The 72,089-nt window shown below is 35.3% G+C and overlaps 2 protein-coding genes across 2 annotated transcripts; both read left to right on the forward strand.

Moving 5' to 3' along the window:
* The first annotated feature begins 21,061 nt into the window (after positions 1–21,061).
* On the forward strand, positions 21,062–24,175 carry LOC145689300 (uncharacterized). The gene has a single exon (XM_081763441.1). The coding sequence runs from the start codon at positions 21,062–21,064 to the stop codon at positions 24,173–24,175; it is 3,114 nt and encodes a 1,037-aa protein (XP_081619567.1).
* A 65-nt stretch (positions 24,176–24,240) lies between these two features.
* LOC145689301 (uncharacterized) lies at positions 24,241–25,569 on the forward strand. Its single transcript, XM_081763442.1, has one exon. It carries the CDS (start codon positions 24,241–24,243, stop codon positions 25,567–25,569), a length of 1,329 nt encoding a protein of 442 aa, XP_081619568.1.
* The last annotated feature ends 46,520 nt before the right edge of the window (positions 25,570–72,089 follow it).

Raw genomic sequence — 72,089 nt, forward strand, 5'->3', positions numbered from 1 at the left:
ATCAATGACACTTCTTAGGAGCTGGCACACAGAAGCAAATACAAGTAGTAAGGGCCAATGGCAGGAAAGAATGAGGAATATATGTAAAGGTAAATTTTATGGAAATTGGTCGAGAATGAAGTCTATATAACGTGTCTATTGTGCAGAGAAAGTAAAAACACAAAACTTTTAAAAGTGCTCTCTGAGCTTTACGCAACATCAATAATGTATTTTTTTAAAACAGAAAGTTAAAGGATGATTTCCTGAGTTGGCGTTGATGGAGGAGTCGAATCCGTGGATCTTAAATGACAGTTCTCAACATTTGTATTCAATGAGTGTTGTATTTTAATAACATTAAGAATGTTAGAAGTAATAAGACTGGTTATATTGTACCAACTTGTAAACCTGAGCATAATAATAAACGTTCGGTCAATTTCTAAAACTAATTTATTAATCAGGGATATTTTAAATTCACTAAACCAACGTGTAGCAAAGCAGTTTGAATTTTTGAAGGAATTGATAAAGTATGTTTTCTTCAACGTTTACCTCCAGATACTTCATATGATTTTACTCGAAAACTTCATTGTTAGTTTTGCTATTTTTAGAATATTCGTAAAAACAAGGAGTTTCCACTCGTAATGGCTTAGAAGTTAAAAACATTCAATCTGTTTCTCTTGTTATTTCGCAATCTGAAAGGTAACAAACGGAAAACTTGTTCTTCAACATTACATAACAACGACAACAACATTCAACTTGTTCATAACAAATAAACATATAAACACTTCAGGAAGATAGCTAATGTTACATTTCATGTATGAAATAAACCGAAAAACGTAGTTTATTTTAGTTGTTTACTTAGTCAATCATCAAAAAGAGGAAGCAGAAATAGATTCAAATGCTTTCAAAAAAATACATTATAAAAAAGCAATGAAAACTTTATAGAAACGTCGTTATATAAAACTTTTGTTAATGATACAGACGCTGTTAGACTCAGATGTTTGTAAAATTATTAGCTTACAGAAAATGAGAGATGGAGTTCACAAACACTAATTTCCAGAAATTTCCACTGAACATCGATATATTTTCAGAAAGCTCATTGTCTTTCAGAAAGTGTAATAAGTTTAACGTTCATCGAAGCGTTATAACATTTTCCAGCCCTTTGGAAGCTCATATCAATTATTGCATTTCTCATCAACCACTACTACAACATTGTTTCTCCGAAGTAATGACAATAAACCACGGAAAATACATATCGGGATCAGCGAAAACCGAATTGGTTGTGTGTGTTTTGCTAAGTATAGACAAAAGCGTAAAAGAGAGCTCCAGGATAATTAAATAGGAGAAGATTTTGTGGAAATCAATTTTCTATTTATCTAAGTTGTGTCTAAGATGTATGAGTATTTATATTTTTCTGCTTCATAGGCAACATAGCGGAGAGACTGAACAAAATGTACTTGATTAAATAGGACATTATTGGGAAATGAAATGACAATACTAATAACGAATTCCTCTTCATAACGTACTTCTTCAAATCGATGTTCCTTTATTGCAAGAAACGTGCAGCAAATGAGGTAGTAAGGAAAATGCCACTTTTATAATCCAGGAGGTGATGGTGCCCCTTCAAACAAACGTTCCGGATCTGCTAGTCGTTCTAATCTTAATAATAGCCTGTCTTTGAACAGTATCTTCTGCCCAAAATCTTCTTCACTTACACTGTTATGAAAAACGTAAAGAAAAAGTAAGTTTCGCATGCCACGTCACTCTCAAGTGGCATAGATCGATGAAACATGATCCACACATAATTTTAGAAGATAGTACTACAGTATGATACCGGAAACAATAAGAAGAAGCACGTGATTAGGGAAGAAAAGTACAACAATAAGAACTTACTGTGGTTCATAATAGCCCTCCTGATATTATACAAGCAGTACAATTGTCCTTAGAAAGGGCTGTGATCACCAGAAATAGTAAACCATGCACTTTTACGAGCTCCTATGCTGGTCACAAGGTCAGTAATGTGTTGTTGTAATATGGAGTTCTACTTCTCATCAGCACTGTTAATATCTACTAGTTGGTCCTTGATGCATCTCTACATGCTGCAAGGTATCTTCCTATAGTATCCAATATATGCACGATGGAAACACGTCGAGGGAAAAGGCATTCCATTCAATTCGCTGAATGTCCTCGAATATATTCTCGTTCCAAACACTCCGAAACCTGCGCTATTCGATGCTAGCCCGCATTCCCACTGCATACCTGAAAAGATGCATGTCTGGTAGAAACACAGTGTCGTAATTACGTTAACAGGTAAGTATGCCGGGTTCTAAAATTTGGAAGTCGGAATGCCCATACAACGGTATGCCTCCACACACAATGACACCTGGATCATCCAAACGATCATACTCTACAATGTTCCTGAGTTAATTGCTTGTTTCCACCTCTCGACAGCAGTGTATTATGTGTCACACAAGAAGTGTATTTTTTGCGGGATGGAATCTCTTGCCCCTTTAAGCGATGGAAGATATGAGAAAATCAGTTCGCTTAATGTAATTGACCTTAATAATTTTTAAAGCTGTGGATCATGATAAAACAACAAAATATATATTACGTTTGAGAATGCAATTTACACAACAAGTAACACGAATAGTGTGTCAAGCAGGAAAAGCAGAGGAACTGTTATATGGTAAGACAACAGAAACAAAAATCATAAGCTGAATATTTAAAGTGTATAGCAAGAAAATAAGCACCTGAGGATGTGGCATAGTGGGCAACGTTCTAACCTGTCAATCAGCTGATCCATGTTTAAATCATCGTCAAGTGCACTTTTTTCTTTTAGCCCAAGAAACAGCCATTCCTTTAGTATTTACTGTTTTTCTTTTCGTAAAAGGAACAGTCATTACTTGTAGTATTTACTTTTGCCTTTTCGTCGAAGGAACAACCGTTACTTGCAGTATTAGTTTTGTATATGGTTTCACTCTCTTAGACTTTTTCTTATTCTTGTCTAAGGTAATAATATAAGGTTGTACGTATGATTCTACCTAGGGAGATCAAAAGTAAGGATGTTCTAGATTTCTTTCCATTAATAAAATATAAAAAGTTGGTGAGTCATCACTGGCCAGAAGAGCAACGCAACATAACCTGAGGCGCTTATAAGTACCTGTCTCATTTCTGTCTTAGCTGTGAATTGTACACATATTTTTAAAAACACAATGTTATTAACGACATACTTGTCTGTGTGAAAACATAAAGAGAAGAGGAATAAAACAATATTCGTACAGTTTGTTTTTATTATTAGATGTTTCAGTATGTTGAAAAAAGAGTGTGAAAGGTCTCTATTAATCTGAAAGATATGCACGGAGCAATTTCCACGTAACCCAAAATAGTAGATTAAAGCCAAAATTTGTGAATAAAAGTTGGTCGCTCGCTGAACTATTGTGACCCACAATTATACTTGATTTTTAGCTTTCTAAAATTGTGCTTCTAGGTTCCTAATACGGGATCAAAAGATCTGTAAATGTATTCTATAAATAAAAAAATAGAATTCACAACTCGTTTAAAACATAGAGGCTGAAACAATCTTTAAAGGTCAGACACGAACTAATTGAAATATTCATTCGTCGAATGAGAATAATAAGTTTATGGAAATATTATTTGTGAAATATTCAAACCTCTTCCCAATAGAATAGCATATTAATCGAAATGAAATGAAAAAGACCCAAGTGAATCCAACTGCTAAGTACCTTCTAGATTTATTTTTAAGAAAAGCTAAAATGCTTGCTCACTTTCTCAATTTATGAACACAAAATAGAAAATTAATATATTGCACCAGTTGCCTTGCTTTCTTTGCTACATTGCTAGAGTTTGAATTTCCGAAGACGATGGACCACGTGGTAACAGATTTGTAAGGAGGAGTTTAAGTGCCGAATTTCATCTTCTTGTTATGAGAGATTCGTCAGTCTCATTTTTGGAGTAGTTTTAATACTCCTTTTCTCGCTTAGAACATGTGTTGTATGAAAGTAACTTGAGAAAAGCCCGGCCAGAGTTAACTAACAAGGGAAAAGCAAGATTCGGTAAATGAACTTCCGGTCCATCCTTCGCGAGGCAGTAGTGCACATTTAAAAGGTTAGTATTCCAAACTGGAGGAGCACAATAGCTAGAAATAGCAGGGAAAAAGTATCTTAAAACTCCAACCCGCCGCATATATGACACGACGCGTAAAGTTATCAAGTAACGACGTGGCAGAGTTAGGAGGATCGACTACTCTCGTGCAAAGATTCCTAGGTTCGAATCCATCTCTTCTCATATTTTTGTATTTAGCTTTAACCAATAAAGTAGCCATTTGTAACTACACGTAAAATTCATCATATGTTTATAATACATAAAATAATAGAAATGTTAGAATCAGTTGTAAAAACTTTGAATATTCCATGTTAACTAGCAATAAAATGTAAACTATTCCGATTTGTATATTGATGCCACGGGTTATATTATGGTTAGCACAGTTGTTGTGTAAAAATGTTCTCGACACTTTGTGTGTATATTTGTGAACAGTGTGCGAAATGAGCGGACTTTTGCAAGGGGGATGGATTGTGCTTCAAGCGACAATAGCATGGCAAACTATGACAGTTGTAGCCAGTGGCGTCATTTAGGGAGAGCAGGAGGAGGCAATTGCCTCTAAAGAGTTGGAGGCATAAATATACTTTAAGTGATTGTCTACTAATATACTAGTACAAAACGTGAAAGTCTTATGTCGGTGGTGCTCTTGTCCCCTCAAGCAAAGTCTGGAATGACACCGCTGGTTATAGCATACATCCAGTATTACCAAAGGGAATTTGTCCCTCATCCCCTTGCAAATCGCACACTGTCCATAGATATGGACACGAAGCGTCAAGAATATTTTTACCCAACGACTGCGCTAACCATAATATAACTTGCGATATCAATAAATATAACTACGGAATGGGTTACATTTCGTTGCTAGTTAGCATGGAACATTGAAAGATGTTAGAACTGATTAGAACCCTTCCTATTTTCTATGCATTAAAACATATGGTGAACTAATATTTTATGCCTATTTCATTGGCTAAAGCAAAGAAAGTTAACTCGAGCGGGAATCCAACCCGGGACCTTTTGCACGGGGGTCGTAGGTGCTCCTAACTCTGCCATTACATCAGTTGATAACCTTACGCGCCGTATCATACATGCACGAGTCGGAATCTTTAAGACGCTTTTTGTCCACTATTTCTGGCTAATGTGCTCTCCATCTGTAATATTAACAATCTACGTGTACTACTACCTCGAGAAGGATGGACCCAGTGTTTATTTACCAAAGTCTGCTTTCCCCTTGTAAGAAAGGGTCACCTGGTGCAAGCTGGCGAGCTTGGACACTATTTAGAGAATGATTACCTATACCTGAATGATAAAAAACTTAGGTAGAAAAACCCACGACGAAAAATTATGGGAAATTAAGTGAAGTTTATTAATGAAACTCAATAAGAAACACATTTTAATATAACCGTAATCAGTCAGCACTAATTGAGAACGCCACTAAACACACCAGGCACGCGTAAGAAATAGTCGATCCATTGGGATAAATAATCTAATAATCATGTATTCAAATCTTATAAAAAGTTACGTTTTTTTCCTTTTGCGCGCATCATATTGTTTTTCAATGACTTCCAGTGCTAAACTTAAATCCACTATTACTGCTTTCTTCATGTTCACTTCCACCAGAAATGTTAGAATTAGGCATAGCTGACCATGCTCTAAATTGTATCGAAGTTTTGTCAAATTTCTAATGGATGTCAGCTAACGCGGACGTCTAGTGAACGCTTCTTCCAAGTACTACATGTATTTAAATGTTCATTTCAAACGGTTCACTCGATTTCCCGTGATGATCGGACAGATAATCACGTCACTTTTACATATTGACCTCGTATTTAATACTTGCTCCCTTTTCCCCACAAAAACGGATTTTTGAGAACATCGGAAGATGGGCTCACATATTTTAAGATAAGGTGTTTATGTCCATCTTTTCTCCTTATGATATATGCGTTAATGAATTATAGAAACAGGACTGGACCTAATGCTAAATACCGTATATTAAAAAGATAACTTCAAGTGCTTCGTCCCTTTTGCTGTGATGACAAGACACAACATTGATGTCATCACTCTTAAATATTGAGCAAAACTGATACAAACTGTCCCTATTCTCCACTTAATACTGAAATTTCTGAACACGGTCGAACACGTGCACACTCGTTTTAAATAAGGTTTTTATATATATAGTTTCATCTCACAAACGTTAGACATTCTATTTTTGCCATAAATTTTAAATCCCCTCTCCTCTGTTAGGATACGCATTTCAATAAGAATGGCGTGACAACAACCTAGTCCGAGGTAGATGTTAACTATGTTAATAAAATTCATTTCAAACAGTTCAGCCATTTTTGGTTATGATAGACAACGTTTTTTCATATATATACCATGTAAGTATAGATTAATGTGTATTGTTACTGCTTGTTATATATTTATTTAAATTATTTATTGATGTAAAAATGAGGTGTTATGTTTCATGTTTAACAATATCAAGCACTTTTCATGTTATCAACAGTCAAGTAGCGAATTTTGTGTGTAATATTTATATTATATTGAATTTAATGTGCCGCGCTAGTAAATTAAGCACGAATCTAAAATATTGTTGTTTCGGTTCTCCAGAGTTTCTTTCCTGCGTTTCTATTATTTTGTCAATAGCTTACAAACACTGACACCTGACTTTTGCATGTATAGTGTTTAACATTTCTTCCCATATACTTTTCTCAATGTTTAAATCCTTTAGGCTAAAGGAGACGAATGATTAATGAAAATAAGTTCTAGTTAAAGTAGAATTTTAATTGACTCTTAACGGGAATAGAACACAAGACTACAAGAACCAAAACCGCACACGCTAGTCACTAGACCAGCAGAACGCATGTAAAATTTATTAAAAGTATCATATAAATTCTCCATATGTATGACGACGTTTCATCGTCTGCAGGTCTGTTCCGGTCACATTGGAACATGAGTCTGACTGCTTCCAGTCCGAAATTCTTAACCAGTTTCATCACTGCTTCCCAATACCAGTATAATAATATGGTCTGTTCTACCCCAACGGGTAAGAACTGACTGTGGTCAGACACTTTTTTGTAAAAACGGAGCTCGGTTTTCTGCGGGAGCTAGTGTGTTTCGGATTTCACGTTAGGCTGTAAGTCCATGCTGCTAAATGGGACGATAAAATCAAATCAACTATTACAGCTAATAACAGACATGCTAGAATGAGCTCTGCAGACCATTTTCTTCATAGTAAACTTTTTTCGTACCAAACTGGACAAACATATATGTATAACAACAAGCGTTTTTTATTACTTTCCGAAGTATTCAAAGACCTAAAAAATGATGTGAGAATTTCAACCTCTAGCAAACAAAGTAGACTATTTTTGGCATTATTCAATTTGATCAGTTGCTACATTTGCTAAAGAAATGTTGGCAGTATATGTTCTCCCTGAAATACATGCAAAGCAAAAATATCTTTTGACTAAAAGTCCGGTGTTAGATACACTAATTTATATATTTAAAAAATAGAAAACAAAAGCTGGTTCAGTGAGCTGCTTCCTGTATTTATCGCTAATTTAGTCGGTTTCAATCAACAATATTATAACCATAGGACGTCAAACTTGTGTTGCGTTCTTCAAGGTTTAAAGTTCTTAAAGTATTTCCGTTTGTATCGAGAGTCAAATTCACGATGTATATTACAAGGTAAAGTTTCCCTATTTGTTCATGGAACTTGTATTTCAGCATATAAAGACAAGTATTTTTGCTAACTTCAAATACCTTACATTTCATTTAAGTTTATTTTATTATTAACCATTGGTTAATTCTACTATAGAATTGTTCATAATATTTTTTGTATTAACTTCGACATTTTCAAATATAAACGTATTATTTTTTGATTTCTTCATATCCCCTGGTGACATTTTGCACTATGCTGTCTGTTTCATTAAGGACTAAATGTGAATATTTTGTATTTAAACGAAAAATAAAATTAGCTATATTTAGTTTCAGAAATAAAGATGATGGAAGCCATGTGCTGACCACACAAAACAACTGAAATCTATCTCCTTGGCCATAGCTAATTATGGTCTACAATTGAAAAGAATTAAATTTATTTTTGAGCTGTGAACTTATTCATAGTTTTTATTAATAGAGAAAGCTAGAACAGTTTTAAGCTTGTAAAATTCTACTTCATCTTATAGTCCAGTCCCTGTCCATAAGACCCGTAGGAATTTTGAGGTGGACTAAGTTTCTCTTCAGATCCAAGTAAGACACGTCTCAGTGATGGAAAAAATCTTGGGTGATCATCTGGTAACCTGGGCATAAGTTGGCAAATTGGAAATTCAATATGGCGGCCATGCGAAAATGCCATATTTACCTAAAACACGAATATCTCATCATTAAATGAAGCTAGAAACTTCATTCTTGCACCGAATTCAAGATAATGAACACTGTAATCAAGAAACATTCGTTACGTCGAAACATAGTGCCGCCATTTTTAAATATGGCGGCAGGTTTTTCGAAATTTCTATTTTTTTCGTACAATATTATCATTTATTCGAAGATAACTACGAAACTATAAGAGATACCATAAACATACCTAAAATAAACGGGATAGAGCATAATGAGAGCTTTTCAACGGTACCAATATCTTTTCTCTATCTCTAAATTTGACGGAGTTATTGAAATTTTAGTAGCTCAAGGTGTTTGGCTTCAGATTAAGTTAAGAAAGGTTAAGCGCTAAAGCAAAACTATCCATGATTTTTCTGCACAAGTTTTAATGCTGATAAATTACTCTAAGATCTTACAGTGAGATTTCTAGGTAAAAGTGCAAATGGTTAATAATAATAATAATAATAATAATAATAATAATAATAATAATAATAATAATAATAATAATAATAAAATAATAATAAATCGTGGTTGTTAAAATAATAATTCAACAATTTCAGTAGAAAAAAGCAATATAATTAAAAGTGATATAAAGTTAGTACACTAATACAAATAATAATAAAAGCACCATATATATAATATAACAAAGCTTTATGAAATTACTTGGTTTTGGTTTTCTTATAATCCTGTGATGAAATATTTTGATCGGTCTCGTTGATGGCAACTAATTAAATGTTATTAATATGTTCGTTGCATATTTTGTCTACATGGATTGAGTTACAGTTCGTAACGTTACCGATTATTACAAATCATTTTGCACTTTCAGAAGGTCGTAAAACTAACAATTTTTTTTAGGCATTTGCATCGTCTTGTAGAATAGCTCTTGCAAGTACATGTTCGAATAACATCTTCTGGTAGCTCATTAATGCTAGTATCCGGTGTGAGCTATGAATCATATGCATTGTATGTCCATCCAAAATCCGTTGGATCTAATGGTTCTTCTGCGCCTAACACGGTAAAATACGAATATACCATGTAAAAGGATCTTTTCAGGTGACCCTGTAATGACGAACTGGTGCAAGGTAATTCCTGTAAGCTATGAAGACTACTTTGATTCATAATTTCAAATCGGAGAGTGTCAAATGTCTTAGATCTTGAGCCTGATTTTACAACCCTGACCAAATATTCTTCATCAAGTTCCAAGCACTTAGCACTTGGAGGAAGACTTCGTCCAAATTTGCACAGATACTTTTCCGGTTCTACCTTAAGAGCGGATATTTTGTTATCTATCTTACTGGTAACATCAGACCCTGTAAGAAAGTGTGCTGCAAGAAGGACATCTGTTGCTGCACCTATTTCGTTGACAAGTGTGTGAATTGGTATAATATCGGATCACGATTTTCGCATCCATAATTCTGAAAGTCCATTTTCATGTAGGATCTTGTAAAAATGAATCAGTAAAACAAACAAATCTGTGTCATTTGAGAGCACTACAACGCGTTGCATCCCATGCTTAACCGCATGGAAAACGTGAGGGATAATGCGTATGTCAGCCTCCTCAACAGCTACTTTGAGAGTTCCTGATATTTCCGTGAATCTCTTATCTTTGATTGATACAGCTGGAGTAGGACCACCGTCAAGCAAGACGCCACTGAGAATAGTTTCCCAATCTCGATTTATTGTAACTGTCTTCAAAAATTCAGCCAGAGCAGAATGAATCAAAACTTTGTTCTCAGATGATGCCCAAAATCTGTCCATCTGTACAGGAAGTGTTGTGGTAGTGCTTATTGATGTCAATGGTAGTGGCTGTACGGAAGATCTTTCCCTCTCAGCACTTTTGATTGATGTTGGAAGATAGCTATCAGACACATAGTCGACACGGCTAAATTTGCAGGCATTATTTACAATGGTGTCAAGTGATGTGAACAAGTCTTTAAATATGACATTTCCTTCAACTTTCAGTCTTCGAAACTGGTTCATTACATCAACTACAACACAGGTTTCGAGAGGATCATTTTTCTGGAAATTTATGGCCGTGGTATATATTATCAAAATATTCATAAGCTGAGACTTTGAGGGTTTCGTAGTGGCGCCGTTCTCATCTAGTAAGGGTGAAGGTGAAATATCATAACTAAGAATTTCTGCCATCGACAATCCTCTCTCCTTGGCAATTTCTACTTTTCTTTGAACCAGTAATTGATCCTTAATAACGCTTCTCAGTTTTCTTTTTCATCTGCATGCTAGGTTGTGTTATATTTCGAAATGTGGGAAGATTTTGTCTGTGAATGGGTGCCATCAGTGATTTCGAGCGAGATATAAACCTTTCCTGTCGGAATGTGGCAAAAGCTTCTTCTGCAGTCATCAAAAGTTGTAAAAGTTTCTTAGCACTCGATTCCGGGACACACTCATTGGTTAGAAGGTTGTGAAACTTCACTTCGCCATTCACAATATATGGATTTTTTCTGCTCTCAATGTACTGGAACATGTTTTGGATGCTTTCTTCCATTTTATTTCTGAGCCTTCCCGTTAATTCATGATGCATTTTTAACTCATAATCACACGGTATAACATTAAGAACAGACTGAAATGTTTTTCGTATGAGCAGTACTTTATGGTAAGCAAGCTCCCATTCTGCAATATATTCCTTCCTTTTTGTTTGGCCAATAATCCCTCTAGCTGATTTTTCAGAACGATTTATTGTCTGTTCGAGAGCCATGTCAATACCTACAGCATTAAATTTTCCACTTGTCCTTCGTACAAAAAATGTCCTTGTTTGAACTTGTTATATATTTCAGGATGGCGTGTTTCAAGATTCAGCATTTGCTCAAAGAATAGTGAACCCCATCTCAAATAGTTTATTCTGTCAAATACCTGAAAAACTGGAAGGATATCTTTTAGTGTTTGAAGATAGAGACTCCAATTACCTTCTCTGTCAGCTCTTATGAGGTTCTTTAAAAGACTTATTAGATGTAAGAACCCCTCAAGGAATTGACACTGCTCAGACATCCTCATCTGCTCTTCAGTGAAAACATTTTAAGGCTTCCAAAACTTCCTGTGATGCTGCAATCAGCTCTTTAAACTTTGCTTGCGCATCTTCTGTTGTTGAGTGACTCATAGCAGTAAGAACTTCTGCAACTCTTGTAGGTAACTGATAATCATCGTCAGAAGTATGCAAAAATGCTTTCCACTTTAATCTCTCCACAACTTCTGCTAACATTAACATTCCTTTGAGTGACCTTACATAATTACTCCCTTGAAGGACACTTTCAGCAACTTTAACACCAAACACGTGATTTTCGATGAGAACATTTTCTAATCAACTCCCATTTATGTACTTACCAATACAAGAAAGTAAAATTTTGGTCATATGGAAAGATCCCAAGAGCAGCACTAGGTTTGGAAATTCATTTGAAACTAACTGAATTTCTGCTGCAATATGAAAAACGCCTTCATCACATGAAATTGGCAGAGCTGGTTGATCGAGAACTGAAAGCAAGCTTTGAAAGTTTTTCATACATGAATATACAGTATCATAAGATGTTACTGGATAAGGCAAAATAGGGAGAAAACCAACTTGTTGTAGTGGAACATCAACTTCTGAAATAACAGCATGAATTCCAGACCATGTCAATGTTTTTTTTTTTTGGTTTGTTTGTTTGTTTGTCAATCCTCCAACAGCTTGCAACATACTTATCACTACCTCTTCTTTCTTGATCTCATCACACGGCAAAGTGTAAGCATCTTCAATGATTTTAAGATCCTGTGGAATGTTTAGCGGTGTTGATGGTTTCTGCTAATCTCTAATTTGTTGACATGGTAAAAGGACACCAGTTCGTTTTCTGAGTTTGCTAAGAGCTACTTCAGATAGTGGTGGCTTACTAGGATTTACACTTGGAGTTTTCTGGAATAATACCATAGCAGTATCATGCGTGCCCTGTAGACCGAAAAGGCTTGCCTCTTCGTGGTCAAAGTTGTCCATAGCACCTACAGTAAAGTTACTACTGACAAAATGACTTGGAAGTGCAAGGTTCTGTGAGCATGCCATCATAGTGTATTGTGCAAGATTATGACGAGATTCCATAACTTCATTATAGCTGACTGATATCCCAGCTTTATTGAATAATGTTATCAGCTGTTTGCTCTTACATTTTTCATGAATTGAATGGCCAGTCATTAAATGCAAAGGGGTTTTCCTTTTTCCCTTATGAACATTATAAAACATTATCTGGAAAAGGACTTTAACTCGATTTGTTATAGGAGTTTCTCTTCTATCGTTGTTGTCTTCAATTTCACTGCATTCTGCTTCTTCTTCGTCTGAGCTCATAAATGCTTGACTGTTATCATTGATGTGAGAAAACAGTGTCAATTTATCCACGTTGAATACATGAGATAAAAAGTCAATTAGCGGTTGGGGAATAGGTGTTGTCTTCCATGACTTTTCTAGTTGATTCGCATCTCCAAATTCATTGTCTAGGTTGAAGTCTGTTTCCAAAAGTGATTTTCTAATTAGCTTTCCAGCCTCTCCGACAGAAGAAACAGAACGTAGTTTGTCAGCTATTTCACCAATAGTGAGGTTTGATGAATAAACAAGTTGGGACTGGTTTCTTTGTAGTGGTTGGCAAAATTGAATAGAATCACCAAATATATTTTTCATGTATAGTTTGACCTCTTTGTTAGTAATTACATTCTCTCCAGCCTGCTTGTTAACATAATCACGAATCTCAGAAAGGGTTAGGCCATAGCCATTATTTAGAATGTTCTGAAAAAGTAGTCGACTATCCTCCATTAATTGACTTTTTGTTTTTTGGTATATATTCTTAAGGCAGAACAGGAAAAGTATATGTGCAAATTTGGACGAAGTCTTCCTCCAAGTGCTGAGTGCTTGGAGCTTGATGAAGAATATTTGGTCAGGGTTGTAAAATCAGGCTCAAGATCTAAGACATTTGACACTCTCCGATTTGAAATTATGAATCAAAGTAGTCTTCATAGCTTACAGGAATTACCTTGCACCAGTTCGTCATTACAGGGTCACCTGAAAAGATCCTTTTACATGGTATATTCGTATTTTACCGTGTTAGGCGCAGAAGAACCATTAGATCCAACGGATTTTGGATGGACATACAATGCATATGATTCATCGCTCACACCGGATACTAGCATTAATAAGCTACCAGAAGATGTTATTCGAACATGTACTTGCAAGAGCTATTCTACAAGACGATGCAAATGCCTAAAAAAAATTGTTAGTTTTACGACCTTCTGAAAGTGCAAAATGATTTGTAATAATCGGTAACGTTACGAACTGTAACTCAATCCATGTAGACAAAATATGCAACGAACATATTAATAACATTTAATTAGTTGCCATCAACGAGACCGATCAAAATATTTCATCACAGGATTGTAAGAAAACCAAAACCAAGTAATTTCATAAAGCTTTGTTATATTATAAATATGTTGCTTTTATTATTATTTGTATTACTGTACCAACTTTATATCACTTTTAATTATATTGCTTTTTTCTACTGAAATTGTTGAATTATTATTTTAACAACCACGATTTATTATTATTATTATTATTATTATTATTATTATTATTATTATTATTATTATTATTATTATTATTATTATTATTATTATTATTATTATTATTATTATGAACCATTTGCACTTTTACCTAGAAATCTCACTGTAAGATCTTAGAGTAATTTATCAGCATTAAAACTTGTGCAGAAAAATCATGGATAGTTTTGCTTTAGCGCTTAACCTTTCTTAACTTAATCTGAAGCCAAACACCTTGAGCTACTAAAATTTCAATAACTCCGTCAAATTTAAAGATAGAGAAAAGATATTGGTACCGTTGGAAAGCTCTCATTATGCTCTATCCCGTTTATTTTAGGTATGTTTATGGTATCTCTTATAGTTTCGTAGTTATCTTCGAATAAATGATAATATTGTACGAAAAAAATAGAAATTTCGAAAAACCTGCCGCCATATTTAAAAATGGCAGCACTATGTTTCGACGTGACGAATGTTTCTTGATTACAGTGTTCATTATCTTGAATTCGGTGCAAGAATGAAGTTTCTAGCTTCATTTAATGATGAGATATTCGTGTTTAAGGTAAATATGGCATTTTCGCATGGCCGCCATATTGAATTTCCAATTTGCCAACTTATGCCCGGGTTGCCAGATGATCACCCAAGATTTTTTCCATCACTGAGACGTGTCTTACTTGGATCTGAAGAGAAACTTAGTCCACCTCAAAATTCCTACGGGTCTTATGAACAGGGTCTGTATTATTATTCGTTTGGCAATACATATATAAATAAATACTTGCAGAACATCTAATCACACCTTAAGCTGTAGCCATATGTTCCTTTTTACTCGAGTCCTATCAAATCAATGGAAAAATACAAATAAGGAAGTAGTAGGAAGAAGATTCGAACGCGGGTCGTGGGAATGGGAGTTCTGCACGGATCCCATGAGCTACGGAATAAAATACACAAGTGATCTATTCTATAAATATATGGCGATAACCGTAAGTTTCATGCTGTGAAGCAACATTGTTCTTTATATTTTTATTAAGCTTTACGATATTTCTATAGTGTTTTGGGTGAACTGCAAAGAGAGAGATAATGCAGTTATCGATTTGGTTAGGGATTGAGTTTTAAAAATCTTTAAAATGTTTATTTAAATCGCGAGGTGGTTGCAAGGAAGAATGTGTACCGATTTGATTCTCATAGTAAGGGGCAAAAGATACTATCCCGCGGAAAACGCATTTTCTTATGTGACAAACAAAACGGCTAGAGTCATTACCCAAACTGATTCTCATATGAGAAGAGAACGGGACCTCACTTCTCTTTGGTCCAGTTCTGATCACCTTGACACCACTGCAAACGATGTCGCCGATGTCAAGGGAACATAACGTAGTGGCTGATAGACAACGAATCAACTCCCGTACAGTCGACGTTCCACTGAAAAGTGTTAGACATTTGCAGTCCTGTTAAATGAGTTTGCAACTGCATGCACTGATTGAAATCAGTCCCGTAGCCTGACAACCATTGTAGCGATCGTCCGCTGCTGTAGTTTACTGTAATCGACCACCATATCTTCTCTACACAACAATGTCTGTGATTCGGAAAGCTCCTTATGCATGTGGAACAAAGCTGTGGGCTATACCACATACCTCAGCCACACTCGTCTCACTTCGTCTTTATTCAAGTTGTCCAATGATTCTTCCCCGTGTCAAGTTATCCGAATGTAGTTTCTGGGTCATACTCTTCGGAGTAACACCATTTCAATGCAGCTTAGCAGCCCTCTCACTAACACATACTATCTCATCAATTTCGTTCAACCCCTTCGTGTTAAAAAGCAGACATATTTGACACTACGGTCGCACTAATTTCACAATGTCTTTCTGAGTGTGTATGTATAGGAAATCTCTAGCAACATATTGTCTTGCTTTCATTGATTTCTATCGACTACACAATATTTCAAGCATTCTTAAATTATCTCGTTCTTAATTTTTGCATAACAGTATATTTATTCTGTCCGAGTCCTTCTGAAATACATAAAACCTCAGATATTATTTAAGACATTTTGGCCTTGGTGCAAAAAGTACCGAGAAGCTGATCCTTCTGAAGCAGTTTATCGTTTTAAGAGTAGATATTATCTTGCGTCTTAACTGTTAATTCTAACCAGATAGTAGAGGTTTACTATCATTTCCGATTTCAATATTAACTGAAAGATATTGGTGCATAAGAAAAGTTTGAATATAATAAGGGTTGGTTGCATGCCAACACTAAAACTTTTGGCTGAGGAATGGAGGCTGAATAAAAAGGCATTGTTGGAATACGATTGGAAGCGGCTGCAATTTAAATTTGTACTGTTGCCCACAATATTCTCTCAAGTACATCGTAGTTATGCATGGGAAGTGATGGACAGAGAGGAATGCGAAGAATTGTTGATGTGCAGACAATAGCAGGAGATCTTCCGTTGTACAACACTTAAAATAATTAAAATTTCAGTTTTTACTTTGTTTATACTGAGACAACTCCTTCTTTTGGTGGGGGCGCGGTGCCTCAGTGGTAGAGTGTTCACCTCAGGTGCTTGAGGTCCCTGGTTTGATCCCACCTTGCTGCGTGTGGACTTTGTGGTGGACAAACACCATGCTAGTGGGTTTTCTCGGAGTTTTCCCGTTTCCTCCCAGTTTCTTCATTCCACCGTTTCGTTCATTTCTCATCATCACCGTCTGCTTTAGCCTAACCAGCATAATCGTAGGACGTAAAACTCAAAGATTTCATTTCATTTTTTTTCTTTTTGTGGTGTGTTCTTTGACCAGCCACTTTGCTAAATCTACAGACAAGTTATTTAATATGTTTTTTTTTTTTTAATTCGCGTGAGCATATATTACTCTCCTGTATAGTATTGTACAGCTCAATCAATTCGCGCATGTCTCATTTGTCGCATTACACAGTAATATGCTTGCCCGTTGGAGCAATCGTGTGCCACTGAGTCCCAAGCTCAGTGGGTATTGTCCAAGTGTACTTAGAACTACCCCTCTAAATTTTGACAGATGTATCTTGGGCCAGCCCTAAATTTGAAAGGGATGCATACAATCAATTCCCTAAATATTGAAAATTGCCAAATCTGAAAATTTAGTATAACACTATAGTACTAAGGTATGCACTTCTGTAAGTTTGGTTGGTCCACTTGTGCATTTCTATGCGTAAAAATGCTAAAAATTCCAATTTCGGAACTTTCTTATCTATTTCCCTCTTTTTTCGTGAAAGTTTACCACATTATATGGTTATATGGAAGCGTACAGGTATCTATTCTCTCTCTTTGGACTTCAGTACATTGATACTACACTATCAAATTTCAGAAGGGATGTGTTGGCCGAATTCTTAAATTTTGAAAATATCAAAAAATAAAAGTTGATAAATATTCTCTAGATTTCGAATACACATCTCTTGTAATATTTTGTAAAAATATTACAGATTTTAGAACTTGGATTTCGTAATCAGGCTGCTTTGCTGTGTAAAATATGTCAATGCCTCTAGTTTCCAGTTGTGAAATAAGTCGCCCGAATAAATTGTTATGCAAGTTATAGTATTTAATTGGATGCCTCAAATGGAATCGATCCATATATACAAATAGTAGCCCACCTCCCAATGTTCAATTTACTTTCGAAAATGCGTGATTTTTAGTTATTCTATAAATCGTGAATATGCGGTGATGCCAATGAGATTATGTCTATAGATGGTAAATTGTATTATTTTTCCAGGTACGATGGAGAAAATATTCAGTAGATCCTATAGTTTTGAACGGAGTATCTTGGGAAGATTATTATAGAATGTTATAATGTAAGTCAAGACATTCGGACATTGATTAAATTGTTAGGTACAACCAAAGAGAAAGTTCATTTCCAAGGGTGAAGTGATATTTTCTGAAGACCAATACCGAGTAAGGGATTTTGATTTGGCAAATACAGGAATGGGCGGCTTGTCCCAATAATGATGTACAATGATTCAAGTTACAAGCGCTGAGGAAAACAAAATGAACCCAAATCTGGGTTGTGTGTGCTGATGGTAAGACACACACTATGCAGTGAAATGTATTGGCAATATATACAAGTAGATATCACTTTAATTTAAGAGAACAAAACTGAAGGTTGATGAGCTATTAAAGTTTCTAGAAGAAGTAAAATAGGTATCATTGAAGTAGTTGATATATTCCTTCAAATGAAAATCGGAGGAGTAACCATGCTGTGATTAATGGAAATTTTCGAAACGAATGACTGCGTGTAAACAAAGTAATATCAAACTTCGTATCAGGTTGTGTACTCAAAGTTGTGCTTGACAGTGAACCCTACTAAGGGGCTGACCTGGACCCCCTAAAACTTTGTTACCTATCTAAAACAATATATATGTATTATCTACACCAAAGTACACTTACCGGGAATCCGCCCGTACGGATCCTTTTTAATCTTACTAATTCCGCCAAACATTTGTACTCTTTCTTAATATAACGATACCTGTTTTAGAAGAGAACATAGTGTAAATTCATTACATTATACTATATCTGTCCTCTTTTCGTAAAAACAGTCTAGTTTTATTTATTTCCTCTGACAATCTGTAGTGACAATACTTGAAATTTCCTTGTCGTTTTTGAGGTATAGAGTAACACCAGCTCAATACTACTAAGTAGTAAGACATAATGTTTTGTAAATCATATTTCGTGCAAAATGGTTATCTGTCAAATTGAGGCTTAATACAGGCTTAGTTCAGAACACTTCTTGATTCATATTTATTCACGATCTCTGTTGAGTTATCTTGTATTGAAATTTGGAAAGCTTGGAAAAGCAGATAGTCAAATATAAATTATTTTATTTGTTCAGTGTTTTGTTGTGTTATGATGATTTCGGAGATCAGTTTAGACCTGCATTAAGGCATACGACATGAGCCAGCGTAAATTACTAATTATTTTAGTAAAGTTCCCACATTTCTGAACATCGATACCGATTTACAAAGAACATTGCCATCTCAGTTTACAGAAACATAAATTTGCAAAATTTACAGAAAACATATATAATACTATTTCAAAAGAGGAATATATAAGCAATCAAAATGTATAGGAATCTTACGTGTGACATTCTTAATGATATTTTTAAAAACAGCAATCCAAAGTATACGATTCTAAGCACGTAATAGTCCATAGGAAGATATGAACTGAATTTTCATGTGAATGCAAAGAGTTAAGTCGTGTTTCGTAGGGACAAAGCTGTCTAACACGTAATCCATCTAGTGACAAGACGAACACAGTGTTTCTACTATCTTCGCTTACGCCGGCGCTGACGGGCCTGCACCCTTTGGACAAATCACTCTACTACGTGGGCTCACCAACACCGCCCTGCCCTGATTCTGCTAGATAGTATTCACGCTTTTCAGTGGTCACCTAGCACAAACCTTTTTTTTTTTTTTTTGCATTGTAGTTTCTGACATACACCTAACGCTGTAATTATACACCCTACTCTAAAACGAATCTATTCCCAGGGTAACCCAGGGTACCCAGAGTATTTTTCCTATAATAATTAGTCATAAACTACTATGACTGCATTTACTGATAAAATATTTGGTACATATCGATACATGAAGTTATGCATGTTTACTTAAACTGGAATAGAGTGCAAAATACAAGAAACTTAGAAGTTTAAACTTCCACAGGTAACAGAAGCTGCAGTAGTACTAACGAGGTGTCGAAAAAGGACAGATACGTACTCAAAGTACACTTATTTCCATTGCTTAACGTGCGTCAAAAGTTCTAATTGTTTTAACTGTAATTGAGAATGAATACATATAAGTGGAAACCTTGTTCCAGTCACCTATAACGCCTTTGTTATTTAATAAATAATAGTTTTGTAATATAGTAACTTTAATTTAAAAATTGATAAAAATTGTCTATGAAGATATAAGATGGTGGATGAATCTGTTCAGAACTAGAGTTCTTCTCAATAAAAACTAACGCCAGTAAGTAAATGAAGAGGCAGCAACATAAAAACTAATACTTTTTCTCCCCAGCTGGGGTGAGAGTGTGTGTGTAAAAACGTGACACCAAGAAAGCAACGGTAGCTACGTGTATTGTGTTAATATCGCATTAATCTACATATAATAATGTTCATCTAGCAACTTTGTTTGTATTTTTTGAATTCATATAATTTTGTGTGTTATGAAATACAAATATATTGAAGTCTCAAGCAACGTCGAAGAATTATTAAGAAACCAGCGCCTACACAAGGATTACATCGACCAAATGGTCCTCCGAGCCGGATCAGAATTCTACAGTGCAGTTAACAAGGTAGGTAGTGAGTGCATATTTCAATACAATATTATCCTTGTATCACTTATACAAAATAAGCCTGTAAAAGCAAAGCCTCATTTAGAACGTAAGTGTTAAAAGTGTATTTAATTTGAGTGAAGCATGACGGACAGAATGAAAGAATTAGTTTTCAAGAGAGGTCAAATTAAGGCCAAACTCACTCGTTTTAAACCTTTTGTAGATAGTTTTACAGAAGATCAGAATATTACGCAGTTAGTGTTACGTTACGAGAAAATAAAACAGTGGTATGATGAATTTGATGCAATACAATCCGAAATAGAAATGTTACAGGGTTCATCAGAAATTGATCAGGAAACGCAAGAAAGAGAGCAATTCGAGAATACTTATTTTGATTTAGCAGCTTAGACGGAAGTGTTCATAAATCAACACAGCTCCAGTGCAAAGAAAAATGAAAACAATGAATCAAGCAATTCTAATCCATCAGTTAGGTTGCCGGTGATAAACCTTCCGACCTTTTCTGGAAGCTGCGATGAGTGGTTGTCGTTCTATGACACGTTTCAGGCATTAATACATAACAATAGCACATTGCAGCCAGTCCAAAGGTTTCATTATTTACGTTCTTCTTTACGTGGGGAGGCTCTTGAAGTAATACAAGCCTTGGAAATTTCTTCTGAAAACTATGACGTAGCATGGACTTTACTCAAAGAACGTTTTGAAAACAAAAAGTATATTGTTAACAAACACGTCAAAGCTTTATTTGAAATGCCAATGGTGGAACGTGAGTCGGCTGTTTCGCTTAAATCTCTTTTAGACAGCACAGTAAAACATTTGAGGGCTTTAAAATCATTAGGTCAACCAACAGAAAGCTGGGATGCATTACTTATATATTTGATTGAGACCAAACTAGACAATACAACACATAAGGAGTGGGAGAAAACACAATCAACGAATGAATTACCGAGCATGTCACAGCTGACACAATTTTTACAGCAGCGTTGCCAAGTCTTAGACGCAGTTGATAATAAGCGTAGACCTAAAGAGACACCCTCAGTTCCAAATAACAAATATCAACAAACAAATAAGGCAGGCAAAAAGAGTTCTTACTCAACGACAGCACACGTAACGTATTCCGACAACAATGCATGTCCCAGCTGTAAAGGCTCCCACAAATTATTTCAATGCCAGTCATTGTTGAGAAAATCTATAGGAGATAGAATTAAAGAAGTTAAACGTCTTTCTTTGTGTATAAATTGTCTCAAACGAGCGCATAAGGCAAATGAGTGCTTATCAGGTAATTGTAAAATATGCAATAAAAAGCATAACACATTACTGCACTACTCGCGTTGTCCATCGCCCACTAGAGCGAATGAACCACAAGATGAAAGGGAAATAGGTCAAGGTCAAAACACGCTCGCTGCAACAACATCTCTCGAGCAGGAATATGAAGGTAAGAATATTCGTTCTACAAACAGTGTACCGCAGAATCTTAGGAGACCACCAAGCGTTATGCTATCCACAGCTGTAGTATATGTTAAAGATAAACTGGGTAATTTTCAAATGTGTCGAACACTTCTCGATTGTGCTTCTCAGTCCAATTTTCTAACAAACAGAATGGTTCAATTATTGGGACTAACAAAGAGTAATAGCGTTGTACACATAAATGGTATAGGTAATGCTAATACAAGGTCTTGCCATAGCGTTCAGGCTACAATTAAGTCAAGATATAACAATTATTCAGCCACATTAGACTTCATCATATTGCCGCAAATATCACAAGACTTGCCTATGGTTCGTGTAGACACGTCATCGTGGGAAATACCTTCCAACATTGAATTAGCAGATCCTAGCTTCAACATACCACAGCCTATTGACATGTTATTGGGGGCGGAAGTATTCTTTGATCTACTTTGTGAAGGGCAAATAAAACTCAAGGCAGGGTATCCAACCTTGCACAAAACATTGTTTGGCTGGATTGTAGCGGGAAAAATAGACAATCAACCACACATTTCGACAAATGTGTGTCACCTCTCCACAACAGAAAAAATACACGAGCAATTACAAAAATTCTGGACGATAGAAGAATGTTCAACAAAACATCCATTAAGTCAAGAGCAGGCAGAATGTGAAAGACACTTCAAAGAAACACACCGGAGAGACGAGACTGGGAGATTCGTCGTCAGACTTCCCTTTAAAGAAAATGTGAGGAATCTTGGTAAATCCAAGGAGATTGCAACGAGAAGACTTTATTCAATGGAAAAAAGGCTTATGAAGGATCCTGAGAAAAAAAGGGCATATATAGCGTTCATGAAAGAGTACGAAGATTTGGGCCATATGGAAGAAATAACTAGAGCAGAGAGCGATACAATGATGCCAGACTACTATCTTCCCCATCATTGCGTAATGAAGGAGACCAGTACTACTACCAAATTCAGGGTTGTATTTGATGCATCGTGCAAAACAACTTCTGGACTTTCATTAAATGACACGATGAGAGTCGGGCCTACAATCCAAGAAGAATTATTTTCCATAACAGCAAGATTCAGGCAACATCAATACGTCGTGACAGCTGATATAGAGAAGATGTATCGCAACATTAGGGTACATGATTCAGATGCAAACTACCAGAAAATACTGTGGAGAGAAAACCCTCAAGAAGCAATAAAGATATATCGACTCAAAACTGTAACATATGGTACTGCAGCAGCTCCTTTTCTAGCCACTAGATGTCTTCAGCAACTAGCCATAGAAGAGAAGAAGAATTTCCCTAAGGCAGCAGAAGTTGTAATGAGGGATTTCTATATTGATGATCTTCAAACAGGGACAAACACGAAGAAGGAACTACATGAATTACAAGGTCAACTCACAACTCTTCTGCAAAGAGGTGGTTTTTGTTTGAGAAAATGGTGTAGCAACGACACTTCAGTGCTTTCAAAAATACCCAGTGAACTTCAAGAATCAAATTTCACCATTCAACCAAATGATGATTGCATCACAAGAAGTTTAGGATTGTTGTGGAATCCCATTAAAGGCACATTTTCTTTCTCTGTCAAACCAAGAAACAACCCTCAACAAATCACGAAGAGGACTATTCTTGCTACAGTAGCGAGCATATTTGATCCCTTAGGATTAATAGGACAAGTTATTCTTAAGGCAAAAATATTTCTGCAACGTTTGTGGGAATTAAAATTGAATTGGGATGAAGAAGTTCCAGCTCCATTGCATTCAGAGTGGGAAACTTTTGAGCAGCAACTTCAAGAGTTGCAATCACTACATGTTCAGCAGAAGGTTATTCAAGAAACACAATCGCAGGTAGAAATTCACGGATTTTGCGACGGATCTCAGAATGGATATGGAGCTTGTATATATGTAACATCTAATACAAAAAATGGAAAATTCACAGCGAACTTACTGTGTTCAAAATCTCGAGTAGCACCTTTGAAGAAGACAACTATTCCTCGCCTAGAACTTTGTGCAGCTTTGTTACTTGCACAGCTAACTCAGAAAGTAATACAAGCATTACACTGCAAGATCGATAAGGTTGTTTTATGGTCAGATTCCACCATTGTATTAGCATGGATAAGAGGACCTTGTTCTCAATGGAAGACGTATGTTGCAAATCGTGTAGCGGAAATTCAACAGCTGACTTGTAACTATGAATGGAGACACATCAGAACAGAGGAGAATCCAGCAGATCATATATCGAGAGGATTAACACCGTCAGAAATTCTTGATAATGAATTATGGTGGCATGGGCCTTCATGGCTATCTGAGAAATTAGACTCACAGACGAGGGAAGATGTTTGTGACCTAAGCGATGTTCCCGAGCGACGAAAAAATACAGCAGTAATGGTTAAACAACACCGTGTCAACTCTTAGACAGATATTCATCATTAAGAAAATTGCAACGTGTAACTGCTTATTGCCTACGATTCACACACAACATGAGAAGATCTAATTGTGACAGACAGCATGGACATCTTACAGTAAGTGAATTACATGAAGCACTCGAATGTCTTATTAAACTATCACAACAACAAGCATTTCACAAGGAATTAAATGCATTGAGATCAGGAAAGGAAGTCGACAACCAAAGTCAACTGAGAAATTTGAACCCATACTTGGATGAGAGGCAAATCATCAGAGTCGGAGGAAGATTAAATGCAGCAGATCTTACTGAAGGACAGAAACATCCTATTGTACTTCCAGCTAACTGCAACTTGACAAAGTTAATCGCTCAAGAAGAACATAAGAAGCTATTGCATGCCGGGCCTCAATTATTGTTATCATCCTTGCGACAATCATATTGGCCAATACGTGGACGAAACTTGGTTCGTCAAGTTGTGCATCAGTGTGTCACATGTTTCAGAAACAATCCTAAAGATGGTAAACAGATGATGGGAGATCTACCAGCTGACAGAGTTCAACCAACAAGACCATTTCTTCACAGCGGCGTTGACTACTGTGGGCCCATTTACCTTAAATCGAGTAACCGACGGGGAGCCAAACTCCATAAGGCATATATAGCACTTTTCGTGTGTTTTGCGACTAAGGCGGTTCACATTGAACTTGTTAGTGATCTAACTACAGAGGCGTTTATTGGAGCATTAAAGCGATTCATGGCTCGTCGAGGAAAATGCGCTAAACTGTATTCTGACAATGCAAGTAACTTCGTTGGTGCAAAAAGGGAACTACAAGAATTGAAGACTTTATTTGAATCAGAATACCATAAAGAAAAATTACATAATTTTCTAGCAGCTGATAACATCACGTGGGTTTTTGTTCCAGCAAGATCACCAAACTTCGGAGGCTTATGGGAATCATCAATTAAATCTCTCAAATACCATTTAAAGAGAGCTGTGGGAAATGCTTCACTCACCTACGAAGAGATGAACACTATTTTGACACTGATTGAGGCTTGCTTAAACTCTAGACCCTTAACACCATTATCAAATGATCCAAACGACCTACATCCTTTAACACCTGGTCATTTCCTAATAGGCGACGCACTCACTACCATGTCAGAACCTAACTTGAAAAATATTCCTGTCAACAGACTTTCGAGATGGCAATACATACAACAACTTCATCAGCAATTTTGGTCCAGATGGTCAAAGGAGTATCTATCAAGTCTTCTAGAACGATCCAAATGGAGAAGAAAATTTCACAATCTTCTGGAAGGTGATTTGGTGCTCATCAAGGAAGATAACATTCCACCTCTAAAATGGAAAACTGACGTATTGTGCAATTGTTTCCTGGGAAGGACGGAATAGTACGAGTGGCGACAGTGAAAACTACCAGAGGTACAACAACAAGATCTATTCGTCAATTGTGCCCGCTTCCTAAGGAGAGTTAATGTGTTGGTGTATTCATAGTGTGTACATTGTGTGATTCATAGTGTTGTGTTGTGTATGCATTATTCTGTTTATGTTTATATCATTCATTCATAACTTATGTTATCTATTGTTGTGTATATTAAGTTCATGAACCAAATTAATCATTCATAGATTTGTTGAAGGAATTCCTTCAAGGCGGGCGGTATGTTCAGAACTAGAGTTCTTCTCAATAAAAACTAACGCCAGTAAGTAAATGAAGAGGCAGCAACATAAAAACTAATACTTTTTCTCCCCAGCTGGGGTGAGAGTGTGTGTGTAAAAACGTGACACCAAGAAAGCAACGGTAGCTACGTGTATTGTGTTAATATCGCATTAATCTACATATAATAATGTTCATCTAGCAACTTTGTTTGTATTTTTTGAATTCATATAATTTTGTGTGTTATGAAATACAAATATATTGAAGTCTCAAGCAACGTCGAAGATTTATTAAGAAACCAGCGCCTACACAAGGATTACATCGACCAGAATCTATGTCCAAGTTTACAAGGAAACGATCTCATAATTCATAATATGCAAATATGTAGAATGTATTATGTTCCTGTGCACTAAACATGATCGTTGGGCGTAGCAGTAAATTAAATAAAACAAAACTACACTTCAACACATTGTTTATATATTTTGTGTTGAGATGAATGTTTAGTTTGTAATATGATTTTGAATAATAATATTCTCACTAAACACGGAAACTAGTAACTGTTTTACTAATACATCAAATATTATATAAATAGAACTAGTTCATGCGACATTTTCTCAGGACACAATAACACTTGAATAATGTAGGAAGTACTCAAATATTATCTTTAATAAAATTTTTGCCATACTTGCATTTCTTTTAAACATGACATGTAGTTTATGCAGCTTGACTGTATTAATTAGGCTATCGGTGCCATAATCATTTATATCTGAATTGCAGACATTATGCTCACATAATTAAATCTCTCTCTCTCTCTCTCTCTCTCTCTATATATATATATATATATATATATATATATATATATATATATATATATATATATATATGTATGTATGTATGTATGTATTGCTCTGTGCAATCGTTAGATCTCCAGCTCAAATCCCGAGTCCGTGTATCCTGATTGGACTAGCTCATTTTCTCAGATGTATCAGGTTAATGAATGATAGTACTTCCAAATATACTTTCAACATGGTGCTTGGTTGGCCGGCTTTTTAAAAAAATTATTTTGCTTGTTAATTTTTTTTATATTTTGGAAAATTCTCTAATCTCGTGAGTACTCAAATACAAAAATAACCTTAATGTAGAATAATATCTAAGTCTGAATTTATCCAGTTTAATTCAGCCATACAGAAGATGACGTCTGAAAAACAGCCTCAGCTATCACAGTAAGTGAGCGTTGAATTCATTATAAGGACTAAATGGTTCGACATACTTTTTCAGATAACTCTATTCACAGTATTATTGTATTGTCATAAGTGATAGGTTTAAGTGCAAATTTTCATTTTTCGCTTCAATTTTGTGGTATAAAATATATTTTTAATAAAAATAGCCTTTGATTTCACGGAGGACTGCAAATAATTATCAGTCGCTGAAGATGATCCATTACATCAGAAAAATTAAGAAACATTGTTCTAAACTGTTATGTTCTTCAAATCGAAATACTGTATTTTATTTCACTACGTCAATCGTAGGTAGAATGCCTCTATTAAACAATTCTACAATGCAATATTCAGTTGCTTGTAGTATCATACTTGGGGGAAATCTGTAAGTTTCACGTCCCATGGTTATGCCGGCTAGGCTAATAGAGACGGTGATTATGAGAATTGAAAGAAATGATGGAATGAAGAAAGTGGGAGGTAACGGGAGTACCCTTAGAAAACCCATGCACACTGTGTTTGTCCACCACAAAGTTCACATGGCGCGAACTGCATACTTGGGGAGATCATTTGTGAAGAGAAGGAGAGGCAATTCCCTTTCCTGTCTTTAAGAAATACGTATGGTTTAATCAATTGTATAGTAACATACTAATTAAAAGAAATCCGGAATTTCTTGTACTAACTGAATAATCTTGTCCCTTTCCAGCAAAATCTGCAATGCTGTAAAAATACAACCTATGAAAATGTTTCAGAAATTCAGAAAGGAATACAGTATAGTTATAGTAATGATTTGATAACCTCTTATTCTTAAAATGCACATGGTTATATCTTCAATATGACCAAAAAATCATCTATTTCCAATCTAGGAACTCCCTCATAAACATTGATAATTTAGTTTGCTTTCCATTGGGTCAGCATATGCAATTAATTATCGTTCTCCTTTTTCTTTCCTTTTTTTTAATGTTTTATATTCTACTACGGCGAGGTGCTGTAACATAGCGCCGCTCAAAAGTTAATTTGACAAAGTGTGAACGATGGATGGAGATCCAGTATGTAGAGTGCAATCAAATCGCATACATTGAGCTCGCGTACTTGAAGTGTACACTTGGCATTTTTGGACACATGCATGGTGTGATCTTAAGCTTGACGATTGATTTCATCACCAAAAAGTGTAAATATTTCTAATGTACAAGCATGTGTAACATTAGATATTTCATCAATACTATAATATCCAACACAATAAATTAGATGTTTTTTTCTTTGTGGGACATTAGTAGTGTACTAGATGAAGTGCATACTAGAATACATGCAAAAATACAAACATGAAATTTGAAAAATAGTTTAATATATTTTTGACTGAGACCTTCCTCCCCAACAAAATTTTATTGGTGTACATTTAACTCTACCTTCCTGTACACTAAAGTAAAACGCCAACACGGCAAGGACTACGAAAAATTAAACTTTCTCTTTCCGATTCTGAAAATATATCACATTATACCGTAGTTTATTTTGATATTTATTTATTTCTGATTTTTATTTATGATAAAAATGAAATGAAATCTTTCAGTTTTACGTCCCACGTTTATGTTTATTTATGAAATGTGCACAAAGTTATAACGAACGTTTTGGAACGTTTTTCTCAAGGAAAATGACATATCAGAAGAACTCTCTCTCTCTCTCTTGATTCTACAGAAGCCAACGGATTATTCTATATTCTAGGATCAATAACAAAATATCAATAAAGTGAATAAAACAATTTTCGTCGGAATTGTAGATACATCTAGAAGAGTCTGAAATAAAATGTATTATAGTATGTAATACTGCACATTAGACATATTAATGAAATGTTTATTTATCAATACCGAAAAAACTATTATTTTGATAGAATCAACAAATAGGGGATGCAAAAATAATGCGACCAAAACCTGGAATTGTCCTGGGCAAAACGGGACATAAACTTATTATTGTCTAAAACTATTTTTTTTTTAATCTTCTAGTTTAATTTACTACGATTATGCCCTTTATGCTAAGGGAGAGGGATGATTAAGGCAACTGATGATGGAAGAATCGGTGAAATCAAAATGTGGGAGGAAACGGAAGTACCTCGAGAAAACCTACGAACACTTTCAAATTATGGACTGTAATGCACTATCAATAGGTTTTCATAATAATCGTTAGCTTTATTATTGGCTTCCACTTTCTAATAATCGCCAATGCCACAAAAGTTAGTTTAACAATTATTCAATTTCATTCAACCAAAATATATTAGGATCTCGTTGATCTGGCTCTTTGTAGTAAGGCTTTTTAGATACGGGCTTAACGTTTGTATAGTCTAATTTGTTGTTCACGTTATGATAGTGTAATGACTCCATATAAATATTGCAGTTGTTAAATTTCATAGTTGAGAATGTGATTTCCTAAATGGATTAGAGATATCTTCTCAGAAAACTACTGCTGCTGACTATAACATAAACTATGCTGCTATTTATAATATCAAATGAAAGGGAATCAAATTCGATAGTACCTATGCAAAGCGACAACAAAAATGTTCCCACGTAAGAGAGAAAATAAGCCACCATTTTATGTAGGTAAAGGTGATTTTTTTTAGGTGCTCCATGTTAAAGGAAAAAGGCAGTAACATTTAATTAAGTCCCTAGTGGAAACGAAATATGTGAGCGAGTGTTGGCTATGAAACTAGGAAATGATATGGCGTCGGCAGTTAGCAGTCATCGGTAAAAGTTGTTCAGTGAACGAAAAAGATGCAGAGTTGAAAAGAAGTTGAAGATGATGATGATAGAAAAGAAGGCTTAACTCCTACTGCCTTGTACAAGGCTGATGAAAGTAGCTTCTCTTTCGTAGTTGCCCCTTCTAAGAGTCCTATCATGGTACCGACAACTGAAAGGAAACTCGACAGCTGAAAGGAATCAGCAAAACAGAGAGAGTGTCACATTAATGGCCTAAATACGCATACCTAAAATGATTTTAGCTTTTACAGTAACCGGGTGTTTTTACTAATTCATCACATCTCTGAGCAAGAAATACCGCGTTAGCAAGAGTGAAATGTATTTTATTTATTGTCAAATAATTAAGTCTTATGCACATTTTTACTTATGTAACTTTCAATAATCTTACTTATCGCGACATTATGATACGAAAAAGTAAAAGTGTGTAGTGGTTTTATAGAACAGAGGGGAGGAAATTATAAAAATATTAAGAACAGAAGAATCAATTCTTGCTACAAGGTAGGGCAAAATCTAGCTACTAAGTAAGTGTAAATAGATACTGAAGGAAAACAAACGTGGTGTTCTAATTTAAATTTTGGTTACGATATCCTTCCTGAACAATACGATGGATCATTAATTGTTCTCTGCGCTCATACCCCCCTGATAAATTTTGCAAAAAATAGCGCGACATCACCAAGTAGTTCCAAGTGTTCGATGGTGTCAGATAATAAAGTATGTAATCATGAATTATGTTTCGATAGTTACTGGAGTCCCATTGCTTTTACTTTTGCATTGTCAACGTTTAAAATTCGTTGCAAAAAATAAAAGATAATTCTGCAAGATTCAGTAGTATACAGTATATATCGAAAGAAAAAAGGCTTGCTATGAGAGTGGGTTTTCATATTGAATTATTTTAGTAACTTTATTTTCTGCGGACTTAATATTGAATCCTTATTATTACGTTACTATATGTATATTTATGGTGCCGTGTTTTTCGCTCAAGTAAAGAATAATAGTTTAGAGTAGGTAAAAGCAGGAACACATGAGTTTTCGTGTTGGGATAGACATCAAACCTATGTACTTGGAATCCTTACTAAGGAGAAAATAATCATAATAGTAAAACTTTATTTTGAGTGCTGCAAACAGCTCGTAAGCAAAAATACAGCATTTGTTAAAATATTACATAATAATACCAGCCACAATAGGCTACAAGTAAAATAAGAATTATGATAAATTATAAGTCAATTGTAAACTTCTCAGGTTAGGACCCTTGTAGAACAGTAAAAATGTGCAAATTATTTAATTCAAACTGCGTTTCTAAATCAAGATCTAGAAAAAGAGGCCGAGTACTAAAATAGTATTTTCCAAACAATGTAATTAAGGTTTCATATGAAATAAACTAGTATTACTTTCTAAATTTCTCATGCTCATCAAGCTAAAATATATATTTTGATATTATATTGGTTAAAATATATTGAGATAAATATAAATTTTTAAAGATTGACAGAAAATTCTTTGTCATAAATTTAATATATTTATTAATCTATGTGATAGATATTCTGCAAGATTTGTAAAATATGGGGTTATGGTCAGTTTATATTACAACATTTTGTAAGCCTTTTAAGTATCTTCAATTTCCAATTTAATGTGTCCATCGTCGATTGATTCCTTATTTTATAATTTACTACTCTTATACCTACGTCTTCTAGACAATATTTGCTACAGTACTTATTTTCTAATACTATGTTCAGTCCATGCACGTACAGTATTTTGACTAAAAACCAAGAACTATTTCTTTTAATATGCCATTACAAGAGGTATGTGCGTGAAAGAGTAAGCAAGTCACTATTAGAAAAAAAGATGAATAATAACATATACAATCTGTTAGTTATCAGTATATCATGCTACCTAAATAGGTAAAAAACAGTATATTATTATTGATTACAAAGGACGTATATTTACATACCATGAATTTCAGTTCTTTTTTCTCGTACGCTGTGCACTAATATTTACCCTCGAGCATGTTACTTCGTTCATGTTAATGCGATCTCCGACTGATATAATATCTTACTCGTATGTACTGAAGTGAAATTGAACTAGTGAAATCCTGTAAGTGATGAGTTCAAGGTTGCCAACCCTTATTAAGAAAAAATCGGGACAGGACAATTGGTGTTGGAGCCCCGCCCCTCCCGGTGGAGACAACTCCGCGTACAGCGAGTTATTGAAAACAATGTAAATAATCAGCTGAATAATACGAACCTGAATGAATGCAACACCTTATTCTTTTCCCACTCACTGCTCATCACTATATATCAGCAATATATGCAAACAAATTCAAGCCAAAACAACTACAATTTATTTAATACAAACAAAGTTTAGAGAGAAAACTCTGAGTCCATAATATTTTGAAGGAATTACTGACAAAAAGTATTATTAAAATTTAGTCTTATTCTTTGGCTACCATCATACAACAAATTTAAACCAACACAATTGTTATTAATTTAACATAAACAATGTTTAAAAAGAAAACTATATAGAATGTTTGGTTAGAGTGGCGGCCACCCGCTGAAGTGAGCGCTAGGATTACTGCCACTGCGGTAACGGTCACCTTTATGTAGAGGTTGCAAAAATAATATACTTTTAGCGCTGCATAGAAAATACTATCATAATCGGCTGAACTATGAACTCAAAACAATTCAGAAATAACTATAAATTAAAGACAAGCACCAATTTTTCATGTGTCAAATTAAAACAAATTTGTTAAATTGATTCTACATAAAACTGCGTGTACAAGAAAAAGTTTTTCGTTTGTCAAAAAGGCCTAATAAAATATTAATTAACTTTGAAAATCGATAAGTCGGGACAATATGCGTCCCGATAAATATCCGGTCGAGACGCGGGACAAATAAGTCAAAAATCGGTACAGTCCCGACAGAATCGGGACGGTTCACAACTCTGGATGAGTTTCTGCTTCTTTGGCCTTGAGAGCGGTTGTTACAGAAAGAGGCATAGATTCAACAGGTCTAAAGAAATTTTTCGAATATGATGCCAAACATCTTTCAGATCTCATTGATTACAGGAGAGGATGCCTGTGGTGGTGACGTGGTAGATCACCTTTATCAAACTATCCTATAAGTGTGCAATGAAGGTGTAATTGGGACTTCTCGACTGTCATTTCAGCAGGGAGAAGTAAATGGAACTCTCCTGCAAACACGCAGTAGTCAACCGAGATCCGTTACGAGAGCGGCTGCCTAGCTAATATACTCCATTTCCTTTGGGATGGCAGAAAGGAATAAAGATGTCCTTTACTCTGCAGATTTACACACTTCGATGCATTAAGAGTGTACTAAAGGTTCTACATTGCTAAGACAAAACATCCTTTTACAATCATGACCATCACCATCCTTGACCATTATCTTGTGCAATTGTAATCTGACACTCCAGAACCATGGCTTCATGGGGTTGGCTTCATATTCTTACATTACCATCAGCGTGATAAAGTTGAAATTGAGACTCAACATTCTATGGTACTCGTTTCTATTGTCCAGTCCGACATTCTGTCACAAATGCCAGGCATTGAGCTCAGTGATGTACAGTGACAAGTGGTAGCTTAGAGGATCGTAGGCTTTTGAAGTCTATATGGTGAAGTGAGCACTGTGCAGTTCAGCTGATAACCAGCTGAACACCTCATTCTGTTAGGTAGTCATCATCTGGGGAAAGGTTTACTGGTGTTTGATACAGTGAATATGATAACGAAATCATTTAGACTTTGTCCTCCTATTATTGGTAACTCGCCGAAAATATAATTTTTCATTGATAATGACATACATACCTGGAATTAAATACATAAAATACAAAAGACTAAATTTGTAATGTTATTTTCCAAGAATTGTCATCTCTCCAACTGTGAGTTGTAATATTTATTTAGTTACGTTATACATTGTACAAAATATCAAGGTAAACTCCCTATTTATGTGAAATATACTAAAAAATTAACTATTACTTAAGTTTTCATTCAAAAGATGTAAGTTTTACTCATTGCGAAACTATTGTCGACTTCCAAATTTTGTGAATTCAATATGGAAGCCGGAAATAAATCTGTTGAAGTTTTCAGTAGAAATAGAGTGATATTTGAAGATATGCGACCTATTCATCGGACGCTGAATCCTCGTCAGAAACAGTTTCTAACTATCTCTTATCATTAGAACAATCCACATTACGCTTTATTTTCTTCCAGATTATGCTTAATTTCAATCATTGTTTTACATTAATAATGTGTAATGTACAATATTTACTATACATGAAATATTCTAAATATCTTGAACTATTTATAAATATTTCATGTAACCAGTTTTTTCACATTTAATGAACGTTCTAATTAATGCACTGTATAGAGATATTAGGGTAACCAGACATACTTTTTTTTAAGAATATTATACTCTTTTCGAGGTTCATATACTCTATACTCTTTTTGCTTCCCAAAAATATCGAATTATACTCTTTTGTGGTATTTTCAATTTCATTTAACGTTTAATGCATTTTTCCATTGAAAATCGCATTTTTTCCCTGTAAAAACTTGGACGTTGACAACACTGTTTAGTACTTCGTAGTAGCAGACCCGCTGCGCTGTGGTGCGTTTCTCGTCCTCGTTGCATTGTAGGGTTCCCAAATTTTATTTTTGCAAAAGAAAATATAATAATATAACTAAACTGCTTTTTATTAAGTAAAGACGGCAAAATTAAAGTGATAGATTTATCCAAAGTTTCAACGTTTTAATTATTAAATTGTTAATTAAATTGATTGAGTACCTGGAATGATTTATATTTTCGAAATTTATATCTGGTGTTCCTACAGTTCATTGCACAGGGTTTTGTTTTCCTTTCAAAGTGAGTCAGTTCTTGGTAGTGGGAATTGCGCAGTGATTATTATTCTAATTAACGTGCGTACGTACACTAAATCAATTATATTATTCGAGGATTGGAAGGATTTGTTTTATTAACAATGTCGCGAGGAAAATGTTAGTATAATCAAGGGTTTGAAATAAGCTATCCTTGCATTAAAGGGCCTGCAGTAACGATGTTTACAAAGCATGGCGCACAGTATGTAAGAAGGAATTCTCTATAAAGAATAAAGTGAAATATGATATAGAACAACATATAAAATCTAAGTCGCACACTGAATGCTCATCAACTTCCGAAGCAGGTAAGTTGGATAGTTTTTTCACCACAGAATCTTCAGAAGAGTTAGATTTAATTTGACTAGAACTTAATTTGACTAGAACTGTGGTCATACCATAATGTTAAACATGACCACTCTTTTAGAAGCATGGACTGCACTAGCAAACTTTTGAAATCAACACTGAATTTAAAAAAATGTATGTGCGAGAAGGAAAACGGAGGCTTTGTTAACAAATGTGGTGGGAGTGTGGTCAGAAAATATTTTAAGTTATAGTGTTAAAAAGTCTCCTTTCGTTGTTGTTGCTTGTGATGCTTCCAATCGTAAAGCAACTGTATAGTGGGGTGGGGGGACACTGAACAATTTCATGGTAATTTACCTTATAAGGAAGGGTTCGCAACGAATGGAAGAAACTTTACATAGAATCGAAACCCCAATATGTTGTTCAACACTCGGTGCAAGCACTGCGCGATATCTGGTATAGAATGGATGCTACGTGCGTGAAAATGAGCACGTGTGTTCCGTTCAGAGTCACCCACGACCGAGAGGTGAAACTGAACAAAGGAGGAGTGACACTGAACATTAAAAAAAAAGCACTAAAAATATGCAGAAATACTAAACGTATATATTTTAGGGAAGAATAATCTGCATGTATAATCTGTCCAATAAAAACAAAGGAAGAGATTTACTAAAGTCAAAACAAAATCAATAATATATCTACTGTGTATTAAAACTCCTTGGGGAACGTAGACCCCGTAAAACTAAACAATGCTGACATGTGCTCACGCACTGGTTTTGCATCGTCCACAGATAAAAAGTACGTTGTCAGCAGTGCTTACACAGACTATGCGGTACCAACGACTGCATCTTGAACATTGGATCCAGTTACCTATTGCAGATAACCCAGGATAGAGAAATGAAAGCGCTTGCAGCATTACATCACGTGATTAACTAAACATTTTCTCCTTTCTCGGCGAATGTCACGAACACTGCATTTAAACAACCTTTGTCTGCCACAACACGCTTTGGTTTATTGTTGAAAGAAAGGTCTCTTCCACATTGTAGATGTGTTCCGGAGAGTTGATCAAGCCAGTGTCTTCTACGGTTTGATGCAGGAGATCAAAATGTTCTGTGACAACTTCCTTGTTGAAACCTTTTGCTCTTGTAAGAGATAGCTGTTTCAGGGTTCGTAATAATAATTCATGGTTTCGTTTGAGAAACAATCGAAGCCAATCTTTTCCCACCGATCGCGTCTCCCTGTTGAAAGGATGTTTCAGTGCCTTCTTTTCAGCGTAGAAAAATGCGGTTTTTCTTACATTTTGCAGTGTTATAGGAAAAGCTTTCCGTGCCACCTTGAGCAACACTTCCTCTTCTTTCCCAAACACGGGCTGACCTCCTACTGACAGATTTCAACCGCAAGTGCAACGTGCCCTTGGGTATCTCGTATTTCTCAGCAGCCTGGCAGAGAGACAGTTTTTAAATTTCTTCGAAGGTTTGCACCATTGTTTGCTCATTCCATCGTTCATATTTTGTGCCATTCTTTACTCTTTTGTAGTCTCTGGGCAGCTGTAATGAAGCATGAAACCCTGATAAGGCACTGTATACAAATTGTACAGTAAAACATCATAACAGCAATACAAAGCTGTGTTCAATGTCACCCCATCAAATCTGTTCAGAGTAGCCCCACAACGCAGGTTATCGGTTAAGTGTTCGTAATTTTTCACAGATGGCAGCACCAGTCAGCATGTAGCAGTCAGGCATGACTAAATCCCCGCCAAACTTCCATGCATCAATAACGTGGTTCTGTGCTGTCTCTCATAGAAATTACACACTATATACACAAGGTCTCAAACTACAGTATGGCTATTTTATTACTTGATCCTTACATTTGTGTTTGTCTCTTTCGCTTTCCTCTCCAAAACAAACGTGAGTTCCTCACGTCACACGCATATTTAGCTCAGCACACAAACGTCTTCCAATTCCACCACTTTCTATTAAACTCAAGGTGGCGGTTTTTGGAAACAAATGACAAACGTTAATATGTTCAGAGTCGCCCGCCGTTCAGAGTCCCCCCACCCCACTCTACTCATGCCTGTTTTAGTGCAGTACTATGAAGTAGATACTGATATTAATGTAAAAACATGTCTTCTAAAAATTCATAATATATCAAATGAAACCTCGGAAACTGTGTCGAACGTATTAATTGATACATTACGTCAGTTTTGTTTGGAAAGTAAGGTCATCGGTTTTGTAGCTGATAAAGCACCAGTCAATTTTGGAAGCATAAAAAATAAAACAACAGGAAACGTGCATAGCAAACTAGAGTGCAGGTTGAAGAAAAATGTTTTGCCTATCGGGTGTGGGGATCATATCCTTCACAATGGAACTTCTGTGGCGTGTTCGAGAGTAATACCGATCGATGTTGAGAATTTGGTTTTTAAAATATACAACCATTTCAGTATTTTTACTGTAAGGACAGATAATTTGAAAAACTTTTGTGAGTTCAGTAGCTGTCATTATGAGGATCTTTTGTATCACTCAAAGACGAGATTCTTGTTTCTGCTTCCGTGTGTAGAAAAAATTATGTCAGTATGAACCACTTAAAGGGTACTTTTTGAGTGATGAAAATGCTCGTCAATTTCTTTCGAGACGAGACAAGTGAGTTGTGGCTGTGTTTCCTGCATGTTCAGCTAATCTTGTTCACTGAAACAATTACAAAAATTGAGAGGGAGGATATAACAGCGACTGAAGTTTCTGTTGAATATTTTGAACTTCTGAGGAAATACAGAGATAGAATTGAAGAATACTTTTTTTCCGTTTTCTGCTAGAAATTTACTTACGAAACTTGTAAAAGAAGGGAATATAAAAGAGGAATATGCCTACTCAGTGTTAAGAAGATTTTACTTTGAAGTGATAACATACCTAGAGATGCAGTCACAACGTTTTTTCGGAGAAGTAAACAAGGTGAAACATTTACTACTGGACACATCAGTTACTTATGAAGAATTTCAGGAGTCGTTTGCATTTTTCTATGAGCAGGTAAAACATGTAGACAGTTCGTTGGAATTCAGTGATAATGATATTTTTGACACTTACTGTGCAATATCCAGATGTGTTAAAGAACACCTTGAACAATGGGGAGAGAAAAGAGAGACAATGATGGGCAAATGGAAAATAGTGTCCAAAAATTTAGTGCGGGCTGGGTCAAATTTGAAAGTGATTGTACCACTGGTGCAATTCTTGTTTACTTTACCGGGCACTAATGTTGATTGTGAGAGGTTCTTCAGTGCTATTAACACTTACTGGAGCGAGGAAAAAACTCAACTACAGTGTCGACACTGGTACAAGTGATGAAAGTGAAGTTCAATGTAAGCATGACCTGTGAAGAGTTTAGACTGGCAATAAAGGATGATATTAACTTACTCAAGGAAGCAAGATCGTCGCAGAAGTATGAATGATGGTGAGTAAAACTGTTTTAAGTATTTAACTCATTTGCATGCGCATTGGATAAAATACTGTAATTCATCTTGTCTTCATACTTACTGTCAATTTTTTTGGATATACTCTTTTGGATTTAAAAAAATCTGGTCACCCTATAGATATGCTTTACTCGAGTCAGTTTTTTTAATTACTTGTGTGCGCCTTAGAGGTGCATATATACAGAAAGGGCAAATAAAAGATGCAACAAAAAGTACAGAAAGTGCTCAAGTTTAAGAGATACACATAACAATATAGTGTGGAAAGAAAACTGTTGTTTATTCATTGTTGGCAGAAAGTTTTTTCTTCTTTTCTTTTTTCTTTTCTGAACTTCAAACGATTACACCGGAAAGTTTACAGATAGTCCAGTAACTTTAAGCAAAAAACAGTCCTGAATTGAAAAAAAAATAGGGGAGAGATAGAACCTTTTGCAATAGTCTCAGTTTCAGGTCCTAGTTAACATACTAAAAGTCTCCAAAGCGCGGGCTTTGGAACCTGGGTTATGACGTCATCAATATCGCAGCCGTAAGAATTTATAGAGTAAATTTAATTACCTATAAACTCTCACAGAATTAACGTAGAAAGGTCATTTTTGTATCAAATTACAGAGAAATTATTCACCATTTTTTTATGCAGCAATATCGTACATATATCTAAAATTTCTTCTGAGTTATATTAACCAAAAGTGAGCAAATGCCATTTTTAAATCTTTTTCCGAAGTTTCCGGTAGTTATAAAACAAAGTTACAATATTTTTCATCAGTTATGTAATATATTCTTAGAGCTGTAAAACAATACCAATAAATTTTCTCTATCTAAACTAACTAACTAACACTATGGCCTATGGAACCCAGAGGTTCAATGCCGCGTTCACAAAAGCTCTCCACTGACTTCTATCCTTAGCTAACTGCATCCAGTTTCTACTCTGTATTCCAATCTCTGCGAGAAATTTTCTCTATCATTAATGCTAATGGAGATATGTTAATTTATTTGCCACAAGGTGTGATTATGCTCTAGGCAGATTGCTTAACGGCGATACAACTTTGTTATGTTAGAAATTTAAGGACATATAATTTTAAACCCTGCTTAATACTTTATGAGTATTCTCAGGGGATATTAAAATGTCTGTTCTAATCATGGTACACATCTCAACGTTTATATTTATAAAGTAAGTCTATTATGTATAAATAATATAATTTGGATTACAAAATACATAAATAATAGTTATGTGTTTTTGTCTTATTAACTTTTATTCCTTGTTAAAAGTGAGATACATAATTTGAACAGAAAATAACCATTATTGAGAATATTGTTTTCTTATTGAACCACCTAATCATGGTGCATTATAACCAACAATAATTAATTCATCATGCAAATAAATAAAGAGCACTGAACGCCAATGGGGAATGTCAGAAACGATTAGACTTGTTACGCTATGAATAACTAAATATCTTCACAAATTTGCTATTGAAAACATGCATCACACCTTACATATTTTAATCATCTTTCTCACGAACAGATAACAGAGACTCGTGCAAAGAAGGTTCATCATTATCATCCTCATCGTAATCAGAAATACTGGGGTTTCTATATCCACTACTATTGCAATAGCCACAAAAAAGAACACTTTAACACTACTACAACGACAACTTTGTTCACATCCAGTTTCACACTTGTAAGATATTAACTTTAAGATGAATTTGGAAGCCGGAGGTTCTTGAGTTAAAACTGGCTGCAGAAGACCCATCCTGTGATGTGTGTAGCAAATTGTTGCTCCTCCACTGTTGCACCTGAGATACGTTTTGAATTTTCTCTTGCTGCCGTAGATGTTGGGGGAACTCGAGCAAGTTCCATTTGAGAGGTGATAGGACGTATTGCCACTGCTTTTAGGAAACGCTGATATCGAAGAGTATTCAGACGTTTTTGCTTTAGGAGCATCATACAAGGCCTATAGAAATTGCTCTCCTGCTTCTGTTACTTCTTGAGCATTTGCATTAGGATTATTGCATACTGAAGTAATTTGTCTTAGATTAGGCTGTGTTTGGAGAAGTCAGAATTATTTTTTCTTCCCTTGGTCAAACAAAGATGACGTAGTGTGACATCTGGAAACAGAGTGCTGAAATAGCATCCCTTGATATAAGTATCCAAGTGCGTCTTGGAGAGGCTTAATATGGTAAGTCTGTTTAGGACATCTTTCCACAGATGACTTTTGAAAGTAAATGGGCACATCATCGGTACCAAGTGTAATTGGAAGGACGAGTAAATTCATATCCGTGCCAACGACCACAGTTGCTTTCCCCTCTGTCGTATCCAGTGCTATCCTAACTATCAATGCATCAGCATCAGTCTGCGCTTACCCGCGTCAAAATATTTCCAAACTCAAAGTGATTTCCTAAATCAGCAATAAATCGTTCGTTATTTCCAGAATTGCTCAGAATCTTTTCTTTTGCTACCGTGCACATAATATTTTCTGTCAAGTGGGTGTAAAGTTGAAAATTGCTTTTGTTTGACGACGGCTGTGCTCTTCATTTTAATGCTCTGGGCATGGAATACGCTCTAGGCATGGACAACGTAGCTTTTACCAAAATGGTTTCTCACATTGGTGGAGTACAGTCCATATAATTCTTTGTAAGTCAGACATTGTGGCCAAACAAAAGGTTGGCAATAAATATCCACCATCTACAACATAGGTACAATCTTCAGGAGGGCATAGATACTTGTCGCTTTCGATACAATTATCTATTATATCATACAACATGGATTTCGGTGTTTTTCTCATGAAACAATCATCAGAGATAAGGGCTGAGTTGTTAGTTCATGGTTTAAACATTTTTGGAGATCCTCGTCGGTTTTCACAACACACCCTACTCTGAAGAACAACTGCGTGGTGTTTATAGGAATAGCCATGTCGTCGTTGATCTTGACAGCCCTAGTCATATGTGCTAATGTCCACACTCTGTCATTTCGATATAAGTGAACTTCTTTAAAGATGTTTCTACAATTCGTCCCGCTGCAGCTTTTCCGACATCAACTGCATCGTGAGAATGATTAGCCTCAAGTGCTGTAATACCACATCATAAATATATGTACTCAGAACGATTGTGAGTGGAGAATGAGGTGCAAACCACGCCACCACTTTTGAGCAATTGTTACAATCACGTACTTGTGACTTCCTAAGCTGAATGTGCTGTTCAGACGAGGTTAGTCCCGTATCATAAAATTGAATATTTTGCCTGTTGTTTATGGTATTCATACGTCTTCTTAGTGAGACGCGGCCAATAGTTTGAGGAACACTCCTGTGACGAACTAAACATATGTTTTATTATCCCTGGAGAATATTCATACAGTATGTACTGAAAACTTAAGATAATATCTAAAAAATATCTGCTTGAGAAATTCTAAGAAAATTGTATTACGTATAGAAGGATTCTGGCTAGTAAATAATCACACCCTCTGGTAAATAAATTAACATATCTCCCTTACTATTATGATAGAGTAAACATATTGGTATCGTTTTACAGATTTGGGAATGCATTACACAACTAACGAAAAATATTGTTATTTTGTTGCATAACTACCTACGTAGTTGTTTATAGATGAACTTCGAAAAAAGATTGAAAAACTGACATTTTCTCACGTTTGGTTAATATAACTCAGAAGGAATGTAAGATATTGCTACACAAAGTTATTCAATAATTTCTCTGTAATTTTGTACAAAATGATATTTCTACGTTAATTCTGTGAGATTTTATAGGCATTTAAAAATTACCCTATAAATTCTTACGGCGGCCATATTGATGACATTATAACTCTGATTCCAGTGCCCGGAGCTTTGAGGACTTTTAGTATGTTAACTAGGACCTGAAACTGAGATTATTGCAAACGGTTTCATCTCTCCCCTATTTTTTTCTTGGACTAAGAAATGTAAATAAGCTTTTCATTGTTGCATTGTTATGTTCCCAATGATTTTGCATTGTAAATATTTGTTTTAAAACCTATTAATACAGCATGTTAAACTTGCAGTTAAATATAATTTTCCAAGAATTATGCTATATTTTTTAAATTATGCTTTATGCTTTATGTTCTAAAATTATGCTTTATTATGCTTTTAAAAGTAGTTTCTTCTGGACCCTTAGGCAACCACATGTTCAAGGTACGAACCATATGTGTAAATGACTGTTTATGCTTTTGGTATACCCTACTTATCATTATTTACGAATCAGGACTGAAGCAAGATGTTGTACTAATTCTTAAAACTTCTTTCTTTAATAGAAGAATGAAGCAAAGGTAAAATGTACTTTTAGAATTCGGAATAAATATCAAAATTCGTGTGTTACCTCTCATTATTGTTCTCGCTCTATGGGAATCAATATAATGACAAATTTTGGTTTCAATAGATGAATCATGCCGGAAATTGAACTTATTTTTGCAGTACTGAATTCAAATTAAAATAAATGCTTCTAGCTTTCTATTACCATTTTTCGCTATTGAGACTAGTGTCGAAACCGGAAAATAGTGAATAGGTTCTAAAAATCTGTTTGCTATCTATTACAAATTTTGTTCTATGGCGATCAACGTCGAAACAAGAAATGAATAATTTATAAGATATGGGTACAAAACCTCGCGGCCAAAATCTCACCGCGACAATCTCGCGGATCACAACCTCGGCGCCTAAAACCTCGCGGCCCAAAATCTTACCGGGCCGAAACCTCGCCTGGCCAAAATCTTGCCGCCCAAAACCTTGTGGACAAAAATGTCGAGGGCCAAAACCTCGCTGTGCCTAAACCTCGTCTCTCAAAACCTCGCATCCCAAAATCTCGCCATACCTAAAATCTCGCCTGACCACAACCTCGTGGTCCTGATCTCGCGACACAGAATCTCGGCTAGTCTAAATTAAGTGGGACGTAATCTTCCCTGGGAAGAAATGTCGTCAGTATAAAACGTCGTCACGGCGGTTTGTTCGATGTAGAATGCTCTATATATTGCTATGTGTTTGTATTTAGTAACAACATATAACTGCATTAAAATAATGACAAGAAAGATATTCTAACGAGTGCTTTGGAAATCTACGCACATAAAAATGAAAATGACTATGTTTATGACATCATATCTCTTGAGCCACGCGACCGATCTCGACGAACTTTTCAACATAGATGAGGTTCGGGCCTAGGATGTACTTTGTGATTTCACATTGACGGTACAACGAAGGGGAGGGTACATATATACAAATAAATAAAGCTTAATTACTCATAACCACGAGAATGATCTCTATCAAATTTGCCACACAAACCAGGTTAAGGCCTGGGATGCTTTTTATCATTTCACTTTGACAGTGCAACTTAGGGGATGAGAAAGGGGAGATATACAAATACATAAAAATGAAAGTGGCTGCATTTTTTACTTAATAACTTTTGAAACAGCCTACCGATGTCGATCAAATTTCCAACATAGATGGGTTTTGAGCCTGGGATGGTTATTATTATTATTATTATTATTATTATTATTATTATTATTATTATTATTATTATTATTATTATTATTATTATTATTATTATTTGTAATATGGAATTGCATATAAAGAAATTCATTGGGTAAATTTTGAGAAAAGGTTTTACTCCGCAAGATTTTGGCCAAGCGAACGTTCGATCCACGAGGTTTTGGGCGGCGACGTTTCTGCCAGGCGAGATTTTGGGCGGCGAGGTACTTGGTTCACTCACCAACTTACTTCAGCATGATTATGTATGTGGAGTGGAGCAATAGGAATTGAAATCTTTATCTTCTGTATCATTGCCAAACAATGTTGCTGCCGAAGTCATGACTTTTCCCTTCATTTCTTTGTAGGTTTTTTCTTCTTTCTGTTTCCTGCCTCCCTTTTTCTGTGTTTCTGTTTTCTTTCTTCAGTTACTTAAAATTTACTGTCAATGCCAACCATAGAAAATATCGTCCTTTAATGTGTTGCATTACTAAAAATTGCTTATCCTTTTCGTAATTCATCATGCCTAACGCATTCTTATAGGCAATATCAAACAAATCATGTAGTTGAGAAACAAATGCCGCTCGTTTACTTTCTTCCGCATTACTTTTTCTGTGCAATCTTTCCTGAAAATCTTACCATTACTTATATAGTACTGTAACTTTTTCAATGCAATGATCACTTCGTTTTATAGGAATTCGTGTCTTTTCCCAAAACACAAGAACTAAAGTCACATTCTCTTTGATTTTATGGTCAACTTAACACCCACATTGAAAAAGAAACCACTTGATATTTCTCGTTTCGAAAGCAGTTTCGCTCCTACAATTTGGTTCGTAATATGTCCAATGAGGCTGCATTCGTAGTCTTTGCGTAAACAGCGGGAAACTGACTCCGGGGATAATGCCATTCACCACACGAATTACTTCCACTTGGTGAAATAATGACATATCAAGAGCACTGTGTGCAAAGAAACTAAAACAAACAATCACATAGGAAAACACTTGTAATTGCTCGAAGCCTTGAGATAAACTGACTGAGCGGTGTTATCGTTGCAGTGTTGCCAGATATGCATACCATTAGTCCTCTTTTCATAATGTAAAGGAACGTTTGGAATATACGTATTCATGAATTGGATAATATTTAAGGATTTAAATTGTTGATTGGGAACGAATCATATTTACTTATTCTTAATTGCAATGTACAGAGAAAGAACATTCATTTCTCTCTAATACTTTGATTTGAATAATAATAAAAAAGAAAAACCTTATTCAACAATCTTACAAATCTGCCATCCGTACAAAGATATAAAATAACAGAACATTAAATTTTATTACATCGTAGCATTTATTTTTCAAAGGTGTTAATTATTACATAATCACAGAAAGTGGAAAATAAAGGCAAATGAGTGTTTGTGTTATTAAAAGCTACTTCAAAACGATACGTCAACAACCGCATTTCTATTTATGGTTTTAGGTCTGAATCCAAGGTGTCGGACTTCAAGATGGTCACCATCATGGTACTTTTCAGTTTCAGGTGTAGATCTACTTTCATTACCTCTACCCAAAATATAGTTTCTTCCTCTTCAGCCGTTTCAAAGTTACAAGAGTTTATTTCAAACTTTTACAATATACTGCATATTGTAAGTGCATTCAGAAGTTTAGGTCTCTTGGGGATCAGTTGAGTATTTTCCAAGTGAGCCAATTATTTTCACGTTTTAATTTGGTCTGATATGAAACCAGTTTAGTGGTTGGGAGCACAAAAAATCGGAAGTCGAAAATTAAGGATCACCCTATATACAGTATATAGGTATATATGTGTGTAGGTATATTTTAGCATAACTCTGGAATAGTTGGAGAAATTCAACGAAATTAGAATACATGTGAACTAGCATTTGGAAAATTTATTGCATCAGTAAGACACCTCGAGATATGGGATTAAGTAGGTGATAGTTAAGAATAATCGAAAATGCCCGTTTTTAGTTTCAATTCATAACTTTCAGTTTTCTAAGAGGGATAATAATGCTCCCAATGCAGTTTAGGTCTAAGTTCAGTCCCATCAGCATTGAGAGTATGATGGAATAAAAAATGGAATATCCAAAATCACCGAAATTAGTGTCAAATCCAGAGCTTTCTGAGTCGGGAAAATGGTTTCATGCGACTGAAATGACTTTAAAACATAGACCCACATCAAGCTGGGTTTTTACTATATCACTTTGAAGAATATGTATTCTACAGATGTAGAGTTTCAAAATGTAAACCATTTATACCATAGATATATTCATTGCTTTTTATTGTCACATTTTCACTAAAAATGAGCATCCTAAGAGGAGAAGGGACACAACTATTTTCTAGAAACCTATTTCACCGTGCAGAGACCGGACATTTCAGTTAATATTTGAATAAAATATGACACATGACACGAGATACGTTCAAACAAGATCCATATTTCATAATGAGACTGTTACTTTAAAATACATTTCACATAGAAATAAACATTTTACAAACCTGAGCACAGATCAAGTTATATTTTATAGCAAGTGACATTTTGCAGGCCCATCATAAAATGAATCAAATTTTCCTTCTATTTGATACACCTTTTGATATCATAGTTCATAACTGAACGGATCAGTATCTTGTGTTGTAGCTGATACATAGCTTTATTTTATAGTACAATATTTATAATTTGTAATGTTTCATTACCTTGCAGTTAAGAGACTGAACTAGTTGTGATCCACCTTAAAAATTGTACGGAATATTACCATAAAAATTTACATTGTATTGTGAGGACAATTCTCTGCAACGGGAAAAGTTCACAATCTGTAGCTGACATCATTTAAAAAAATAATCTACAAATAAATTAAATTAAAAGACTGTATTTCCAACTGCCACGTGTACATATCGTCTCATAATTTTCGTCTAATGTGATTGAATTACTTTAAAACTTGGTAAGTATGTTTTGCGTCTATCTGTATATAGTTTCTAAGTTTTATTCTATTTTTCTTTCTTTTCTCAGTTACGTAATTATCTTCTTTATTGTCTAATTATTTATTTATTTTTAATCTTGCGTTGAGTATAAGAAAATTAGATATAGTTACCTACAAAAGTAATTTTTATGAAGTAAATCCTTAAATCAAAACGAAATAAAAAATAATAACGACATTGTATGTGTTTAACAACGATATATTAACTTCATTAATTGATCTGGAAACTTCCAGAAACGACTTCAATATTCATTTCGAAGTATTGAATCGATGCATAAGTTCCTGATATTTTGGAAACCAACATATCTTTATTACAAATATTTACAATAGGCCTATACACAAGTACGTAGGTAGTTAAATTAAACACTATTTGTATTCTTACACATTACTTAATGCCTGTGATGTGGTAGAGCGTTTACCTCTGGTGTGTGGGGTCCTTAGTTCGATTCCCGACCAAGGAAGTTTGTGGTGGACAACATCGTCTCCGTGAGTTTTCTCGGGTAAACGTGGGAGGTTAAACTGAAAGATTTCATTTTTCATTTTCATTGTTTAATGCCCGTGACACAGTGAGATTTCTGGTTCGATCCCAGCTCATGCCAAGTGGACTTTGTTGTGGACAAACATCATATGAGTTTGCCTTATAGAAGTTTTCCCGTTTCCACCCAATTTCTTCATTCCTTATTTGAGTATTTATCATTATGATTGTCTGTCTTACTATAGCCTCAGTGCGTACTCGAGCGTTGTTAAACTAAAAAAAAAAAAAAAAAAAAAAAAAGAAATAAAATAAAATAAAATAAAATAAAAGAAAAGAAAAGAAAAGAAGATCCTTAAACAACACTCATCAGTCAGTCAAAGTTCTCGTAGAAAAGCGGATTTAAGCTTTATCAAAGTCTGATGGACGGTCCTTACTTTAGAACGTTATATATCAGATCGGCTTTCCTAGAAACGCAAATACAAATTCTCTGCCGTATTTTCAGCAATGGTATTAGTTCCATGCCGAGCATAAATTCTTTTCTTCTTCCCTGCTCTATGCGGTATTGAGTTAAATTCACAGAGAAAAAAATGTGGTGGAAATATTGAATTTTGTCCACTTGACGCACTACGCTTGTTTCGACCACAAAATATTATACAAAATATTGTGCAGAATTAGAAAGGAAATGAATTTTCTGCTTTAATGCAAGACGATTACGTTCATTTGGTTAAAGGAGATCAACCATTTATGAAAGTGAAGGATAATGGAATAATTGGTTAACTGAGAATGTGGGAGGCAAAGGGAAAACCCCGAGAACACTCACGGAAACAATGTTGCCAAGCACAGACTATTATGGCCTTGCAGTGGGGTATTTAGGGGGGTGCTTCTGGGCTGAAGCCCCCCCGAAATGTTACTTACTATAGTAAAGTATATGAAATATCTTGCAGAATTTTCACATTTTCAGGCAAAGACATTCCCCCCCCCCCGAAAGCTAGCAAAGCCCTCCCTGAAACAAAATCGTAAATACGCCACTGTGGCCTTGAATCGAAGTAGGGAACAATAGCATTGGAGGTGAACGCTCTACCAATGAGTTGCGTTCCAACATTTTCATCAACACGGAATAACATATTAAGCAATAACAATGGAATAATTTACAAATAATTCTTGACAATGCATTGCTGCCAACAACATAAAGTTAGCGCTACGAACTAACGCCTATCCAATAAGAGAAATATAAAAGAATGGTAATTCTATGGATAGAACCTAGTTTTTGGGGGGTGTTATAACCATTCACGAAATTGTTTCTGAAGATAGAAATAACTCCTGTGAACGCAATTAGTTACGGTGGCAATAATATTTCAAATAATTAGAATGACGAAGAATGTCATCGCGTCACTTAAAAGGCTTAGATTAGATTAAAATTTAGCTTTCCTATCAGCACCGAAGCTATATAAGACGTTGACCTACAGTTTGATGAGGAATCCAAACCACATGAGCTCTCGCTGGGAATCGAACCCAGGTTTCCTGCGCCAAAAGCGAATATGCTAACCACATATCCACAAGGGAATACTGGAAAAGCTTGGGTTATTACAATGGATTAAAAAGGTTACATTTCTGTTTGTCTGTTAGAATCAAAGCTTGCAACTTAAATTTTAGGCTCTTCCATACAAATAAGAGCTCTAAAATGATGTACATTTACATAAATATGATGATAATTCAATGTGTTTACATATTTTTGTATTGCAGCTTATTGCTTTAATGTAAAATTAATAATGTAATTAATCTTCCAGCACCATTTGCTAGGTTGCCGTTCGACCCAGAAAATTTCCAAACCGTCTTGGAATCGAGATCTGGATCCTGAAAATGTTTTCGGGACGCTTAAATGTCTCGGACTTCAGTGAGGAAGAAAGGGAGAGAATATTTGTTTTTTTTTCACATGATTAGATATAATTCAGGACCTTGGAAGAGAAAGGGCGAACCCGAGAAAACTCTCGCATCGAACAGGTCTGGATAACACATAGATACCGTGGTTTGCCCTGCTTCGCCCTTAGTTTTCTCACAGTTTTAAGATAAAACAAAGAATCGCTCTTACTATCTTAATGTACTTGCAAACCTTTCAGTTTGATTTTCCAACACATCGATTTCAGGATTCACCCTTACCCTTCCAACGTCCTGAATTATTCTCTTCAACTGTCTGAGTAGGTCAATTCAAAAGTTGAAAAGAAAAAAATACTTGAGTACATAAAACATGGATTTAATTAAGCTCACGATTCAACTGTTTTCACATGAAGGAAGTATTCATTTCATTTTACCAGGGACAAAAGGCTTGAAACTGCTCAGTCTTTTATTGTTATCTTTAGTACTCTGTTTTCCATCTGCATCTTCCTTTTGAAATGTTTCAATCAATACTCCCTGAAATATATTTTTGGTAATTTTAAGCAGACCATTCAAGAAGAAAAAATACATTTTTTAATTAATAAAACTGTACACCCAATAATCTTAAAATGTTGGAGTATTTTTTTAAATAGAAGCTTATAAGGTGGAGGTTGGAATTATTTTTTGAATTATTTTGCAGCTGATTTCTTGTTCGTTCTTTTTACGTAACAATGGTTACGCGTTTCGGCCTATGTTTAGCAGAAGGGGTCCAGCTCTTTTCTCTAAAAAATGTTACAATTTTGGTAATTTCTGTTCACATTCGGTTAGTTTAGTGTAGGGTTGGTTAGTTTAAGTTAGGTTAGGCTAGTTTAGGTTACGTTAGGATAGTTTAGTTTATGTTATATTAGTGTAGAAGTCCTGCATAATTTTCCAAAAGATGATAGAATTTCGCTTATTTCTACTAACATTACGTTAGTTTATGTTAGTTCAGGTTAGCTTACGTTAGTTTATGTTAGGTTAGGTTAAATTTGGTTACATTATGTTACGTCTAAGTACTTGCATCACTCATTTCTCCTGTAATTTTTTTTTACGTGCTTCTGGACCCCTTGTACTAAACATACCCCCGCGCTTCCGTTGCCCATTTTGAGTCACCACTAGAATGAGCCCATTTTGAGTCACCACTAGAATGAGCTGACAAAGACTCTGAAAGCCACAAAACATAACAGATCCTGAGAAATTTAAAAAAAATGCTTACCAGGAGGGAGGGGATAAATCATATGCTTACGTTTGCTTAACTAAGGAGGAGAAGTTCTCGTAAAATGACTGAAAATGTGATTACGTAATACTTGAACAGCTCTTATGGAAGAAAGTAAATTAGTATATAACAATTCTTTTTATTTTAATCATTTCAAAGATTCTCGTAATTTAGTAGCGTCCCGAATTTTCATTTTTGAAATATGGCGACTCTACCTATTGCTTATTCAACCAAGAAAAATCAACATGTGGTTGATTGCACACGGACGATTCTACACTTTCTGTTTATTTCATGTTAACAGGTTTGATTATTCACATTTTTATGTTCTTTCAAGAATGTTTCTCAATGAACTGTTGTAAGTCATGCAAAGTGTCCGTAGAAAAGCAAACATTCTCAAGCAAGCATGCTCACACATTGAAAGCATGTAGTATTTTCCAACCAAGGAAGTAAGAGTAAAAGTTGTAGTTCAGGGTATTGAATAAGATCTGAAAAACTAGAATACTTTAAGAAAAAGTGCTTTTATTGAATGCTATTTTTAAAAAATAATAATAATAAAGTACATTGGAAAGAGGTAAAATGAATAAGTTACCACTGAAAGCATTGGCCATGAGTGTTCAAGCTTAGAAAGAGAGGCCAATGTTTTTTTGTCTTTCATTTCATCCCCAAACAAAAATCCCATTTTCAGTGTGCTTTTATTATTTGTCTCCTTTATTCTAGTTTTTTTTAAAATAAAAGTTTTGTTTTCGAAAGCCTTCGAACGGTTATTATTGTTCCGTTTAGGTCTTCAATTCCGAATCGCTCGTTACAGTAGAAGATAGGGTTAATGGAGGAAACATTGATAGAGCTGTCTCTTACAGTAATGATGTTACCAAAAGCGTACATCGAAAGTTTCTCACGTTTCGATATTTTGAGATTTCAGTCAAAACAGATCACGGCAATACTTCCGTTAATTTACTTGGTAAGACGTGATTTAAATATAATAGAAAAGAAGCATTCTGAAAGGTTAATACTATCAATGGCAAAAATAGAACATAATACTCTTGATACTAGACCACAAATCATAAATAATGCTGTAGGTTTTGAATTCCTTTTTTAAAGTTAACTTGCAAATAAAAATCCCGAATGATTCATCAGGTTTCGTGCTCAACAAATGCTTAATCTATATTCATTTACCGGTAGAAGCTATCCACTCTATACGTATTCCGTGTTTTCTAGGCAAATCGACGCCGCAGATTCAATCTCTCTGAGCTTTAAAGGGTAATTGGAACATTATCCTGTCTGAGAGAACAGGTAATCGATACCGCGGGGAATCAAATGTCATTTACTAATCCTTTGCTGGGCGTCATTCTAAACTGCTTCTAGACACCTTTAGCTGAAACAAATGTTCTCCGTGGGATTTGATCCGTCAAGGGACTCATCGAAAATTCATTACAGCTATTGGAAGAAAGAACAAAAGATAGAAAAAAGATGTAGACTTTTCTTCTTTTCCTGCGTTAAGTGAATTGGCTTTCCCTGATGGAAAAGTTTTATAAAACTTAGGATCCTCATGGGAAGTTTCCGAATTAATTACATACACGATAAAATAGATTAAAGGTAATGTTGTGATGCGATTTGTGACGAAAACCATAAAGGCGTTAAATAAAGTTAACCGTCTGAGTAAATATGTTTCATTGCCTTTTTTATTATTTATATAGGGCCTATACTAAGGTTGTTCACGTCGTAAGATAGACTTTTCGTGACGAAATATAGGTTTTTCCAATAAATAAATAAATAAATAAACAAATATATACTTTTCGAGATGAGCTGTCACTTCTTCGATACCTTTAAGAGACGACATATCGTCGATTTTTATCTTGTAAAGCAGCATTAATATAAAATAGGAAAGAAAATCAAATCTACTTACTCTACCAAAACATGTTAATCAGTGAGTAATGTTAATTTCTGATAGTACACAATCAATCCAATGAATGTCGCTACCTGCGCTATAGACTATGCCTTCCTAATGCCAATAGATGCTACTAGTTGCAGGGATTTGCAGATTTCAAACTATTGTTGCGTATTATTTTCAACTTAAAAATCTGATTATTTCAACTAAATTATTTAGAAATAGGACCAAACTCGTCTCCTTATTTATATTGAGAAATAATATTTATTACTGTTCCACAATAGTTCACAAGAACCGAAGTTATACAAAATGTAAAGGCGGTTATATCATACACCATCAACTATTCCATCAAATATTGTATCAAATTTGAACATTGTACGATACCAAGTTGTATGCAGCTTTTGAGTTGGTTACAACATTTGTTACAGTTGTTCTAAAATAAAACATGTTCTCTACATATACAACATTATATCAAAGAAAACAAACGAAAAGCACTGTGCGGTGGGGCTAAACATGTACACGGGAAGCAATTGAAATGCTTATTGATAGCGTGTAAAAGTTTTAGCCAACTTATTTGATCGAATGACTATCAAAGATAGGAAGGATACAACATTTTATGGAATACTATGACCATGTATAATAGGCAACAATCTGCCAGCTAAAGCATCCTTGTATGTTAATAAACAGCTGAGCTTTCTCTCTCCAAATACTGTATGTTCCATAAAGTACTGTATGTTGTCCAAACACCTCGCATGTTTCAAGAAAATACTGTACGTTCCATAAAGGTGAAAAAGACTGCCACAAAAAAGTCTTCGTTGCTGGAAAAATTCTGACTGCATTTTTGAATTTAGGAGGACAAACTGCATCAGGATTAGCATTCACTTCTTTTCTGAACAAAATCATGTTGACCAATATTATTAATGATGCTAGTCTTCGCAATCTTTGTTATATAATCACTAAACTTGAGACTCCAAGGATTTGTAGTAAAAAATGTGCTCTGGTAAACAAAGCACAGAGAAACACTCAAAATATTGGAATGGATTATTCCCATCCACCGTTACTGATTAACATGTTAACGTATTGACTCTATTAACAAACTCGGCACAAATCATCTTTTACTTGTCTATTTCGAAAACCAAAATTCAAAAATCGCTTGTATGTATAGGATAGGATAGCCATCGTTAAATTAACCATTATGTGTTAATATGTTAACAAATTGACTCTATTAATAAACACGGCCGATATCATAGCTGTAGCTATTTATCGTTGAAAACAAAATTTTTAGAAGAATCGCTTACTTGTATGGGATATGGGCTATACATGTCTACCGTTAAAGTTTGTGTTATACGTTCATATGTTAACCGATTTACTACATGAACAGACTCGGTCGAAATATCCGTTTTATCTATCTAGTGCAATAAATAGCATTCAAAAATTAGCTTACGTGTATTGGAAATAAATTATATGTATTCATCGTTAAACAGTTTGGCTCCATAAACGAAATCAGTCAAGTAATTTCTCTACCTACCTATCGGTTCCAAAAAATAGAATTTAGAAATTCTCTTATATGTCTGGATATGGGTTATAGATAATCACCCTTAAAGTTGTTTTCGTTATCTGTTAATGTGATAATACACGGACTCAACTTAAAGATTCGGCTGAAATAATCGCTGTGACTATCTATAGCAAATATCAAAATTCAAACTTATACTTACATGTATAAGATATGGGCTATAGATAGCCATCGTTAATGTGACCGTTATCTCTTCATACGTTAACGGATTGATTCCATTAACAAATTTAGCCGAGAGAATCACTCTAGTTGCCTGTGGATAGAAGAAACAGAATTCTAAAATGAACTTACTTGTATGGGATATGAGCGAGATAACCACCATTAAACGCCTCTTCACACGTTAGTGAATTGACCCCATTAACGCACTGTACCGTGATAATCGATCTAGTTATCTAATGATAAAAACAGAATTCAGAAATTCGCTTACATGTATGAGATATGGGCTGTACATAGCCACCGTTTTGATTAGCGTAATCCGTTAATGGCTTAACGGATTGAATACATTAACGACACGGTCGAATTTTGCTGTAGCTATCTGTTACAAATATCAAAATTCAAAATTTTACTTACATGTATGAGATATGGGTTATAGATAGATACCGTTAAAAGAATCATTATCCGTTAATGTTAATGGATTTATTTCATTAACTGAATCAATCAAGATAATTGCTCTATTTATCTGTTGCAAGAACAGTAATTTAGAAAACTCATTTACATGTATGGATATGGACTATAGATAGTTACACCGTTATCTCTTCATGCTTTAGCGGATTGATTCAATTAACAAACGTAACCGAGATAATTGCTCTAGTTGCCTGTGGATAGAAGAAACATAATTCTAAAATTTGCTTACTTGTATGAGATATAAGCTAGGCAACCACCATTAAAGTCACTGTTATCTCTTCACACGTTAACAGATTGACTCCATTCACGAACTTTACCGAGATAATCGCTCTAGTTATCTAGTGATAAAAACAGATTTCAAAACATCATTTTTATGTATCGGGTATGGGCTGTAGACAGCCACCGTTAAGGTCGCCGTTATCTGTTAATAATTGAATATGTTAACGACATCGGTCTTATTTGTTGCAGAAAACAGAATTTAGACAATTCGCTTACATATATGGTGTATGGGCTGTAGATACCACCGTTAAATTCGCTTTAATGCCTTCATACATTAATGGATTAACTCAATTGACACTTGTTCGAGATAACTGCTGTAATTATCTCCTGATAGAAGACAGAATTAAGAAATTCGCTTACATGTATGGGACATAAGCTATAGAGAGGCGCCGATAAAGTCGACGTTATCCTTTAATAATTTAACGAATTGGGTTCATTGACTTCATTTGGTCGAGGAATTTGTTCTAGCTATCTGTGGCGAGGAAGAGAATTTAGAAAATTTGCTTACATGTATGGGATATGGATTATAAATAACCACGTTAGGTAGCTAAGGTGCCGTATCACTTCATACATTAACGAATTGATTTCATTAACGAACTTAGCTGAGATAATCACTCAGCCGATTCATTGCAAGAAAAAAAAAACAGAATTAAATCTTAGCATTCGTTGAAGAGTTACAGCACGGAGTAATGGACGTAGTGATGCGCACGAGTCAGTGTCCATGCGCACGAGTCGAATTCGAGCCGAGACACTTTGTAAAATTCGACACGAGTCGAGAGAAACGTATTTTTGGACTCTAGTTTTCGAGTCTAGTCGAAACTGTTCGTAAAAATCTTTCTATATTTTTAATAATATTTTGAAGAAAGTATTCACCCAGAAACAGCCTTGAAACCAAATCCAACATATATTACTTTAGATAGGTACAGAATGCATAAACTTAATAATGAATCTTTCGAGATCAAGATTTAATTTTCAGCTTAATTCCGTTAATTAAAACTAATAATTAATGTCGTAATATTTCGGGATTTACGGGAATTAGGTGACCTGGGTGTGCACATGTGGTGCCAACTCTCTCCAGCAACCTACAAAGGATCATTGAGTCCATACCAAGAGGCATCGTCGTTGTTATCTGTGCCAAAGTTCATACTGACAATTAGGTAGGTAGTCATAATATTCTGGCTGATGTATGCTTATATTTAACTCGTATATTTTGTCTCGACTCAAATTTAGAAACGTCTCATTTTGAATTCGAGTCGAGTCGAGAAAGAAACTGTCGAGTCGAGACACTAATCTATTTTCGAGTTGAGACACGAGTCGAGACAACATTTCCTCGAGACGAGTCGAGACATGTTTAAATCTCGACTCGACTCAACTACTGCGCATCCCTAAATGGACGAACGAACTAACTAGGCAATCTTATAAATAGATCTATAAATGAGAATATTTTTTCTTTTACTGTCTATTATGGAAAATGTTGGAGGCCTGGCACGATCCACAACAAATCAACAGGGTACTAGAAACTATGATATTAAGAACCACTTGCATAATCCCACTAGTCGTTATTACTTAGGTGTTGAAAATGGACTTCGAATTCAAACCAAATGATCTAATACAATAGAGGAGTTTGTGAATTCATAATGTCGAAAAGTTTCTTTCTAATGATACAATTCTGTTATATTTTTATGATTTTAATAAAAAAGATTGGAAACAGTGATTTCTAATTCCTTGCTTTTGGTCAGAAAATGTAATTTCGTTGATTGTTCTTTCGTGCTAAACGAGCAATCCGTAATGTAATCACTTAGAGTTGATAATAATACGTTACAATAAAGCGGAACACGTTATATAGCAATATAACACTATTTTTAGATGTAATACTTCTGATCGTGTTGTAATAATGATCAAAGTTACGTAACAAACATACAAAGTGAAGTGGCTAGGAGGAAAAATGATGTTAGCAACAGCTAAAGAGGATGTATAACTTACAAATAAATTAATGGAAAAAATTTACAAGAAGGAAAGGAAACTTCACGAGAAATTTATATTCTGTCCAAAGAAGAAAAAGAGAAAATCATTTTCCCCGAGAGTCGTAAGCAAGATTTAATCACACGAAATTTTTAGCCACGACCATAAAGAGACCTCAGAAGAGTGAGCGTAAGCGGGGAAAGCATGAAATAAAATAACCTTAAAGCAACCTTAAAAGGACGCATACACACAAATACACGCAAAAATTATAAAAAAAGGAAAGAAAGGACTAAGTGGTCAAACACGCTTGCGAAGCGAAGTTCACAAACTTTCCAAGTAAAACTTTATAGTTCACGAACTTTAGAGGTTTCTGTTAGCGGTTACCACTTTAAAGTGCCAAACTTTTACCAAAATAAAATATTACTATTATTATACAGGTACGATTTTTAATAAACTTGCTTTGTATGTTACGGTCAGAGTTTGCAAACAGCTTTTCCTCCAGTTCTCCCGTAACAACAACACGATATTTCTCAAGTTTTAATCTGTAATGAATAAAAGGGATTAAACATTACAAATAAGTGATTCAATGCTCCATATATACGAGGGATGCATTGGTTTCTCCCTTTCAAGTGAGATAAATATATCACGGATGGTCTTTACAGACATTGGGTTTTCCTAAAATGCAAAGTGTTCCCAAAAAGTAATCGAACTTTTACAAAACAGTATAGTTCATTTAAAATGTTACCATAGTTTCAAAATAATGGAAAGATATTTGTCTAAGGTTCCTACTTGTACCTACTAAAACCGATTTGATTTAATTCTTATCTGGGTAAGCCTGCAATAAATGCATGTACTGTGAAGTCGACGTTTGAAACACGTCTAATAAATGTATTTTAAGATAAAGTTCATCTTAAAATTGGATAAATATTTTAACAACACGTTGCAGATGATGAAGATACTGCATGGTGATAGAGTATTATCAAGAACCCAGGTGTATCAACGGTACAATAGTTTCAAATATAGATTCAAAAATGTTGAGGTTGATTCGAAGTCGGAGGTCCCTTAAACATCAAAAAATGAGGACAATGTGGAAATATCTCGTGCACTGATGACAGCTAGTAGATCTGTAACCATACAGCAACTGTAAACAATGATTATAATAAACAATGAACAGTTTAGCTTAAATTTAACCAAGGACCTGAAAATGAGGAAAGTGTGTGCTGGTTTTGCAAAACACGCTTCATTTTTAACAAAATAGCGAAAACACAACTGGAAAGAGTAATATGAGGAGTTGATGACTACTATAGTATGGTACAACAACAGTTTCCTAAAGAACATTATGGTGGACAACGATACCTGGAGCTCTTCAGTTTCATACGCCGATTTCATACTAGATATATGAATTTCTCCCACGCATATCGACATACAAACTGTATAAAACCTGTTTAAACAAGCACTAATTGGAAGCTTAGACAAAGCCCTTCAATATGTTGTCACACTACGTTAATGTTGTTAAGGAAGTTGGACGTTTTCTGAAGATGCAGTTACTTTACGGCGTGCACCTTGTAGGATAAAGCCTCTGTAATGCTCTAGTACATAGTGGCATTAATGATCTGGCCAAGTGGCAGAAGATTTACTCTATGTTACTTTAAGGTGTTTGTCTTCGCGTAATAATGCATCACCAACGTTATGAAAGGCGGGAGCTATAGACGTATGAACAGGAGTAATTGTGGGTTCTGAATCAAGGCCAGAATACGATTTCAGTGCAATTAGTGGCTGCGCTGTGTCATATTTACTTAGTGAGATCATGCAGTTGGCATCATTCCCTTGGCCCTTTACATCCATCTCTAAGTTGCCACCGTTAGCCTCCAGAAAAGTTATTATTCGAGGATATACATAATCAATAGTTACTAGAGAAATATAGTACCATTCGTTGTGCAGTTCAATAGTTAATTAAATCATCAAGGATGGAGAAGAATATGTGCTCTAGAGTCTGAGCTTCACAACTAACTACAGGTATTTAATAATCATAGGATCTGGAAATTGGGCGCGTCAGATGGTATTGTAGTTGGGCTTGACGCTCATTATACCACTCTTCCTTAGCTACAGAAGCGTAAGTTGATGCATTGTTATCTTGGAAATTGAGATGTTGGCTTGGAACAGTATTTAGATTATATAGGATGTTTCAAATCAACACCAACAACGTTTGGGAGGTGATTCCTGACACCAAAATAAGTCGAAAAGTGCAGACCAACTTGGGTGCACAAATGCTTCCTTTCGGAGTTTACAACAGTACGTTGTATATTTGTATATTTTTCCTACTTGTAAATCCTTATTTTATTTGGGCGTAAGATATTTTTAAAATATGTACTAGGCTGATTATGTAATTCGAAGAAGAAAGAGAAAAAATATGTTAATTATAATATCGATATAAACAGATATTCATATGTTTTATATGTTTCAAATAATAGGAGTTTGGAATGTCGTTGTCAGGACAATATACAGATGGTGATCAGAAAAATGGAAACACCTGTAGTTGGCAACACGTCAGATGTATGGGTTGGCAGTGGTGTCGTCGAGCCCGCAGCGCCGGACCGCTGGTGGTGGTGTGTTAGGTCGGTCTCCATACTACGTCAGGCGCAGTAGAACAGCAGTATCCAGTGGCTGCAGCAGACGGAGGTAGTGTAAAATGGGAGACCTCTCAGATTTTCAAAGAGGGCAAATTGTTAGTGCGCGGTTATGTGGAGTGAGTGTGACGGCAGTGGCTACTGTGTTAGGTGTGTCGCGTGGGACAGTGTCAAAGGTGATGAAGGCCTACACAACACACGGGAAAACCACATCGGGGAAGCGGAGCAGTGGGCGCAAGAAAATCATGAGTGACAGGTCACGCCGGGTATTAAAGCGCACTGTCACGCAGAACCGTCGTGCCACTGCGGAGCAAGTGACGGAGAAACTCAATCAGCACCTCCCCCACCCTGTTTCGACAATAACAGTCCGCCGCGAATTACATGACATGAACTTATGGGGTCGTGTTGCACGGGCCAAACCGTTCATCAGGGACCATAACGCTTTCGCACGCCGCAAATGGTGCCGCGACCATGCAACTTGGACTGTTGAGAACGTGTGGTATGGTCGGATGAGTCATCCTTCACCCCATGACCAACCACGGGCCGTGTTTAGGTGTGGAGAACGCCCAAAGAAGCTTATGATGTGCAGTGTCTCCGACCAACTGTGAAACATGGCGGCAGCTCGGTGATGCTGTGGGCCGCCATATCATAGTTTTCATTGGGTCCTGTAGTCACACTTAGCGGACGAATCACTGCCAACGATTATGTCGCAATTTTAGGAGACCACTTGCATCCTATGGTCCTGATGTTGTTCCTGGACAATGACGCCATCTTCCAGGATGATAATGCACCCATTCACACAGATGGCGTTGTTGCAGCGTGGTTTGAGGAACATCGGGATGAAGTTCAACACCTCCCCTGGCCCGCCCAATCCCCAGATCTCAACATAATTGAACATCTGTGGTCCGTCTTGGAAACACGAATCCGGCGACGATTTCCAACTCCATCCTCTCTCACAGAACTGGCCGATACCCTGCACGAGGAATGGTGTAAAATTCCACTTGCTACCATTCACGACCTCTATGCCTCCATCCCACGTCGCAACAAGGCTGTTCTGAAGGCGAAAGGTAGCCCGACGCCATATTAATCTGGTAAGTTGCAATTTCGTTCAGGTGTTTCCATTTTTCTGATCACCATCTGTATATAAATAAATGGATTTTTATTCAACGGAGTTTGACATTTTAATGGCTCAATAATCTTAAAAGGAACCGTTCTAAATTGGTGCCGGAACATGGAGAATAGGTTCTATCGTTTAGAAGTAAAGTTAAAACGAGCAACATTGAGCCTGATATTAATTGTACCATCTTAAAAAGCGGCAAGGTAATATCTCGAAATATCATGAGTGCTACGGATAACAAAAATATACATACTGATATGAATTTTCCAGAAAACATGATGGGTGTTTTAAAGGGAATATCGGAACAAATTAAGGATCAAGCTCGGGATCAAGCTCAACAGTTTGAACAGTTAGATAAAAAGATGAATCTCCAAGCTCAACATTTTGACGAAAAGTTAGAGCAATTGCAACAACGTAACGATGACAAATGGGATCAACTACAGCAGCAGTTGATCCAGATGAATCATCAAGTGGATGGAAAGTTTGAGCAATACCATAATATAATGGAACGAAATGATCAGCAAATGAAACAGGTTGAAGAAATGTCATCACAGGTTAATATGAGTGCTCTAAATGAATCTGAACCTTCCACAGAAACAACGGAGAAAGCAAATTTTGAATTTACATTAGTGTAATTTACTGAGTTTTCACAAAAGCGTACTGGACAAAAGCACAAAAGCGTATTGGTTGGAACAGACTATCTGAACTTTTCTTTTCAGTCGAATGTTTTTGATTGTCTTATGGATGTTACGTGTAATGATGATTTTGGTATGCATCAAAGTGTGAAAACTTACGATCCTTTTCGTCTAGCGAATGCTATTGACTACTTGAATTTACAGTATCGTGTTGAGTATGTATTATGTCATGATATTAGTCCTGAAGATGAAGTAATGATAATATAATCATTTTATGGTATGCGCATGACATTAGTAGCAAGAAGAAAGTTGATTCCAGTATCTGTGAAATTCAGAAAGAAGACATGTGTTCCCACCAATGTTTGTATTGATTGGCCGATTGAGTTGAATCTGTTGAACTGTGCATTTAATGACAAGACTAATATGATAATAGTGAGCAATCCGACGATGTCCTTACGGAACATGATACAGTCCGTTGATTTCAATCATCTAAGCATGACATTACGAGATTTTGAAAATCCTTCAATGGTCCAATACAGTGATTACTTGAACCAAACTAACATTAATCGAAACCTACTTCGATACATTCATGTGAGATTAAAGAGTGATCCTAGTGTACAAGATAATGTAAAATACTTATGTACCGGTAATGTAACTAAACCTAACAACAGAAATGGAAGTCAAAATGATTGGCGAAGAGAAGATTGGATTGACAAAAGAAAAGGAAGTCAAACAGAAATTATCCGCCTGACAACAAAGCAGCTACTTCTAAGAAGCAAAATAGAGATACATCGGATACGGTAAAATTAAAATTCAGACTAATGATTTGGTGTTCTTAAGATTACATCCCCAGAGTGATGCATCATTGAAAAGGATGTCCTACCCCACTGCCCATAATGCAGGTCACGCAAGCGCTGGTTCCGATGTCCAGGTCTGCAGCCCCGAAAACATCCTTACCGTTGACAGACGTGTGACATTACATCAGACTGGGGGTGGCAGTCGTTGCGCAACGGTGATTTTCTGTTCGACGCCCTCTGTACACAATTGTTGGAACTAGGAACATCAAACACGGCCCATAGATCGCCACCGGATTGTTCTCCGGAAAGAAGTTTATCTCTAGTCCGTCGGATAGTGAACGACTGAAGTATAAGTTTATAAAAAAACATGTACGACTCATCAGAATTGAATAGAATATAACGTATCAAATTGAACGGAATTCTCATAAAAGTTTTATTGGTACATGTCATGAATTATAAGTATGTAACATTTCAGATACCGTGTATGATTTTGTAAGTTATTATTTCAACATGTGCATGGACATAGAAACAAAGTACAATATCTACATGACACGGTAGTTGACACAGGTATTAGTGCACAGAAAACATAGTACATAAATAAATTTGAAACATGAATATTGCTTTGGAGACAATAACGAATAAATACAGAAATACACATAAATAGGTCATACTGCGTCATGCTAATGTTAAAACAGATTTTATTTAGATTCCTATTTTTACAAAAAACATGATTCGTATACGTATCAACTAAAGATGTTCCCATAGACGAGTGCATTATAAGGTGTAATTTCAAACAGCTTGATAAGGTACAACCAACATACATTCGGTGTGCTAAACAAGAAATGATGGAGATATAAATGACATTTTCAGCATGGGAGGCAGGCATAACATTTATAGTTCTGTTTAACTACTTCCTTAATCTTCATCGTATTTAACCATAACTGTTTTATTTAAAATTATTTCATGTAATCATCTTTACTCTTTCATTAGCGCAAACATTAGGACCATTAATGCGTAAACAGCTTCGACGACTCATTATAATTAGTTATGTAATAATTAAATCTTCTTTATATCAAATCATGTAACATACTTAATGACGTAACCTCCATGTTGATATATTTCGGTAATTTATTTATAAGTTTATTATCTCCATATCGTTTGTAGATATTAAAAGATGTTAAATATACATATATAAAGATATATATGGCATTTCTTTACTTATCATAGCCGTGGAGAATCTTTAAGTAGGATATAAAAGTACGTATACTACAATTTCCAAACTGGTGATTTGAAAATAAATAGGCCTAAACTTGGAAAATATTGATGTTAATAGGACATAAAATTTAGAACGTTTCCGTTTAATTTTAGGGGAAATTTGTATTCAGGAGGTTTCACCTCCTGAAAAAGATTCCAATAATTAGCTACACATGATTATTTGGTTTCTTCTCTTTCCGAAATACCAAATTAAGTACATGAGCTGAAAGTCAAAATATCGTTGTTAAGCTGCTTAGATTTATATTATTTTACTTACAAAGCTCTTTGAAGAATATTTAAAGATTAGTATTTAGTTCTGGTCCCTTTTCCTTTGTAAAACGAAAACACTAAAATACGGATTATTCCGTATATTTAAACTTCATGAAATTATTACACTTTTCATTTTTTTAAAAACATTTCGAGTATATAAATTATATTATATATTTCTTTCTCTTCTTATTCAGGTGCAACGGTTATACACGAATCACCCAAATTGTCAAACAAGATTATTAAGGAAAAAGCTAACTCCTTGGTATAAATTATAATAAAATTAAACAGTTAAAACATGAAAGTAAATGAAATAAAGTAGAACACCAACAAAATACTAAATGATACTGACAGAATATCACCATACAATACTAAATGATATTGACATAACAAGTGTACAGATTCACTTTAGTGGAGCAGTACAGTTTATCCCCTTCTGTAAATTGAAAAATTTTATATTTATGTAAAATTTTTCATTATTTAAGACGTATTTTCTTTTGTTCGATATTTCTCCAATAAAACAGTTTTCATATCATCAGATAAATTATACAGCTTTAAGTTACGAAAATTCTGAGTTCCTGCAGCTTGTTGATCTAAAGTTTTTAGCGTGGCACAATTTCTCAGGATTTTATCGATTATATATGGTCCCACATAACAAGGCATATATTTTGCTGTTTCTTTCTTAAGTGCAGATGATAGATAATGAGTTCTTCGCATCACCCAATCTCCAGTTTTGAAGGTTACTTCTTTAGAGTATGAAGGTTGGTTGTCCTTCTCGAGTATTGGATTTTGTACTGCTAATAGGCGGTCATTTAAATCTAGCGGATACATCTCCTTTGGCCATTGATATTGCCTTTTAAACGTTTCTACAGAAGAATACGACAGGAAGAGTTCTGCTGGGATTTGTTTAGTTACTGTGTTGACAGTGTTGTTCAACAGTTCCTGGACTTGATTTAACATAAGACTCCAGTTGGATTGGTGTTGTGCACAATAGTCTCATCAATCTGTTCAACTCCCTATGGCGCCTTTCAACAATACCATTAGCTTGAGGTGTATATGGAGATGTCTGTCGATGTTTGATATGGTGATCTTCGCAGTACTTTTTCCAAGTACGAAACAAAAATTGAGGACCCTGATCAGTGATAATACTCTCTGGGTATGGGAAGATAAAGAAGTAATTTCTCTCCAATGTTTTTATTATTTCTGGTGTATGCGACTTCTTAATTGAAAGAAACAAACAAAGCGTGAATAAATGTCGACAACAGATAGAATGTACTGATAACCACGACTGATAGGGAGCTTACCTTCCAAGTCAAGACATAATCGCTGATGAGCATAATTAGCAGTCAAGTGATATTCCTTACTAGTAACCTTTCGATTGTTATATTTCGTTTTCGCACATTGCAAGCAATTTCTTATACATCTAACCATGTCAGATTTCATAGTTTTCCAGAAAAATAAGGATTTACAGAATGCTAAACATTTAGCCTGTCCAAAATGACCTTTATCATGTATTCGCGTCACTATCATTTCAGTCAAACTTTTTGGTACTACAAGCAACCAACCTCCTGTTTTGACATTTCGCACAAAAAGTACAGAATGATGTAATCTGATGTACGTATTGTTAGGAGAGTTTTCCAATTTCTTTCTCAAGGTTTGACAAAAAAAGATCTTTTTGTTGCGCTTCCTGAAGTTCCCTATAGTTTAATAATATAGGGTTCTCTTTAAAAATAAAATTTCCATAGTATAGGAAAATATCTTTAGATGGACGATAAAGATGTTGGGTTTCCACAGAATTATCGGTAGAGGCTGCGATTTCGTCCATTCTATTGATATAATAGTGCGTTACGGAATTCGCTGATTCTGGCGGGAATCGACTTAAGGCATCCGCTACGAAATTTTCTTTCCCTGCTATGTGCTCAAAAGTTAAGTCGAACCTCTGAAGTTTCAATATTATCTTCGTAGTTCTAGCATCTAAGTTCTTGAGAGAGAAAGCATATGTTGCAGCATGATTGTCACAGTGAACAATCGTTCTTCGTCCAAGAATGAAACTGGAAAATCGTTCACAAAGGAACAAGACTGCTAGCAATTCCAATTGAAATATTGACATAGACAGTTCATGGACTTTTACACGTCTGCTAGCATAAGCTATTATGGTAGGATCAGCAGAATTGTCTTGATATTGAGCGAGATAACCTGCTAAATTTTCATTACATGCATCACTAAAAAGATGCCAATCAAGGTCAAAGTTTGGTTGTCCTAATGCTGGTGGTTCACTTGCCAGCTGTCGTAGTTTATCGAACTTTTCAAACAATTCAGGTGTAAATTTAAAAGGAACATCCTTTCTCAACAAAGCATATAAAGGTGCTGTCAATTCGGAAAATTTCTCAATATGGCGATGTCTCCAACCTAGTATTCCCAGAAAGGATTTTAAGTGTTTTCGTGTCTTTCGCACTGGAAAATTTCTAATAGCCTCGTTGGACTTTGGGTCAACTTGTATTTTATCACCACTGACGATGTGTCCTAGAAACTTTATTTCATTAAAACAAACTTACACTTCCTGAAATTTAAGGAAAAGTTAGCTCGATCGAAGATGTCAAATACTCTTTCCAAATGAGCGAAATGTTCATCCAAACTAGAAGAAAAACATAATACGTCGTCTAGATATACAGTAACAAATGACCTCGTGTTCATATTAAAGAATTTGTTCATCGTTTGTTGGAATACAGCAGGAGAAGAACGCAGACCCATAGGAAGTACTTTCATACAGTACTGACGGCCTAAATAGACGAAACTAGTGTACATATAGGATGATGGATGCAACGGCAGACCCTAATATCCCGATGTACAATCAAAAGATGAAAATATATTTGCACCTGACAGACGTGCCAATATTTCGTAAATGGGTTCCACTTGAACTTTAGGTGCAATTACTTTCTTGTTCAATCCCCGCAAATCAAGGACTGGACGAACACCTCCTGAAGATTTTCGCACACAGTGCATGGGGTTTCGGTAAGGAGAGGATATCTCTTCCGCGATACCATGTTGCACCCATTTTCCAAGCTCTTCTTCGAATTGTTTTCTCATTGCCTGAGGAACGCTGTACAATTTCCCAACTACTGGTTCTTCGTCATTCAACTGTATCTTGTAAGGTTCCGTTCGAATCCTCCGAGGGTATTCGGTGAACATGTGCCGGTATTTTAACAACAAATATAGTAATCGTGACTTCGTATCTTCTCCTAAATCCGCTCTGTCGTTCACGAAGTTCTTCAATTCTTCTTCTGTTACATTGGGTTCCGGTATTCGTACATGCTCATCATTTATAGATGGTTCCGAGACTATATAAGAATAACAACTATCATATGTGGAATTCGTATTTGATAATGACAGCTGCATAAACGTTGGTTGCGAAACATCGATAGTTACGGATTGACCTACGTTATCTTCAAGAATAATCTTCTGATTTCCATTATTAATTATACATTTGAACTTTTTAAGAAAAGGACTACCAAGTAATAGATCCGGTTTCATATTTTTAACTACAAACACTGGAACTTCAAACAGATGATTTTGAATTTTAACATTAATTATTTGTAATCCTTGAACTTGGAAGTTTTCTTTACCCGCAAACGTTCCCAAACATACGTTAGAATACGGTTTAAGTTTAGCAGATGGAAATTTATTTGTTACTTGTTTCCAAATTCTTTCTGACAATAAATTGAGTTCAGCTCCTGAATCGAAAAGACAAGTTAACGGAATACCTCCAATACTGCCTTTAACAGATGGAGACGGAAAACAATAATCTTCAGGGTTCATAGTTCTAGTTGTATCTTCATCAATTACAAAGTATACCTGATAGTATAGTTCTGTGTCATATTTAGAGCTAATAGCACACGTATCTTGTTTAGTAAGAGGTATATGTTCATTTACGCAACCGATTTCCCCCTTTACAATTGGTTGCGCTAATTGTTTACCTGACTGGTAGTGTTGTTTAACGCAGGCGATATGGTAGAATGCTGTTCCGTATTTCCATTTCCAGAGGAAGTCTTTGGTTCGTTTACACTACATGTCTGTGTAGCGCTAGTTTTTCCGTATGGCCTTTTCCATGGCCTAAATCCATAGCTTCCTCGGTATTGTCCTCTTCTGTTACCATATCTCCAATTATCATTTCCTTGACGATTATAATCTGAAGCCAACGTGGGACTTGGCGGCTTTACATTAAGCTCATTTCCAGCAATATCCGTTTGTACTGAGGAATCAATTCGAAATCTCTTAACATAATTTACCTTTGGAGATCGAAGGAAAGGTCCTTTGTTGTCTCGGTTGTGACTGTACCTACTAAACGAGTTGAAAGTATTATCATCTACTTCTTCTATATCAGTTAATCTCAGCATTAATTCGTCCAAATTCTTACTTGGTGTCGCTCGTAAAATTTTCGCATCAGCTGGTGGAATGCTGTTTAAAACTAGGTCCATAAGCTCGGCATCGTCAGGAGTACTCGAAATACTCTGATATCGCTCAACAAGATAACATGCGAAATCAGAAACTGAGGCATATCTTGACTTGTCATAACGCATGTGTTGAAGTTGTCTTTTATGGGCGCGCTCTAGGCGAGGTGATAAGTATTGACGCCTAAATGCTTTGACAAAATCCTCGTAAGTATTAAATTCCTGGCGTAAGCTTCTGAACCAAGCGCCTGCACCTTTTGTTAGGCATCGTTGGGTTATGACTAGCTTCTCTTTCTCATGTAGCTCAAACAATTCAATTGTTTCTGTTAACTCCTCTAGAAATGATTTTGCAGCTCCGGAATTCTGTCCATTAAATCGTGGAAAATCACGTAAATCTTTATATTTGATCTTATTTAAGCAAGCAGATGAGGTATTAATTCCGGGATTATTTTGATTTTTACTTGATATCAACATGTTTTTCGGCACGTGCTCTGAATTTGACGTATTAGCGACTGGCGTATCTTCGTTACTAATTGGTGGTGAAGTAGCATTAATATAATTTATCGTTTGATAGTTGGGAACGGTGTTTACATTTGGCCACAACGTTGGGCTGACAATGGGCTTAAGCGTACTCACAGTATTAGTAATTGTAGTAGTAACTATTGTTTTAGTGGTTGTGACACTCGGTTGAACTATTGTGTTAGTGGTTGTGACACTCGGTTGAACTACAATTGAAGCATGATCATTTGTGAGTACATTCACTTTTTTCTCAACCTCTTGCAACCTTGTCTTCATTTCATCCTCTAATTTCCTCAAATCATCTGAATTCTGAGTAACTAGTTTCTTTACGTCTTCGTTTTCCTTTATTAGATTCTCCAATCTTGACTCGGAAACGTCCTGATACTCTACGATATCTTCCAGCTTCGTTTCAATGTTCTCAATACGATGAGTGCGTTCTTCTTCTCTCTGCTTAATATCTCGGATTTCTCCATCCAATCGTTGTACTGTCTGGTCCATATCTCCTCGAATCTCTTCCCTCAATTTCCTAATATCCTCTTTCAACTCTCTTTTTAAGTCATTGTTTATATCCACTACTTTGTTAAACTTCGAGTTAACTTCACACTTCAGTTCAGTAAACTGTTGTAATATCAACTTAAGGATATCGTCTGGATTTGAGTTCAAAGCTTCCTTTGGTTTTCCATTATTATCATTTGTATAACCACTTTCTGTCTCATCTCCTATAATTAGATTGTCATCCAATCCTTCATTTTCATTTCCAGTTTTTTGTTCAGCAACAATAACATTCTGGTTCCCCATAGAATTTTCAACTTCCGTACTCATTACATGTGTTTCTTTCTCTGTTCTTAACTTCAAACTATCTCCTTCTGCAACATCAGTTACTCTACATTTCGGACAAAACCATCTAACACCTTCTTCACTAAGATGATCATATTCATCATCAGGAATTTCTACACACGAAAAGTGAAACCAGCCTTGGCATTCATCACATTGAATGGCTTTTCCATCTTCTGATACATTTATCTGTTCGGCTGACACACTAATATTACAACATGTATACACAAATTCACTGTCCACATTGTCCTTACTTTTCGAACATAACGCCATTATGCACTTTTTCTTAAAAATCTTCTCCAGTTGGCTATTCCTCTGAATACAATCTTCCCCTTTAATTATGTAAATCTTTTTTCATTACAAACAAATTTATTTTAATTTAAACGGCATTTGCTTACCGAACTTTCTTCCGAGCGTACTAATGTTGTCGTAATTTCTCGACGGACTTCTTCCAAATTCTTAGCTCCAAATTAAGGATACCAAACATCCTGGCTGCGGTAGCCACTCTCTGTCCTACCCCACTGCCCATAATGCCGGTCACGCAAGCGCTGGTTCCGATGTCCAGGTCTGCAGCCCCGAAAACATCCTTACCGTTGACAGACGTGTGACATTACATCAGACTGGGGGTGGAAGTCGTTGCGCAACGGTGATTTTCTGTTCGACGCCCTCTGTACACAATTGTTGGAACTAGGAACATCAAACACGGCCCATAGATCGCCACCGGATTGTTCTCCGGAAAGAAGTTTATCTCTAGTCCGTCGGATAGTGAACGACTGAAGTATAAGTTTATAAAAAAACATGTACGACTCATCAGAATTGAATAGAATATAACGTATCAAATTGAACGGAATTCTCATAAAAGTTTTATTGGTACATGTCATGAATTATAAGTATGTAACATTTCAGATACCGTGTATGATTTTGTAAGTTATTATTTCAACATGTGCATGGACATAGAAACAAAGTACAATATCTACATGACACGGTAGTTGACACAGGTATTAGTGCACAGAAAACATAGTACATAAATAAATTTGAAACATGAATATTGCTTTGGAGACAATAACGAATAAATACAGAAATACACATAAATAGGTCATACTGCGTCATGCTAATGTTAAAACAGATTTTATTTAGATTCCTATTTTTACAAAAAACATGATTCGTATACGTATCAACTAAAGATGTTCCCATAGACGAGTGCATTATAAGGTGTAATTTCAAACAGCTTGATAAGGTACAACCAACATACATTCGGTGTGCTAAACAAGAAATGATGGAGATATAAATGACATTTTCAGCATGGGAGGCAGGCATAACATTTATAGTTCTGTTTAACTACTTCCTTAATCTTCATCGTATTTAACCACAACTGTTTTATTTAAAATTATTTCATGTAATCATCTTTACTCTTTCATTAGCGCAAACATTAGGACCATTAATGCGTAAACAGCTTCGACGACTCATTATAATTAGTTATGTAATAATTAAATCTTCTTTATATCAAATCATGTAACATACTTAATGACGTAACCTCCATGTTGATATATTTCGGTAATTTATTTATAAGTTTATTATCTCCATATCGTTTGTAGATATTAAAAGATGTTAAATATACATATATAAAGATATATATGGCATTTCTTTACTTATCATAGCCGTGGAGAATCTTTAAGTAGGATATAAAAGTACGTATACTACAATTTCCAAACTGGTGATTTGAAAATAAATAGGCCTAAACTTGGAAAATATTGATGTTAATAGGACATAAAATTTAGAACGTTTCCATTTAATTTTAGGGGAAATTTGTATTCAGGAGGTTTCACCTCCTGAAAAAGATTCCAATAATTAGCTACACATGATTATTTGGTTTCTTCTCTTTCCGAAATACCAAATTAAGTACATGAGCTGAAAGTCAAAATATCGTTGTTAAGCTGCTTAGATTTATATTATTTTACTTACAAAGCTCTTTGAAGAATATTTAAAGATTAGTATTTAGTTCTGGTCCCTTTTCCTTTGTAAAACGAAAACACTAAAATACGGATTATTCCGTATATTTAAACTTCATGAAATTATTACACTTTTCATTTTTTTAAAAACATTTCGAGTATATAAATTATATTATATATTTCTTTCTCTTCTTATTCAGGTGCAACGGTTATACACGAATCACCCAAATTGTCAAACAAGATTATTAAGGAAAAAGCTAACTCCTTGGTATAAATTATAATAAAATTAAACAGTTAAAACATGAAAGTAAATGAAATAAAGTAGAACACCAACAAAATACTAAATGATACTGACAGAATATCACCATACAATACTAAATGATATTGACATAACAAGTGTACAGATTCACTTTAGTGGAGCAGTACAAGGATATATAATTTTTTTTATTTGTTTGCTGGACCTTATTTATGTACGAAACAAATTAATCCTAAGTATTTGAACTTATGGATATAAGAACTGGGAAAATTTTGGGATTACGAAATATTGATGAAATTAAATTATGGCAACCTACTGAAAACACTAGAAAACGGTGGATGGATTTAGTCAAAACTTTAGTTCATCCAGAGATTATAAGGAAAGCTAATATAAAGAATACTTAACAGAGGGAATTTAGTTTTCAAATAGGAGGAAAACGAAGCATTTCATGGATATGCAAGTTTGTTTAATGTATTTGATTTTACGTTATTTAATCTTTGAGTTTATGTCTATAATCGCAGTTACTCAACTTATATAAACAACTGTCTCAATGTTATGTGTTTTGTTTAATATTCGTATTTCCTAATAT

Source organism: Thermobia domestica, chromosome 7 (assembly GCF_964235325.1).
Source record: "Thermobia domestica chromosome 7, izTheDome1.hap1.1, whole genome shotgun sequence".
NCBI lineage: Eukaryota > Metazoa > Arthropoda > Insecta > Zygentoma > Lepismatidae > Thermobia > Thermobia domestica.

Excerpts from the sequence above, each read along its gene's own strand:
- LOC145689300 (XM_081763441.1), top strand. The coding sequence starts at position 21,062 with ATGCCAATGGTGGAACGTGAGTCGGCTGTTTCGCTTAAATCTCTTTTA.
- LOC145689301 (XM_081763442.1), top strand. The coding sequence starts at position 24,241 with ATGAGAAGATCTAATTGTGACAGACAGCATGGACATCTTACAGTAAGT.